The following is a 57001-nucleotide window of genomic DNA, read 5'->3' as shown; positions in this document are numbered from 1 at the left end:
ACACATCGGACAGGGAGCTAGTGTTCCCCTGTTCAGACACCTTCCCGCGGCTCGTTTTCTCCCAATGATAGCACCATCAGTCTGTACGCTTATCCATCATTCTTTTGTGCTGTTGCCAAAAGTGACATTTTAAAGGAAACGGTTGACTTGCTTTGCTTTCATGAAAAGAGTTAGCTGAGGAGATTGACACCACTCTCATAAAGTACACACCAGAAGTAGGATCCATATTTGCGCAAGCACTGGGACTGATCCTCGGACCATCCGTCATATGCTTTCTTCTGCTTCTTGTTGATGTGTCGAAGCACAATGAACAAAAAACAAACTGCAATGAAATGCTACAGTTATTTGACCAATCAGACATGTTCAGCTCTGCAAGCTCCACCCACAAATTCCCTGTACTTTTGGAGCATACTACTCTCAGAGCAGGGATGTTTTGGGGGGTAAAATAATGTTCCTGGAACTTAATTTCAACCTTGGTAGAATCCGATGAATTCTCCCAGAAGTTTCTAGTCTCTAGAGGAAGTTCCTGGTGTAAAACATGGCTTTAGCCTATTAAATAGCAGGCTAGTTAGCTTAGCATAAAGACTGGAAACAAGGGGGAACTATTTCTTGGCTGGACCCAGAAATAGTTATGTTGTCTTGTCAGCGCCGAGCCAAGAAATAATCCTAGACATTAAACCAGAAGCTGGATTTTTTAAATTATGAACCTGGCATTGATCTTCTCCACCAACTCTTGAAAGAAGTTTGTTATTCACTGTCTGTACCTGTAAAGTAAAGTCTGCGCCGCGCCGCTTTCAGACTACCAACCTTTCACCCTGTCGTTAAGCGAATGATGACAACCCCTGTATAAGCACAAAGGTGAGGCCTAACACATTGTGCCTGAGTACATTTTCTCTTTCAGAACTGCCTGTCATTTACAAGGTGAGTGTTCTGCCCTTAGGACCTCCGTGGCCCTGCATGGAGACCTACATGTGTTGGGCCGATCTTCAGTGTTTTCAGATGATGTTTCACACTGTCAGGGTTGACTTATCTGAGTGGGAAAAAAAGTTCCCAGGGAATAGACATATCCCACAGACAGCTTTGGAATGTTTTTACAGAATGGCCCGGGGACCCTCGAAGACAGGTTTCCTCCAGACTCTGCAAAACTGCTGCTGTGGTAACTAAGGCAAGAGCTATATTTGAACCTTTGTCTACTAGTCTGTTGTCTGTTTGTTATGACAACTTTCAGTGTTGCAGTTATGTGTTGTTTATTAATCTATTATGTTTATTCCATCATTTCAATCGATTCCCAAGTACAATAGGGCAAGGTTATGTTTGGTTGCAGATTTCTTTTTCACTGCCCCTCCTGTTCATGGTTAATGGTCTGGTTGTGGCTGTATACCTCTGCCAAGACCCAACAGACAGTTTTAATTCAACCAAGCACCATCCAGTATCAAATAGAGGTTATTTAAATTGGTTAGATCTGGATTTTTATTTGGATACACATCAAAATGCATGCTATAGTAGAAACTAATCGTTGAAATACGCCTGGTTTTCTCCATCATGATCCATGCATTATTCCTGTAGAAATTAACAACAATATTGAAAACCTCCAACCTTGCAATGGTAAAGAAAATGAGAAAATAAGTCCTGGTTCCATCCCTTGATCAAGATCTGAACTAAAAGTTATTGGGGTCTATTCTGGTCTAGTGCCCATCCTCAAGCCAAAATGACTTAAAGGTGCAATAAGAGTTCTGGTTAAAAACATTCAACAATGATCAACAGAATGCAGAGGAATACGACGTTATGATGTCTATGTATTGTGGTGCTTAGCATGTTTAGCATGCTAACCAGCTGTCCCTGGCCTGTCCCGGACCAAAGCTCCGGTGCCAGAAGTGTAAACACCAGCACTTCTCTGGTGCTTCAAGCTCCCAGACTGTTCATGAATTCATCAGGTGGCCAATTCTTACATATTGCACCTTTATGACACTGTCATACGCCATTTGGTGATACAAGGGCTGTGTTTTGCATCGAGAGTGTCTACCAAATTCAACATATTCTTATGATCTTGGTTTAAAAAATATATGTTGAAGATGTTGGGTGCCCATCTGGAGCAAGCATGCACTGTAGCCCAAGTCTGGACCAATCTGCCAATAGCTGTCAGGAATATCCCCTTTTTTCAATCTCTTTCGTCCTCCCCCTTCCCTTCCTTTCTTTTCGAGGAGAGGAGCTGAGAGATGGGACCGCAAGTCCCCTCAGAGGCTTGGTCCTCCATCAGTATCCTTAATGGATGTCAGATGTGTGTGAGAGGAGGCCGTAGCGTGAGTGTGTTTCATGTTAGTTCTCAGCGTGATGAGCAGGGAAGCAGCTGGAGATGAACAGAAACCGCCCCGGCCTCCCTTACAATACCTCCATTTTTTATTCTGCCCCCTTCCAAGTAATGCTCTCTGCTGCTTTTCCCAGTGTAATATATTGGTATTAATAAAGGCAAACAAAGGCAAACATTCTGTAATGGGAGAGGAAGATATTTTGGTTTCCTGGAGAACCAGACAGCAGCCTCTTTACTCCTTCTCACTATAAATCTCGTGGCAGTTTCAGTGGTTGGACGGCCGGGCCCTGTGTTAACGTTTCCCTGAGTTGATTACAAAGGAGTTCAAGGCAAACTGCTCTGTTATTGCTTACAGCCATGGTACCTAATAGTATGCTACAGTGGAGCACTTCAATGGCGTGCGCTGTCATACAATATCAATTTGGACCTCTGAAGGAATTTGTTATTCACCAAAGCAATTGCTGCATAGAAATGACTCTTTACTCTAAGTGGCATCCGAGTGAACACAACTGAAGGCCCATCCCCTTCTGGCAATGCAACTCGCATCCCAATTGCCTAATAGGAATTCAAGTTTTCCCGCAAACGTCTTTGTTGGAACAGCATCCTTCAACCACAAGCCTTCAACACTGCAGCTCGCATTTCTTCTGCCTCCTCAGAAACTTTTTATTTGAGGGTTTTTCATTTGCAATATCGCTCCTCGGGGCGAGAGTTGGGGTCGAGGACAGTGAATAACACACCATGCTTGTGAACAGCACGAAGTTGGCAACGTTTTTATAAGGTGACGGGAAATAAATGATTCCAGGTTTTTTTGTGAAGCAGAACCGATGTAATGCAAGAGTCAAAAATGAGTATTTCCCACTCATCAACACACAGACTGCCTGTGTGGCTGGGGCGTGTGCCAGGCCACCGAGGCTCATTCCCATTTCCAATGAACCCTTCCCCTTGTTTTTTTGAGTGCCCCCTTGCCTCCAAGGAACCGAGACCTGCCCAAAATCTCCCTCTATGAACTCAGACAACCCTTCAAGACCCTCGTACGTCATCAGCTGTTGTCAATGGCGTTCATGTAGACTGACACGACCGGACGTTTTCAACACTCTGTCTGCTGCGGCGATCTCTCTTGTGTTGCAATCCTGGCATGACCGCCATTTCACCCAGGAGAGACAAGTGGATGAAGAAAATAAATTGCTTATTATGACAGATGATATGTGATGATTAAGTCTTGATTGACCCATGGAGTCCAGACACTTGTGGTGGTGACTGATGACTTACGGCAGAGATTGATGGCTGACGAGACCGATAAAATAATGAAGCCGATGAATCTGCGGAGTCTATGCGGTGACGGGGAGGCGGTGGGCGCGCACGACAGCAGAATGAATGACAAAACGTCAGAGAGAAGCATATCGAACAACGGCAGGGGCAAGACGCTAGGCTAGATATGATCGGCAGATGAGAACAGCTGATTATTCAAATGATTATGAGCGAGGAGTGAATGACTGATTGAGAAACAACCAAGAAGCCTGAGCAGGCAAGAAAATAGTCCTCCTGACTGAACTTGCAAAACAGACAGGAAGTTAGCTAAAAATGACGACAGCGCTTACAGCTTACAGGAAAACAGGAAGATGGTAAAAATCTCGTCTTTATACTCTTTCGGCAAACAGCAAAACTGAGCATCAAAGCCATCTTAATGGTGCGGGACCAACAGCATCAACAGATGAGACACCAGATAAAACAGGATGAGACTCATCTTATCTCAAACTACTGTTTTGTACCCCGCTGCTGTCTGTGATCACCGGTATTTTGACGCGACCAAAGTAACAATTTTTCCGTCTCTGCTGTCAGACAACTTAACGAGAATAAAAAAGTGATTTGATCGCACCTCGCAAAACCTGTGAGTCAACGTGTTTTGTGTTTCAAAGGCAGAGGAACGCGCACGTAGGCATTACATCTATCAGAAAAGGTTGGTGGGAAAAAAACCTAAATACCATTCAATGACAACAATACCCAACAGTAACACATTCAGAGTAAGTGATCACAGAGCGGGTCAGAGGTGACAGGAGGTTGTGTTTTACGTCATAAAGCCGCTGGCCGTGACCGAGTCTGGTTTACCCATCAATTTGTGTGTCCTGCTACCGTAACCTGAGCCCAAATTTATCTCCAACCCCAACCGGTCATTTTCTGAGATGCTCGACCTCAACGCCTAACCCTAGCCTAACTCCAACTGGTTATCTCTGTGACGCCTAACCATAACCTCACCATGGACCAAACCCCAACCACGGGGAGCAACGGTGACAAGACACTGTGGAGAGAAAGCTTGGTGCGGAAAGGAGGGCTAATGCTTCACTCAGGTTGACACGTATTTTCAAAAAACACATCTTTAAACACACTCGAAGAGACAGAAACAGAAACAGTGGAAGATGAGGGGCAACTGGGGTTGAAGCAGGTTGCCTGAACGTTTGGGGAATGTGAGCGGGCGGCCTGTTGGTAGGCTTCCCTTCGCTTCGGCAGGACGCGGGCGGAGGGCCTCATTATATCTCTATCCATGTCGGGCGCTTAAATCCGTCTCCTCAGCGCCCGTTCTGTTTGTTTAGAGAGCCGCAGCCTTTTTAAGCTACGTTTGGCCTAATGAGCCCATTATCTGTCAATGATCCACAAAGAGGCCCTCCTCTCCCTCCCTGTGTAGTAGCGCGCCCTCCCCTCTCCCCTCTCCCCTCACCCCATTTTTCTGCCACTTCCTCCCCCCCCTTTTTTTTGTGCACAACCAACGGTCTACCCCCCCTCTTCCTCTCCTTCTCCTTCTCCTTCCTCCCGGTCCACCTTGTTTAGCTCATTTTCTCCTCCCTGCTGCTGCCCTGCTCTTTTTCCTAAAACCTGTCACACACTGTGCTCATTCCTCTCCCTCAGGACAACGGCGTAACCTCCTCTCTCTTAAAAAAAAGACACAAAAAAAACCCCCACCCGCCTACGTCTCCTTTGAGGCTGTGCATTTTTATGTCGTTGTTGGGAGCTAGCGTTTTACTGCCTCGCACCTGCAGACAATGTTGCCTCTCTTCATCACCGCCGACGGTGCGAGTTGACAGCCGCAACAGAGGGCAGTTGTCTTCGGGAGATTTGTGAGGAGCCCGTCCAGCAGCGCGATACCAACAGGATGCTGACGTCCACCCCGGGAATAAAAAATATGCAACCCCCGGCTGCGTTTTTTGGTGTTCATCCTCGTATGTCCATGAGCCTTTTTGCAGGTGTTACAGGTGTGCATTTTGTTTTCACTTTGCTCCCGTGTGGGGACCCCACAACCTCTCCCCATATTCTAGCAGTAGCCACAGGAAGCTGGTGCGGATCAGCTCTCTGGTTGCCCTGTTAACACTGAAGACTTAATTATGGTGATCTGGTAATAGCGGAGAAAATGGAAGGAATGCTGTCCTCATGGCCGCACTCACAGCAGGATTAACTGCACGAGCTGCACTCTCCAACCTCCACAGGCTCGACGGCCCCTCTCACAGCTGCTTTTGTCTTGCCCTCTGCAGAAGGAGGGTGTGAGGAGGGAAGGAGGGAGGGAGGGAGGAGAGGAAGAAAGGAGAAGAAAAAGACAAAGAAAATTAATCTGCTGGGTGCAGGATCTTAATTCGATTTAATGAAGGGAGCTTTAAGTCTGAGAGGCTTTTGCGCTCGCACACCTCCGCAGGCACGTACACATGCACACACAGTCGGCGCTCACTCATGTAGGTCCTATTGATCTGTTGGAACAAACCCTATTATGGGCAATTATGTTATTCACCAACCATGGCAAATCCATTTCTTTGCTTTCATTACTTGCTAATACGCGCAGGGGAAATCTCGAGCGTGATGCTTCCTGTTCGCGCTGAGTGTGAGATCAGAAATCTTTGTTTCTGTCCGGCTGCAAAGCTTTTGTCTCACAACACTTTGAATAGGATTGTCGAGGAGAAAAAAGACTTCAAAAGGAAAGAAAAATGGCGCAATATTTGTTCTAGTTTTCCTTGCCTGTGATTGACCCGGAGATGATTTGACCAAACTGTGGTTTTAATATGCTAAAAATCTCTCTTTTGTGGATTTATTTGTAGTGGCTCTCGGAGCTTAGAATCACACAGTGCGCCAGAGCTTGCCATAAAGCAAAACAATCACACAAGAAGGGCTCTCTTTGCACCCCCTTATTGCCCCCTTTCCCTCCCTTAAAAAAAGAACAAGCAAAGCCGGTCCCTCCATCTCTCCACCAGTGCAGGAGAAGCCCATTACTATGTTCATCTTCTCAACGTTTGACAGGTGGAAGTAGAACTTTGGGGTTTATGTTTTAATTATAAAGAATTCCAGATGTGGAGGAGGGCTCATAAATTAGAAGCAGAGCTACTCAAATGTCTTTTTTCAAAGGGACCAAGCGGGTCAGCATCTGCTTCTCATTGTAGCCAATGTTATTAAGGGCCCTGACTACAGAAAAGGCCCGAGTCCCCCGTCTGGCCCCACAATAATTGACACTATTAAATGTGCCTAAACAGATTTAGAGCGTCCAGAAAAGTTACATTTGTCTTGCAGAATGACTCTAATCATCTATTTTAGATTGAAGGGACCCGAAGAGGAGGAACCAACCACCTAATCTGGTGCATGATAGAGAGGGAGCGAGAAAAAAGAAAGAAGGCGATGCAGAAAGAGGGGGAAAGCTGGAAAAAAAATGCACAAATACAAACAAATTAGGCCAGAATGGCTCTGTGTAGGAATGTCAGCGAGGGTGGGAGAGAACCACAGAGAGGAGGAGAGAGGTCTGAACTGTATTACCGCACTCCAGACCGTGCTGCTCGGGCTGGAGCGGGGTTTGAGCTGAATGCACATGGATGGCTTTACAAAAGCACCAGTCATGAAAGACCATCTGCTCCACTTCTCTGGTGATCTTTTAAACCCACATTAATGCAGATTTTTTTCTCTCTCCTTGGAATGATGTGAGCGATTTTCTCTGTTCTCTGGGGCTCGATACGCTAACTGTTGGCCAGTGTTTGAGAGTGGATGTATTTAACAAGGTACGAGTTTGATTTCTGATACGTTACTGTTATTTTTTTTTTTGAGAGGCACGCTCGAAGCCCCCTTCCGCCGCCACCGCTGCAGAATCGGGAGTGGAGGCAGAGGGGAAGTCCTGCATGGTGATTGGCCGCGGAACCTGTGTTTGTAGTCGTTTTTGACCGGTGGGTGAAGCTGGGGGTGCAACAAGGGGGGGGGGGAATGCATGGCTAGGGGTATAGAGGGTCATGAGGTTGCGCACGGGTTGGTACGAGGGTGCAATGTTTCTCTACGGTGCAAAAAAAGAGGAAAAGGATAAAACAAAAAAAAAACAAAAAAAAAAAACTCCTACATCCAAAAAGTGGAGCCAGATCGGCAGAAGTAAAGTGGGGCAGGAACTCTCAGGGGTGTGATTGAAAGGGTGAGAAGTTAATTTGGCAGCTTTTCCTCCTCGCTTTGCTAATGTTTCCTCTCAGGACTAAACACCCTCTACACCCCCCCCCACCCAACCCCGCCACCTCACCTCTCCAAACTCTCTAACCCCCAGACACCCCGCTACCCCACCACCCACTCACCCAGCTTCCACTTCCAAACACACACACACACACACACACACATGCTACTGCCACCCTACCTATGCCATGGTTCGCTTCTTCAAACATCCACACGCCTTGTTTCCATTTCTCACTCACCCTTCCCCTCCTTGGTTTTTTCCTCCATCCTCCCCCCCCCCGCCGCACCTCCAACCCCCCTCCCACACCCTCGTGAAAAAGCACCCTCCATCCCAGCAGTGCACGGTGACCCGAGACGAAACCTTTTCTCCCCAGGAAACATCCTGCTCTGAAACACTTTGGCTCAAGTGTGTTTTCTCCTGGGACATGGAGAGGAGGGCGGGCGGGGGGTTTCAGAGGTGATGGCGGTGCGGTACTTGAGCTAAATGGAGACCATGTTGGTGTATCTTCACGGCCTGTCAATCAGGGGTCCGCTGATGTGTAGGGGCGCTCTGCTATGGCTCAGGAGAGGATGAAGGGTCATGTGGGGCAGCCGCGGAGGTGGCGGTGGTGGGTAATGGGGTCGGTGTGTGTACATAGATGTGTGCACGCGCATGTGGTGTGTGTGTGTGCCGCGCGGGAGAGAACCACATGGTGTCCTTGCTCTGCTCACTCACCACATGCAGGATCGCTCCCATCAACAGGAGGGTGTTGTAGGGGAGGGGAGTGTTGTTGGTTACACAGAGGGGGAAGGGGTGACGGGGTGGGGGAGTTAGGCCATTTTTGTAATTAAAAAATGCATCTTTCTCTCTTCAAACTAAAGTTGTGGAAAACACAGTCCAGAGTGGATATGTTTATCAGACTTTATCCTCACTGACATGGCTGAATTCTTCATTGAATTCACATTCTGTCACCTGCATCGTTCTCTGTACATGTACTTCATGTTAATAAAGCTGTGGTACGTTTTAAGACACCTGTTTTTTCCCCCTTTGTTCAAGCATGACTAGGTGGGAGTGGGCAGAAACTGGAAAAAGTGGGTGAAATTCTGCAAAAACAGCTTCTACATCACAATAGAGAGAAGCGTAACAGCTGAAGGAAAGAAAATACGTCAAATAAATCTGGATGTTGCTTCTGTTTTTCACATTAATGTCATATTACATGCCTCCACTCCACCAGAAAGTCAAAAAATAAAGAGCAGGGTGTTGGGGGTGCAGGCAACTGTAGTGCCCTCAGTTCAAGTGACAGGTGCACTTGTTGCATATGCACGCCCATAAGAAACACATGAAGCAGGAAAGAAATGCACTTTTTAAACAATATATTCATGATTATTAGTACATAAATAATTATTTATGCAATCTTAAAGGTCCAGTGTGTCGGATTTAAGGGCACCTGGGGCAGAAATCTAATCTAATATTCATAATTACTTTAATAATTAGTGTACAATGACCCAAAACTAAGAATCTATGCTTCTGTTAATGAGCCTTTCATATCCACTTTGAAGGAGTCCACCGTGTTGCTCCACCATGTTTCTACAGAAGCCCAGAACAGACAAATCAAACACTGGCTCTAGAGAGGACACATTCAGAGCTACATTTGTAGATGCCACCATAGAGGAGGGTGAGACAAAGGGTGTTCAGGGGTGCACATGCCACTCAATCCTACACACCTGAACTTACATATAATTGTATAAAGGTAGCTGATGGACACACATGCAATATTTTAGGAGTTTTGTTTAAAACCTTGAAACATATCTAGTGACATGCAGTTATGTAAACTACAGGCTTGGGGAGTAACAGAATACATGGAACTTGATTATGTAATCAGGATACAAAAAAAGTTAACTGTATTTTCTGGTAAAGTTACTGACTACAACAGGTTATTAGTAACTATATCAGAATACATTTTTAAAGTAACCCCACCAACCCTACAAACAATTTAGTTGTGGTTATAGCGAGGTTCTTGATACACCTGTCCATGAATAATTGGTAACCCTGGTTACTCTAATAGGTAGCTTTATGACCTGCGATCAGAACGATTAAGATCAGACAATAAGGCCATTGTGAGTTTGGCCATACTGAAAGACCATATCAGTGATCAAAGAGGCAGACACACTTTATTATATTTGTATGGCTATCCAAATGCGGATAGGTGTTGGAAGTGATTTAATGTGCAGCAACTTTACAACTATTACAGACAGAAATGAGATCAAGTGATGGGCAACAAGTAACAGAGGAGAAAAAGACGTGCCTTAACAGAGCGCTACATCCTCTCTCGGCCGAGGCCACACAGAACACGGAGCAGATTACCTTCAGTTTAACATCTTCCGTCATCCTACTGTGGAAAAATAGGAGGGCTATCGAGTGGGAAGATAGACGACAGTGTATTAAAGCGATAAATGTTCCGTGTAATGAACATGCTCGTGGCCTCCATGAGTCATACACGACATAAAACTTTACGCTTGGGAGTGTGGAAGTGCACCTTTAAGTTAAGTTCCCAAAATATCTCAGAAACGTAAGGCTCGGGTTCAGCGGCGTGTATATCATTACTTTGACGTGGATATTGAATGTGACTGAAATATTTGATTTACACTAAAACATCTGAGAGCACCAGTTAAGTCGAGACATAGTGGCCCCCCTGGTATAAGGCCTCTAAGCCTATAGCATGCAGGGTGGGGTCGTGCTTTTGGGTTCCAATAGGACTGACATCACCGTGGAGCTGTAACTCATTTTGCTACAGCGGACCCTGTTGCATGTATTGCAACACTAATCAAACATACTTGTAGCACATACGCCCATGATCTCAGACAAGCACCTATAGCCACACATGTGCACACTTGCACACAATCTCGAAACGCCGCAAGGCATGATCTCACACGTGCATGTGCGCACACACGCGCTCACAGGCCGCGTCCCGTAAATTTCTAGTCGCCTCCGTGCCCGTAAGTACCACTGGGGTCCCCATTGCGTGAGCAGTCCTTTTTAGCTGTATTATTTCTCGACATTCCCAGACAATGTCTTTGGAGGGATCGCAGGAATCTCACCATGATGTAATCGGTTGTGACACGCTAGCTGCAAGCGTGAACAGTGTTGATATCCTTGTCTGATGCTAAAGCCAATATCGGGGAGATAAAGGAAGAATGTATGTAGCCCGTCTTTTTTTTTTTTTTGCTGCTATTGGGAGTTTGTAGCACCTGTACTTCTCTGCTTACCTCCATTATTTGATTCATGCGTGTGTCCGACTTGCGGAATATCACTCGTGAGCATTTTGTAATCCGAAGCCACCGGGAGACACATGTGTGTGTTTACGTGCATGTGCGCTCCCTGAAGCCAGCCGTGGGTGTTGGATAGGAGCACACGCGGCTAACACACTGCAGGTTGCAGTGTGAGACAGGCCAGGTCGGCTGGTGACAGTGTGCAGCCCCTCTCCTGCCTCATTTATCTGCTATGGCAGTGGACAGAATGCAATTTCCTGCGAGGGGGAGGCCCGGGGGATGGAGCGGCGAGGGGGCCGGGGGGATGCAAAGAACATCAAAGGCCCCTGAAAGCTATCAGGAACTTGAGTACTGCCAGCGCTGCGTGCCAACTCGCCAGCCCAAGCTCACCCTGTGGTGCACCCGGACGTCAGCCATGGCCCTACACACCATTCACAGTGTGCGTTGAATACGTGAGTGTGTCTGTGTGTGTGTGTGTGTGTGTGTGTGTGTGTGTGTGTGTGTGAGTGAGTAGGGTAAAAATACCCGTCCATTTAGAGGCTCAGACACCTTGAGCCGGAGCACTCAGAGCAGCCATTAGGCATGTTGCAGTATGAGGAGAAGGTCACAGTTTATCACCCCTGCCACCCTACCTCTCCAACACAAACACCCGCTTGCTCTCCTCTCTCCGTCCCTCCCTACCTCCCTCCCTCCACCCCGTCCGCCAGTCGCTATCAGTGAGGTGAGCGCTCAGGGCAGAGCAGGGAGGTTCGATTAGGACCATTTGGTGGTGTGCATGCTCTCTAGCGGACCTCTAAATGAAAACAGCTTGGCTCAGTATGCTGCGGCCAACTGTTTGTGTGTATTAGTGTACATGTGTTGAGCTTCTGTGCCCATGCTGCCTCCCATCTCCTCCTCTTTGTGCTCACTGCTGACAAGAAAGCATCATAAATGCATGCTTTCAGCCTGTTACACTGGCTATTAATAAGTGGTTTCCATCCGAGCGTGTGTTTACATTCATCTTGTTGGACTTTTTTTGTGTTTGAGTGTGTTCCTGCCTTATTATCAGTGCGGGAGGGGAGGGGAGAGTAGGAGGGATGATCGGGTATATGACAGGAAGTAATAAGGCCGCCCCCGCTGGATTTCATCTGTTCCTTCCCTACTTGGCCTCCCCCTAACTTCATTTTTATGTGGCGTTAAACAGGCATTCTCTATAGAGAGGAGGAAACGGTCCATACATGTTGTCACACAGACTCGGCTCATATGACGGCACCTGTAGCACCGATAAATAGATCTTTTAAAAACGTTTAAAGAGAGAGTTCATCCTAAAGTCAAAAATGCATATTTTTTCTCTTACCGTCTAAGAGGTTTATGGTGTGAGTTGGGTTGTGAGTTTTGGAGATGTCGGCCATTGTCAGTAAATGCACTTCGCAGCAACGCAAAGCGCAACAACTGCTTCTCCTGCAGTCCTTAGAGGCAGTGCTAATATAGGGAATTGTGACTTGTGGTTTTCCCAGCAAACACACCAACCTCTTCTGTTGTTCGGCAGTCCCTCCTGACCGGCCAGCTGTTGCTATTCTTGGGTTTACAATGTGATAGGGTGTAGTTTGGTAGCAAGAAAAAAGAGTTACTTAAAAAACTGCTCACAACTAGGTCTGTGGAATATCTTGAGCAACTGGGTGATGAAATGTACCTTTTTGACGCTTTAACGCCACAAGCGTGCAGTCTACTTCCGTAATATAATCGATGGCAGACATCCCTACGGCCGATATCTCCAAAACTGCAACTCACGACAAAACAGCCTAGATGGATATTTAGCACTACAGGTATCAGAGAAAATATTTTTGGTTTCTCCAATTTCTGCCTAATCATCCTGAACTTCAATAAACCTTGCATTACCTTGTATACACAGGATACATGTTGATCATACAGTATGATAGCAGCTGGCAGCTGGATAAACAGTCAGCAGTGCTGACCTCTCTCCATCCAAAATGTTTGCATCCATATGAACGTGGCTGGGCCTCAGACAAACACAACATTCTCTGCATACACCCGCCAGCTGCGTAGAGTAGAGTCCTATATAGACTCTATCTAGAGCCTATCACTAACAGGATGGCTGGCATTGCCTATGGAATGCTTTTGTCTTGGTCTGAGCATTACTGTGTGGGAGGTCATATAAGTGACCTCCACTCGTTGCCTTCCGCTTTCACTCAGTCGGATAAATTTGTGCATTTCAGCACAAGACCACCTTACTTTGTCTTTCAATACCTGCTCTTGGAAGGATGGTTAACCTGGTTACTTGAAAGGCTGGAGCAGGAGGTCTGGTCAGGGCTGCAGGGGCTGGACACCGGGGGTGGGATATCTTATCACAGCCATCAGAAATGCCTTGTCGGCAGCCATTCATTGGGCTTGGGGAAAATAAACCAAACTGCCCCCCTCCCTCCTCCCCAAAATGACTGAGTTAGACAGATAACAACGGACCAAGGGGGTCCCCTCTCCCCTTTCCCCACCCGTCTATCACTCTTGCTCCCCCGTCTCTCTCTCTCTCGCTCCCTGGCCGGTTTTATTGGAGAGGAAACAGAAAACAGAAAGCCTCAGTGTGGGAAGCCACTTGTTATCTGAGAGTCTTGGGAATCGAGGCCTCGGCAGAGGCTTCACTCAGCGCACTAATGAAAGCAGGACGATTTGGCCGCTTTCGTTCCCAACATAGTTAGACCCCACATCCCCATCTCAGCGCAGGTACGCCTTCTGCGTCCATTTGGCCTCCCATACCCTGCCTCCTCTTCACCTGCTCCACACCTTGACCTCTGGTTCTAATGACACAGTAATCCAGCTTTTGTTTGGTAAACCTTTTGATAAAATGCCGGTACAACATCTCTATAAGGCACTGAACCTCTAATAATTTCCATTTCATGATAATCAAGATGAGCAGAGCCCTCAGCAGCAGTTCACATGCTCTTTAAGTGTAAGTGTGAATGACTCGCTGTAGTAAACAGTGCAATTTTAGGGCTGCTGCTGAAAATTTACAACAGATCCGAGGATGTATTGTGCACAGCCTGTTTGTATGGCCTGCCCCTATAGAAAGCATGATGGACAGGTTTTTTAAAAGTCACACATGGCCCCTTGAACCATAGAAAATCCTCTCTATTCAACAGTTCATTAAGGCTTGAAGATTTAAGTTTCCCCAACTAAACAATGCAGCAGAGATCCACTAAGTTCACCTTTGTTTGCCACATAGCTGAGGTTTACCATCCCCAGGTGAGCGACTGAGAGCTCCTCTCTGTTCTGATTCCCTCCATGCTGTGGCTCTCCCAGCGGAGCCGGGGCAGGGAGGCAGCGAGGCCATGTGAATGCTGTGTAGTAAGGTAAGACTTGGCCGCCGGGCATCCGGAGTGAGGGCTCAGCTCCCTTTGTGGTGGATCCCTGACAGGTTGGGGCGAAGCACAGACCAACCCCTCCCATCCACTTTCGCCTGTGATATTGTCCCAGGTGGAGGGGTGGAGGAGGAGACAGAGGGATAGGTGGAGGGGTTGCAGAGAAGGCACTGAGATGTCCCCATAGGGCATGGCTTCTGTGTAGCACGATATCCCAGTGGGCTTTGCCGGCCTCCAGAGAGAGGTTAAATGAAGCCAGGGCTGTCTGACGGACAAAGGCCGCAGGTCAGCACCCAGCTCTTTGATCCGTCCCTGCCCTCTTCAGACCACAGAGCCAGACCTTTTTGTTTCACCTTGCTTTTCTATCCCCAGGGCTAGCCCCCTTTTTTCCTCTCAATCTGCCCCTGACAATGGAGTCACTTACAAAGCTCTGAGCGTTGTATGGTCTGCCAGTCACCAGAGGGGAGAGGTTTCAAAGGGAAGGTAGTGGGGCTCAGTGTCTCCCGGGTCCCCAGTGAGGAGATAGATACTGGCTCTTTCAGTCTCCAGCACTGGGCCACAACCCCACAGCTGCACCCAGCACTTTAGAGGCCTTTTCCAACAAAGACCCAGAGAGGGAAGTTCATTTATGGGGGTAAACAGTGGAAAAGGGAGCACTGACACATGCTGGACTCCGCCGCAGCACCTCACTGTGCGAGGATCTGTAATTTTTCACTTTTTTAAAACTTCAGCTGGAAGTGGTACGGTAATGACAAGCAGACCTTGTGCAAATACACAAAAGTATTTAGAGGGTTGTAACTTTTTTGCAATTTCGGTGCCAAAAAACAGCCCGCTGAAATATGACTTTCAGTTTTGTGTTTCTTTTTTCATTTCTCTCTAATGGTCAAAAGGGGGAGGAGAGGATTTATCTTGGAGCAGCACATGCTCCTCAGCAGATGTAGAAAAGGCAGAGCACAGAGTTAACATGTTTTGAGTTTGTCTCCAGCCTGTTCTCGGGCCAAAACACTCAGGTGGAGTCCCGCTCAGAGACCACAGTTGTACAAAAGCCCAGAAGTAGCTGACCCCCGCCTCCCCTCCTCCTCGTCCTGTCCCACTGTGCCTAAAGACCTTGAAGTGTCAGGACATCGCCGCCTCATCGAATCATGTTGGCCGGGTCCCACCGAAAACAAAAAGTGATTTCTTCCAGAGTGGAAGTTTCATAGGACCAATATCACTTGAGAAAATTAAAGTTACTGCACAGCATATATTCAGATTCTCACAAATGTGTTTCACTGTATTCCAGCGGTGGAACCAAACAATGATATGCTTTAATTAAGAGCAATAACAGATGACTGACGGCGGCATCTTTCTACTTCACTGTAAATCGAGAAGTTCATTTATTACATCAAAATATGGATCATGTTTAAATCTGTACAAAATGTGTCATATCACATTCCACGTCATATGCTCATTACCAGACCTTTAGCGGGATGAGGAGGATGTGACGGGGATGGACGTCGAGCTGGAGGTGAAATGTAAAGTTGCAACATAAAGAAACGTGGCTCTGCAGAAATGTACTTAGATGATGTCATTCTGGTGACAGTGTAGGCCATTTTACTTCTTCGCTTCAGAGAAACAGTGACTTTTTTTAAGTTTTCTACCAGTGGCAGTTTTGTTTGACCATTGTTAACACAGCCACCGTCTTTCATTCCTTCTAACCCCCTCTTGATAGAGCATTTGTGCCTATACGAAAATGTGTCGATTTTGATGTCTTTCATAATGTTCAGAATCAGGTGCGATTCTCCCTCCGACTCAACCTTGCAAACGGTTTTGCTAGGCGGTTTGTTTACAACGCATCCAATGGGAACGCACACAGCTCACTGGTAAACAGGCAAGAGGCGGTGTGTCGCAAGCTGCTGCAAAAACCCCCGAGTGAGACGTGTGTTCTGAATGTGCCACACGTCCAAATAATGCCCCTTAAACCTGAATGATATCGGCATATCCCATCTGAGTTATTGGGAAATGTTACATTTGAAATAAGACCTGAATCATATTTGGAATATTTTAACATTTTCACATGTGGATCTTAACATAGTGATTGAAAACCAATATATATCATGATCTTCCCTTCAAGGTAAATACTCAGGGTAGTAATTAATCTAATATGTAAGGCTATGGGGTAACATTTTATTGATATTTGACTGATTTGTCATGTTTGTGGTGGGACGTGACTGCGGTGTCTCTCATCAAAACAGGTATAGGTGTGTGTGACAATGTATTGGTGTGTGGTGGGGGGCCCTGAGTGAGGGCCACAGGGGTAGGAATGTAAAGGCTGCCCTGGGGGCCTCTGTGGTGCTAATGGATTAACAGGGCAGCTTGGCATGCTAATGGAGATTGTCTGTGATGTAATGAGCTTCTAATTAGGTCACCTCTGAGCTTGACCCTCTTGTAATGAGGAGGGCAGAAGGGAGAGGAGGGGCCGGGGCTGGTGATAGCACCCTGACCTGCAGGTGTGAACCGGCCCGGGCTGTAAACAGGGCTGGACATTCCTGGCATTCTCAGCTCAGCATCCCCCCCCGAAACTCCCCTCCTCCTGCTTGCCAATAACCCTTCTGCAGCGCTATGGGTGGATACACACACAGAGAAACAATTGGAGCCACATTTCATGCTCCAAGGTGCTTCCCGGCTCGGATGAAAGAAAAAAAAAAAAGAAGAGCCCTCGGGTTCAGCTATTCTTTGATTGTCGGACGCTATTTTTCTTTATGATATCCCTTTCACAAAGGGTGTCGCGGCATTACGCTGTGACCTGGATTCAAATGCTAAAAGGGATCCGCAGGAGGGGAACTATCTAATTAAATGTGTAAGATTCTGATCATGCTGTCTTTTTGTGGCGTCTCATCCCCTTCCCGACTTTCTCTCGCTCTCTCTCTCTCTCTCTCTGCTTGCAAGACTGTCAATAATCATTCCTCTAAGCCTCCTCTTCTTCAAACCGTCTTGCTCGCTCTCGCTTTTCTTTTTCTCCGCCTTGGCACAAAGTGGCGCACTGATACCACCCCAAAGCCCTTTTTCTTTTTTTTTTTCTCTGACAGAACAAAACGCCTCTTTATTTTCCGAGGGGGAGAATAACGCCCAGTTGTGCCACCGAGCGAGCGAAGAGGTAGAGAGAGCGATCCATCTGCGGTTATTAGAAGTGCCCTGTGAAAGGATTCCAGGACCACTGCCAGCATTTTTTATTGCGCCATTTATGGGCAATGCATTATTATAAGTATCGCGAGATTAGCGTGACAGGGATTTTACAATGTGCTGTCGAGGATGGCGCTGGATAAAAGTGTAAATGAGGAGGATTTTATGTCATTTTCCTCCTCCTTTTGTACCCGTTTAATGAAGCTGAATTATTCACTAAAGGAGCATTTGCTTCTAATTAAGATTATAGCCGCGGTGTGTGGTTTTTTTGCGAATGTGTTTGTTTGTGCATCTAAATCCTCGTGCACACTTACCGCAGGTGGGTGCACGCGCATGTGTGTTGCACTCCAGAAAGAGTATGGTGTCAAGATGTAGCGTCTGTTGTCCTCAGATAGGATCAGCGTGGTTTTATCAGTCGTGGAGGGGCGGGGGACCAGGATGCACGGAGCTCGGGTTTTCTGCCTCCGAGGCGAAAAAGTGCGAGTTGTTGTCCGGGCTGTTTGGAGGGGTTTGATGAACTAAAATGAGTGAGTGGCGACTTCGAGCAAGATGTGAAAACTGCAGGACCAATTGCACGACTTAAGAAAGCAATAAAGTGGTTTGGATGCACATTTATGATCAGAGTCCAGGGCGGCCTAAGTAGCACATTTATCCTACCTCTTAATCGTATTAAAGGTCATGGGGAGGTTTGAGTACATTCCAGCATACATCGGGGGAAAACCATTACTGCAGTTAAGTACAATTTTGAGGAACTTTGCTACTTTCTACTTCCACTATATTTTGGAGGCAAATACTTTTACTCTGCTACATTTATTTGATAAACTAAGTTACTAGTTACTCTGCAGTCTGCACGCTGCATCAGAGTGCACTTTTAAAATTATGTATTTTATCTGCAATTGGATGAGAAGGACGAATACTGATCAGAAAAATACTGAATATGGGATCTGATATTCAGTTGGACGTTGCTGTCACGCCATAGGATACATTATAAATGTAAATAGGGTTGTGGTGATATAATGGCATTGAGGTGGTATTTTCAAATGAAATACTGATATCCTGCTGAAAAATGCACATATGATAATGTCATTCAGAGGCGTCATTTTTTTATGGTAAGCAGTGGGGACATAAGGGCTGGATGAAAAAAAAATAATATTAAATTAGTTACTCTCATTTGATTGTCAAAAATGTCTTGGTTCTTGTACACTTTTGTACAGTTAAGATGACAAACTCTCTCTTCCTCCCAATAGAGGGGGTTAGACAGACTATTTTTAGTGTTATTCACATGCAAAAAAAGAGAGACAAAACACACAATAAGGATGAATCGTTTAAAATGAATTTTGATGGAATGCATAAAAAGACCTTGATAATCGTGTTGTGAAATCAGATGTATGACGGAATCAGTGCTAAAGCATAGAATCTAGGACAAATAGGTTGACTTTAGGTTCTGTGAAATGTAATGTCTGACTATGCTCTGTTTGGATTGGTCTCCTTGTGTGTGCGTGTGTGTGTGTGTGTGTGTGACTTTTGCCTCCAGAGGTGATTGTTGTGATTTTTTCCAACTGGACCTCTTAGGGCAGGGAGGTGCAGAGACAGGAACCCCAAAGTAGTAAGTGGACACTCTCTTTATCAGTCCCTCGTTCCCTCTCTTCTTTTAGTGGCCTAGACTCATTAAGGCGTCTATAAATGGTCCGGTCTTAATGAGGAGGCTTTTATAGGGCTCTCCCTGGGCCTCCGGGGGATAATCAGACTCCAGTAGGAAGTCGTCTGTCTTGATAGCCTGCCCGCTTTCTCAGCGGTGGTCCGGCCAGGCCTAGCCCCAGTCCAGCGTACAGTCACACCACCCAACGACCTCCACCTCGATGTCTTCCCCTCCATTTTCTAGCTCTCTCCGCCTCGGCCATCGCCCCCTGCATGTAGTTATTTCATGACGCGATAAAAGTCAGCTGGTGACCAGCGTTTAGGCCACTTGCGGGTCTTTTAATTGCCTCCTTCCTCCCCCTCGGCCTAGCCGGCTGCGGCTCTATTTACGAGGCCCAGGCCCCGGACCCACCGGCTGCTGCTCACCCTTTCAAGGGGTCTTCCTTTTCTCCCAAGGGACGTCCATCTGTATCCTGAGGCCTGGAGACTCCAATTGTCTCCATTTTCAGATGATACCAGTCGCACTGTAGCCGCGTGTGAGCCGTATTTGGCGGGGAGGGTTGGGGACAGACAGAGGGAGTGATAATTGCAGCGTTGGTTAGATGTGATGAAGGGGAGTGAGGCCTAAAGTAAATTAGGATTAGGTTTGACACTCTTCACCCCAAAGTCATTTGATATTTAAGACTCATAGTTTGTGTAAACCTCCATGGATTAGTGACTAATCACGAGCTTGAAATGTGACGTTTTGGGTGCATGTACGGCCTTGCTTGTGGCTCCGGTGCTCACGGGACAGCAGTGTTTACTTAGTTTGCTTAAGTAGATAATGAAGATTCATTTAATGTGTTCCTTTCGGTGATTAAAAGTGTATTCATCAATGCCATGTCGAGCGGTGTTCGGACGAGGGTGAAAGCCAATCCCCGAACAGATGTTTACCGCAGAGGTCAGAGAGCGCGCCGTGTTTACATCAGCCAGTTTAGGACAGACATGTTTAGAATTGGAAATGCTGCTGTAGGCAACGGCTTTAATCAAATTACCTTTTTTCCTTTCCCCTCGTCCTCTCCCCTTCACTCTATCGCCGCTCTAAAGAACCCTCTTTTTGTCTTACAAGATTCAAAACAACTGCTGCCTAGCGTCACTGAGCATATGTCACTTCCTGCCTTAGGGTGAGTGCGGCCTCTCCACTTCCTCCCTTATTCATTCCAGAGGAGGGCTCCGAAAACGCTGTTCAATCTGAGCAGGCAGAGAGGGCCTTGTTTCAGCCTCGGGGCTCTCTAAAAGGCATGCACAGTTTGTGATTTGGAATAAGATATGTAAATCTGGGATGGCCTTTAGTGTGTTTCTTGAGAGGAAAGTTACTCAGCAGCTGCTTTTCGTAACTGTGTCTAAAGTCATTCCTTTTAATTCTTGGCAAGAGATACAAAGAGGGGCTGAGAGGAGAGAAGGGAGAGGCATGGCTTATGGGAAATGGAATGATAGCTCAGACCAAAACAAATTGTTTCTGGTTTCACTTGGGCCCGACCCTATTATCAGGCTGAGTGTCAGATCAGACAACTGCTGGAGCAGAGACAGTCCAGATGGGAGAGAGAGGGAGAGAGAGAGAAAAAAAAAAGACTACTTGGAGACGGTTTGCACTAAAATCGCAATAACTGTTTACATTTTAAATGCAGATCAATATGCGTATCCGTGTGTTTGGGTGTGTATACTGTGGAGGGCCGGGAGGTTGAAGGTCAGGTCTAAGGCCGTGGTCCTTGCTGTGGGGGGAGGCCACCATTACCTCTGAGTTGCGGACATGAGGGAAAAGTGAAATCCACTCTCAGATCCTAATGATGTTTTCTTTTGGAGTGAAAAATCTAAACATGCCCATTGCTCAGTAACGTGACCCAATGTGGGGTCGCAGTCTAGTCACTGCAGGAAAAGGCTTGTGTTTCAACTACTGGAGCCTGAGACAACACATTCACTTGGCTTATCCGTAAAGAAGCTTTATGCATGAGGGCGATAAAAGTGTGTTTAAATGAACATGCTCATGCTTTTGGCGAAGGGTGAACAGAACGTACCTACTGCGATTAATGTTGACTGCTGCAGGAGTTAACAGCATTCAAGGCCTGTCGCACGGCAGCGGGCGGGCCAGCAGGGCCGATGCGACCAGCACTTCGAGCACAGCTTCTGGTGCAGCTGAAGTCAGCTCATATAAATCTTTGAAGGAATTTTAAAAAATTCCAACTGGAAAAAAATAAAAATAAAAATACATTTTTTATGCGACAGCCATATGTCGCTTTGTAGGGTTACTGCTGTGACAAAATGCCCCCAGCAACTAATACATTCGCAACTAACACATTTTTTTTACCATTACACTTTTTACAAGAAATGATGCTCGCTATCTGTAAAGTGCCATGTTGATTTACTGTTAATGGCAAAACTTAAACAGACTTTTATTTTGAAATGGGCCAGTCACAGGAAATGCGGGTATTCAGTGAGTTTAGCACGTACCGCTACCAAAAATGCATCTACAGTAACACCGACTACCGCCTCCTTCCAGGAGCGGTCATATGTGTAATTTCCGGAGTCACTGGCACACGTTGAATGTGACCTAGTTCATTTTAATCTGTGTGAACTGAACTTTGAGCCAGCTCTTGGGATGAACTTGCACAGAATTTTCACATGTGTAGGCTGAGAGGAGTAAAAGACCTGAAAAGCCTCCTCAGGATGCATACTACCTGAAAATCACTAGATCATAGGTCATGGAGTAACGGTAAAACGAAAATAAAGAGTATGTATCCAAGTTCTTTCAGTTTCTGTCGAGTGAAAAGAGCGGCTGTGTTCACGGGGATGATCGGGGGCATACGAGCAATAAGTCAGTCACACACCAGCCAATGATGATAATTTATCGCGTTTTAATTTGGGGGTGAGCGGGTGTGTGGGATCCCTCTACGAAAAAACCCCTGTGGTCGTTAAGTGATACTTAGGCGAGAAAAGAAACCACTTGAGATTTTCTTTTTTGTGCTGCCGTACCCTGTGTTCCACCCCTCTCCTGTTTTACTCCTGTAATTGCATCATCGCACCATGTCTTCACTTCCTTCTCCTCGGCTCTCCTGTGACACCTCTGCCTGACTCACAGTGATACCTGCGTGGTGTTATTATGGCTACCGAGCAGAGCATTTGGGTGAGGCCCACTCTTTGTTGTTGACAGGATAGCGGTGATTAACGTGCCTTCTCCTGACCCCAGCTGCAGCCTGCTCCCTCAGCCCTCCCTCCTCGGTCCCTGCTGCTCCTGATGCCTGAACCTGCGGCCCTAGAGACAGCCTCCACCACTGTGTGTGTGTGTGTGTGTGTGTGTGTGTATTTGTGTGCACATGTGCACAGCTCTTGTATGTTTGGGAGGCGGTAATGATGTGTGAGACCTGGTGGGGGGTTTGTTTAGGTTGCTTAATTATCAGCTAATCGCTTCCTATAACTTTATAGCGTTTCCACTGTTTTATGGAGAATAGCTTCAGCCGTTCCTTTTTTTTTTCCTTTCATATGGAATTTGCCTAAATGGCGTGATGTCACCCTCCCCCCTCCCCCACCCAAACCCGCCCTCGGGGCACCATAGACAAGTTAAATTAGAGGGGAACTTTCACATAAAAGAAAAAGGCTTGGCCGGTTTCAAACTGAATCAGGTGATGCAGAGGAAAACAGGTAGCTGCCGCTGCTCGGGGAGCGACAAATTCATTTTTAATTACAGAAAGAAAAAAAACGTCCTGGAAGTCGTTTCATTTTCCGGCCAGGCGCTGTAATCAATTTCTCTTCAGCGTGGCGCGGCGGAACGGCAGTTTGACCACGAAGCCTGCGAGTCAGCTGACCGCATTAAAGTTGCACTGCTGGGAGATGTTGGATTAAAGAACAGCCCTGAGGGGAGCTCCCCGTTCTGGCCCTGAAACCACCCACTGTTTCTTGTGTGGTTCGACTGCATGTGGGTGGAGATGTGCATGCAAGGTGTGTGCGCATGTGTGTGCACGGACGCAGACGTGTCTTGACATTAAAGTGCACACTTTCGCAAAAAAAAAACAAAAAAAAACTGCCCGGAACAAAAAATCTGAAACCCGCCACGACAGGCCGCTCTCCTCCGTCAGCCGCTCTCCTCCCTGTTTGCCTGAAAACACAACCTGAGCTCCCTTTCGCGGCGGAAAACAAATATTAAGTGCACGGCTTTCGGCTTTACCTCTGCTACTGTGTATCTGCATGGCTCTCGCTCGCTTCTGTTCCTTCACGTCCCAGATATAATTATAGCTGTCCGAGGGATGATTATATGTTTACTCTGGAAGCTGGCCGACTGCCTGTCCCCAGTCCCTGAGGAGCTGCCTCTCAAAGGGGTTCCTCTTGAAAAGCACCACAAAAAGTGGCTTCAGCCGTGCTCAAACACATAAGGGAGCAAGATAGAGACGGAGAGGAAGACGCAGCGAGAGAAGGAGGGAGAGAGTGAGAGAGAGAGAAAGTGGCGGTGCCTTTAATCCTATAATATCTATTTAAACTGCTCTATCCACCGCACTCGCTTCTCTGCCTTTTCTCTCAGTTAGCGAGAGTCTGGCCAGCGAGCAGCAGACGGAGGGGTGGAATGGAGGTTTTGGGAGTCGCAAAATGAACGCCTTCAGAAGATGACAATACATTTATATTTATACAGACATCGACCTGTCTCACGCCGAGATCCGCTTTATTGTTAGCGCGAGGCTGAGCGGGAGAACAATGAACAGAACGCTGCAACAATACCGTCCATTCCTCGCCTGTACAAATAGACAGTCATCGGCGCATTGTTCGACATGTGGCCGCTTTTTTATCCGGCAAATTGGTCGCCGAGACGCCATGAGCAACAAGTATACAAACTATCACTCATCGCGGCCCCTTACGTGTCACTTATTCCGGGTAACATAGCATTAACAAAATTCATGAAGATTGGTTGAATCATAGCTCTGAAGTCCGCGCTCGAACGCTGCATGTGCTGGCACGGCCAAATGAAGCGTTTTTAATGACTTGTGACAGAATTTGCAGACCGCTTCCTCGTGTTGCCTAGCACTACCTATTAATCTCACTCCTTGGCTGCTATGCATAAAGGTCCCTTTGGGCCAGGCAAAGGTCATCATTCCACACCTAATTAACACTGCCCGCACACACGAGCTGACAGCTCATCTGCAGCGAAATGCACGTTCCTTAAATGCAACCATATAGCAGCTCCTTCTAAGGGTACAGTAGAATGCAGGTTTCGCAGCAAACCCCCGGACCAAAACATGTGCTTATGTCATGCTTTGACTTGTTTACAGTGTGGTATTTCTGAAGGCAGGCAGGGCTGACCTGTAACTGTTAGCTGACTGGTAATCCTTGGGAATTTGGCTACAGCTAATCACCTCGGCTCTCATAACGTGCTCAGAACTGTGACAGGAATGAGAGCAAAGAAGGGGAAAAAAAAAAAAAAACTACAGAAAATCGCAACACAAAGAAGCAAAAAGCAGGAAATTCAGTGTCTGCTATCACATCTTCTCCAGCAGAGTATAAACAAATGGATAGTTTGTTGCCCGGGCACCGGGAGGACGGAAGGACAAGCCAATGGCTGACTTTGCAACATTATTTTTGTTGAGCCCCGATCATCAACAGTATGTTTGCCCGAGGGGTCTGCAGAGTACACGCTGGCCTCCAGTAAGGTTAAAAGTTGGATGTGCACAGCTTGTATATTTGTGGATGTTTGGTTGTAAACTGCTCTTGGTTTCCAGTTACCTAATTTCCTGAATGAGAACAAATAAATAAATACACACTTGCATAAAGAGGCTTTAGACGGCCGAGCGTGCTCCGGTTTCATCGCCATAATTTTGCCTCGACGATCTCTTTTTTTAGCATTCAGTTAGCGGACGAGCACACACACACACACACACACACACACACGAGTATATACACAGATGCTCCTTTTAGCTGCAGACATACTGAAGCCCACGCATCCAAGCTCGCCTCAGTGCTGTCCTTGTAATGGGCGGTATCAGTGCTCCCTAGCCCCGGGAAGGACGATAAAAGCCAGGATAGCTGGGTTTTATCTGCTCTGCTGAAAGTCAGCCATTGACACCATGCACTTTAGAGGAAGTATCACTCAGTAGGACGACCCATCTATCCTCTCATCTCCTCGGTGACAGTTAGTTCCCCTTTTTTCTGCGAGCAAGATCGAAAATCGCGCACAAAGAAAGCGTCATACTGACAGCTGCCGTTATTTATTGTTTGACTTTTCTCCGCAAAATGCAATATTCAGTGACAGATTGGAGCGGATCAGTAACAATGCATTCCTGTTTCTTTCCCAACAGATGTCGAAGAAAAATTCTTGTTTGATGCAACCTGACTCTTATTTTTGCGGTTTTATTTGACATTTATATTGCGAGTAATATTTCTAAAATTAATTTAATACCTTTTCCCTCAGCCTCTTTTTCAAACTCAGCGCTGACTGAAGGATTTTTGAGCTCCGCTGGACCGTGTGTGAATCTGCTTACGCGCCAGCGTCTGGAACACCGCATCATAGCATCACGCTGGAAAAAAAGGGGGCGAAAATGAGCGCGTCCACCTGGGTGTCGAACTTTCGTCACTGCCGATCGGAGCTGGAGCCGATACATACCCGTGATGACTGCATAACTACTGCAGAGGCATTTGACCCAGGGAATGAATGAAGATTGTAACCTCTCCATAAAGACGTAAGCCAGATGTTGGTTTGTGTTTGTGGATTTTTCGTCCAGTGCAAAAGGCGTATATGCTGACATGTTCCTAGGTGCAAACAATAAAAATTATTGCCAAAGCGACAAAAATGAACCCAAAATCAACTCCATAACTTCTAACACAGCAACTGTAAGTGACAGGAGGTGTAGCGAGGTTGAATTCCTCGTTGACAGGGAAGTGTGTGAAATCAGGATGCCCGGTCTTATCTATTGGCTCACTTAAAGCTAACAATGACTCAGTGTCTCCCATTTTAGGCTCTTTATCCACCCAAACTGGTTGTTTTTTTGTTGGCATTGTGGTGGAGTTTAATTCTTTCGCAATCACCCACTTCACCAACGGCAACCTCGACAAAACAGTCAATCACGGGCAGCGCCTGTTTTTGCTGACAGACAAAAGGAACAAAACCGGAGTCGGTGGGTTTGTTCAACCATAATTTGATTGCTGACAAGTGAGGGGAAAAAGGTCTGTCAGCTTAGCGACGATACCCAACAAAGGGCAATCTCATTGTAAACGTTGTAGCACTCAATTGCTGGATGATGGGGCGCCGGACAATGGAACAGCAGGCAGCGCCGGGCATGGCGAGGGCCCTCCCTGCGGCTCTCCACTGCAGTAATGACAGCCTAAGTGCCAACAGCAGGTGTCTTCCATTCAAGGCCGGGCAGGTTAATAAAGTTTCCCCCTGAAAGTCAATAAACAAGAGCTTGTTCACACACTGGCTAATTGTGCTTGTTCTTGTCCGTGCTCTGGCTCTCTGGCTCTCTGGCTGCTCTCGGTCTCTATCCGCCTCTCTCTCGTCGTCTGTCTGCACGTCTGCAGTTTGTGCAGGAACGACACGAAAAAAGACGATCGTACAAAGAAATACCTAGTAAGAGTAAGAAAACCTAATTCACCAAGTACTGTTAGAACACAATGTTGCTTAAATGTATTAAACAGGGACACTACGTAATATTATCTTTTCCCTGCATTACACAGTGCTGTTTTAACTGTCCACCTGCATGCACACTGGCTTTCCTCCCCCTTGTCTGTTTCTCTTTCCTTTCTGTTTCCTCTCTATCCGCAACATTATCTGTTTTCTTCGTCAGGGGTAGAAGTGAACCTTGTTGTTATTAATGTAGCCAGTCAAAATCGAGGACATTGAACGTCATCGCCACAACGAGGTGCACTTAACAGTTCGTGCCAAACATGAGCAGGCCCTACATTAAACCGGAGTGGTCGCATCACAATCAGAGAGATCGTCTCTGTCTCTCTCTGCAGTGTGTGTAGGACCGACAGATAAAAAACATAAAAGTATAGCATGTACCAGGGCGGACCAAGTAAAATATATGTGTGGGAAACACCGCGTGACGACAGAATGGATCTTGAAGATGGATCCATCTGACCTCACCACAACCCCTGGAAGTGGTCAGATGTACTTTGACCAAACTCTGGAGATGGTCCACCTCAGTCCTGATTCAAGTGCCAATGGAAAAGTTGTAATAGACATGATACTGAGTTATTCTGTCATGGGAAGTCATGGGAGAAGAGTGACAGGAAACAGTGAGAAAGAGAAGAGATAACATGCAGCAAAGGGCCAGAGGCCGGAATATGACCCCTGGCTGCTGCGAGGACACGGCCTCTGCACTCTGGGGTGCGAGCTTTACCAACTGAGCTACCAGGGCGCCACCCTTCGTGGGTTTTTCTGTTATGGTGAAATAAGAGGATCTGGGCAAATTCATTTAGTGTATGGGAACAAAAAAAAAATTGTAGACAACAATTTAAAAATAGACTGAAAATCCCCAGATGCCTACTCTGATGTGGAAACTGTCGAATCAAGTTCTGACGCTCTTCACACACGCTGACCGTCCTCTATGTTATGGATATCTGTCACGTACGTTCTGTCGCCCTTCTCCCTCTGCATCACTCTTAACCAACTCAAGTCTCTGAGGCTTGTGTTCCACCTTTAACAAGAGCCAAGTAAACAACTCCTTATGTTAAAGAAGGAGGGGAAAAAAAAAAACGAGCGGAGCGGCCAGGAAAGTCAGTGGAAAAGCTTTCACAGAGAGGACGAGAGAGAGAAAGGAGGGATGGATGAAGGAAAAAAAGAAAAAGAAAAACCCTCCCACACCACAACCATGCAGCAAATTGGTTCAGTGCAGTGAACCTGCGTTCTGTGTTTGGGCAGGCAATAAGCAAAACGGGGGAACATGAAATGATATCTCAGCGCATTTATCTTGATAAGAGCAGAGGATGTTGAGGCGTAATAGGAACAACATGGCTGGTAATGAGAGGAACAAGGCATGATGGAGGAGTAGACATGGATTACCAGCATTCCTCTTGATGGGGTTTTATGGAGGGAAAAAAAAAAAAAAGAATAGGGCTCCCTCGTTTATTTGATTTTAGAGGCTGTGGTTGGGGAGGAAAAAAAAAAAAGCAAAAAAAAAAAACTAGATAAATGCATGTTTCATCAGGGCTAAATATTTCCACCCTGTGAAAAAATGCCTGAAAGCAAACACAAGCCAGATTGTGGACTAGCGGTAGGACGATTGTGGGTATTTGTTTACATGATGCTTTGTGTGTGTGTGTGTGTGTGTGTGTGCCTCGGCAAATAAATACCGAGCCCTGACCGCTCTCTCCGTGGCATAGCAGGTGCTTCTAAAACAATGGTAGCCTAATGTTACTGTTTACCGAAGCTGCTCCACATGCTTTTACTGCAAAGTATTTGACAAATAAAAGCGAGCAGGGATGAGGGCGGAAGATTGATTAGACACCGGGAAGGAGACGGGGTAGGATTGTTCGAGCCTGAAGTGAACACACTCATCCCTGACAGGTTGGATAAAGGGCTTCCATCAAAGTGAAAGATTTCTTCGTAATCGTCTCTTCACATGCCAGAGAAATCGGTAGCTCAAAGAAAGTCCTTCCTCTGCTCAAAACTCTCACTTCTCTTTCACTGTCAGCGTCATCTTTGCATCAGTTTTGTAAAGGAAAACATATGATGTGTGTTTGTGTGTGTGCTGGTGTGTGTGTGAGGTATGACGGACACAGTGATGCAGCTCAGTGGTGTGTTCACAGTTCCCGGTGTTAGGTTTAGTCAATCTCCTGTTGTATCCACAAAGCGAGCAGCTCCCTCGCATTTCTGGAATGACTCACATTTCTCCTCTCTCACTCTCTCCGTGTCCTCTCCATTTTTAATTATTGCCGATCTACTTATGGCTTCCAAAGCCAAAAGATGTCCCCCCCTCTTTTCCTCCTCCCTCTTTCCTTCCCTTCCTCCCTCCTGACTCGTCCTTTTTTGCTGTGTCACTGTCGGAAACCGAGGTGAGATCAAGAGAAAGCAAATCCGCCGGGCTGCGGTGAAGGATACTCCCGTTTCGGTCATCTGGGCTCCATTTTGTTTCCTTTAGATGCTATCTTTTCTGTCATAGTGCTTCGCAATCAAACAATAAAGTGGTGAGATTAAGGGAAAGAAAAGTCTGTTATGTTAGCGGATTAAAGTGTTTAAAATAAACAGGGCCCGTAAGATGAGAACTGTTAATTTTCTCAGCGATACATCACCAGTGCCAAGTACTTATTTCATAAACAAGGTTTAAACAGCGCTGATGTCGCTTGATGTCATCGCTGAAACATGTTTTTCCCATGCCCTCTGACAGCAGTGCTGCTATACAAAAACAGATTAATGTCTCGAAAATGGACGGATGAGATTTAATAACGCAGAAGCGGTTAATATAGAGCAGGAGATAAAATGGGTCACTACGAGGGGTAATGTGGCTGATGTAGAGTTTTAATGAATTAGTCCAAAAGAAAATTCTGTTTGCCATTCATACAGGATTTAAAGTTAAAGGGCAGCTCCACCAATTTTACACATTCTTTGTACAGGTCTTGGGGAGTAATTCTGCGTATGAGAGATGAAAGTAGTAAAAAAGGCTTTAGTGACTTTAGTAGAAGCTGCATATAGTCTGAAAAATTACCTCCAGTGATGTTACTCAGTGGCAAAGTTGCATTGTGGGTAATGTAGGTGCCATGTTTTTAAAAAGAAATCCACTGTTCTAGCATTGTATAACACTGTTGGACTCATTATTACTGTTTTTAATCAGTCTTACCTCAATGTGTTCTTCTTCCTTTTGAGAACCTGTCGCCTACATTACCCACTATGCAACTTGGTCAGTGAGCGACATCACAGCTTTCTCTGGAGCCACAGAAGACTTTATACTGCATTTTTTGTCCACATATGCAGAGGCGCACTTCCCAAGACAAAACACTTTAAAATGTCAAAATTGATGGAGTTGCCCTTTAATGTAAATTTGAATGATCTCGAAGGATGTGTGGCATGGGAAGTTACATAATGAAAAGTAAATCACAGATTTCTCTGGGTTTGAACATGTTGGAAACATTAAGGATAATGTAAGTACACAATGTAATAAACTTCTGGTTGTATTTAGATATTCTAATGCAGAAATGTTACATATAATATTTTTAAAAGGTCATTCCGGCACATTATAAATCCAGCCAGGCAGCCAGACAGCCAGTCGCATGACATATGTAACCTTTTCCAGTAAACTGTATGTCTAATCTAGGGTCTCTTAATTTGGCAATTTTGGTTTACCCAACAATGTTAAGTGTTGAGATCTGGGACATGGCAACATTGCTCAAAAGTAGTCCAACATGAGCGGTCAGACAATCAGACAGGTTGTAAACAAAGCAGCGCATTTAGTCGGGTTATCTAAATGTTTGTCATAATCTCTTATTACACAGAAAGCTGTCTGGAAACACAAGCGGGTCAAAGTTTAACCAGGAGGAACCGTCTGCCTGCTAGCATGGATGGGTTTTCTCCATCAGACAGTGCGGTGAATCATTTGACTGTTTAGTTTTGTTTTTTTCTCTTCAAAATACCTTGGGCTAACCTGGAGGTTTGTTTAAAACCTGTCTGATCATCTCTCTAAACAATATTGTATATCATGGCAATAACAATCATTTAACCGCCCCCTGCTTTGTGACAGTCGACCTCGGATGGTCAGGAGCTTCCAGACATCGATCACTCCCCAATTTTCAGACAGTTTACTCTCTCTTTCTTCTTCTTATTTCATAAATAAAGTCTGACACTGTACCATTATCCATTTTCTGCCAAAAGCTTTTAGATCTGAGCGTCTCAGCTGATAGAGGAGAGTATTGTCGATCAGCTGGAGCCTCCCCCCTGCAGATTTATTTCTCTGGGAGCCGAAAGTGAGGCGACGAAAAGAAAACTCAATACTTTCACACATTATCTTTATCACCTCGGACTCACCGCCGCAATGGCAGCCATGTTTTCCGTAGCTCGCCACCATCAGTTATCCCTTTCCCTCTTCCTCCCCAGCCCATCGCCTCCTTCTCCCACTTGGGCCTTTTTTTTCTCCTTTTTTCTTCCTTTTGATTTCCTCCAATCTGCCCCACGGAGACTGAGCCAGAGCACCTGCAAGTGCTCACTTTGAAAGATGATGCAGGCCCAAGAATGCGCGCAGTAAACACATGAGAGCTGTATTTATAATAAATCAGCTTTATGGCCCTCTGATGGAGGTGATATCAGTGAAATTTATGCTGAGAGACCTTGCTGTCCTTAGCAAAACAGCTGCGAGATAGTACTTCACCCCCACCTCCTACCTCCCACCACCACCTTCACCCCACCTCCCCGCCGCCGCCACCGCCACCACCGCCGCCCCGCCCCATCCCGTCGAATAGCCCCGTCTGACTGGGGTTAGAGAGCCCAACACAGTCCTCTCTATGTGGTGGGGCCTGCGGTCCCTGGAACGGTAAAGTCCAGACTGAAATAGAGTGTGGGCAGGGTGGCGGTAGTGGGTAACAGTGTGTGTATGTGTGTTTGTGTGTGTCTGTGGTCGTGTGTGTGTGCAGTCATACGTGTATTTAATGTAGGCTGGGTTGCACAAATAGAATAAGGAGACCGGACGAGTGTCAGGGAGTTTTTAAGGTAGATCGGCGCTCGGTGAGCCCCTCGCGGCCGTGTGCGTCGTTCTCCTGCAAGATTGTAGAGCTGAAAGTTGGTCAAACTGCTAGAGATGATATGAAAAATCTGACGGGAATCCCCCACCACCACCACCCAAAAAGCACTGAGCAATAGCGGGCTTAACAAATTAACACTTCCTGTATGATGCACACACACTCACTCACTCTCCCTCACCGAGCTGCTGCTGCTCCCTTGATCATCGGGCCTTCTCCTCCGCCCGGCACCAGATGTTTTCTGTCACCGCCGGAGAAAGGACAGAAAACAAATTCAAGAGCCATGATGTCACGGCCACGTCCCGCTCGTACAGTTTCACCTTTCAGAGCCCATTCCCATCATTCCACGATGAAAGGTGACCACCCGCCACTATTTGGTTTTTCGACAGATGCAGGCAATAATAACAGCAGCCGAGGCCCCCAGCTGGTTAGGAGCGTCCTTAGAGCCTCCCCAAATAAAAAAGAAAGAGAAAAAAAAACAAAAAACGCTGTGGAGTTACACATAATCAGGCCCCGAAATAAACCGCGTAAACAGCGAATCACTGTGTTTTCCTCCTGATGTCATCTCCCGCTCGCCCTTGCCAAGCAGGGTGCAGCGGCTTCTGTAAATGTTTGTTGTCCCTTTGTCAACAACCCCTCCTGAGGAGCCTCCATTCAAGCGTGTTTGGTATCGCGGGCGAAAATGACACAAAGGTGGACGAGCTAAAAATCCGAGGGGTGAGTCACCTCAGCCTCCCGACTGCGTCTAATACTGTTTACAGAGCGGAGGAGCGCCGAGCCCTTACTGGGAAGCAGAGGCACATTTTGTAAACACTCCTGAAGTGCCTTTGAGCATGGCACTAACTAATAATTGCTCTGCGGCTGGCAGGAGAAGGGACCGCAGTCATACACAAAACGTCCAGGTGTGAAGGCCCGCAGCTGAATGAGTGTAAGCAGGCAATTACAGGAAAAGGTCACATATTCTGGGTTCCCTCTAAAGTCTTGTTTAGACTGAACGCTTTAAAATAAAACACATGGGTGCGGGGGCGTAAGTTAAAGGTACCAGAAGTGGTCCAAAACTAAACACGATCCCGGAAGTCTAGTCTGATTGATACACCCGTAAAAATGAAGGCTTATCAGTTCGTCATTCTTTAATAGGCTCCCCGTTAACATAACTTTGGCACGGCATGTTTTCTTTTGCAGTGCTGCTACTTTCACCAAAGGCAGGGCCGTAAGCTACCACTGAGGACACTGAGGTCACGTCCTTCGCAATGTTTCTGGAAAAACTGGGTTTAGTGAGACAAGGAGAGGGTTTATGTTCTCCGATTACACGTATATGACAGATTGTTTTTCAAGCTCGGTTTGGATCTCATTGATTTTTTTCAGAGTCTGTTTAAGTGGCAGAAAAACATACAATCATAATGATCATAATACCTGGCTGTTCTGAGAACGAAACCCCGGAGCAAAATAAGCGGCGATGCGGTTTACTTAAAGCAGAGCCGAACACGGGAACTGATGGATGCGTTTGACATTTTACGATTATTTCCTTTTTTTTCGATTCGGGTCGGCGGCTTTTCACAAAAGTCTGAACAGGAATGTTTGCCTGGATGCATTTCGTTGGCCCGCGTACAGTTGAAGTTGTGTTGCAGAAAAAGCTGATGACCTCACCGAAGTTAACGAGGAGGCTGCGTTTGGTCTGGATGTGCCTTAAAAATTTTGGAAAATTACAGCAGGGATCTGGCTTGACTGTGACCTCTCGCTCTCACCCGCCTTCGCAGTGAACTTCTTTTTTTGTGTGTGTATCGTGTGCGATAAATAAACAACAGCTAGATAGAAGGTTCTGCGGTTGGGAGGAGAGAGAGTGAGAACAGCAAACCGAGAAGCGCCGCGGTGTGATTTTTACTCGAAGCCAGCGCGAGGAGGGAACGGGACCTCTGGGAAGTCTCTGGTTTGCCCTCTTTTCCCTCTTCTCCTTTTTCCCTCCCCTCCCTCCCTGCCTCTCTGCTCGGTGTTCTCACCTCCTCTCCCCTGCTGCGAGCCGGGCCCCCCCGTGGGTGAGGTAAAGGGGAAACCGGTCGGAGTAACGCAACAAATTTGGCAGTTAACCCAACACCAGCCGCCGGTGTGTTTGAGCAGTTGCCATCGTGACCAGCGGGGGCTCCCGTGGCGGGAGGAGGGGGGGATTGGGCTTCCCGTTTTTCTCACCTACGGCTCCCGAGGAGAGAGAGCAGCTTGGGATGGAAGGTGTTTGTTACAGGAACAAAGAGGATGGAGCAAAAGGGGAGGAGGAGGAGGAGGGTTTTTTTTTTTTCTTTTTCTGTTGTGCTCTGGTTAAGATCAAACTCAGGATAGTATGTTTATACATATCTTTTTTAGATCCTGCTCCCGGATATCTCCGCACACATAAATAAACAAAACATTTCAAATGAGCCTTCGGATGCCATTTAAAATGAGCCAAACCACTAAAGACAACAATAGCTGGAATAACACAGACACATGCATCATTATCCTGGCTAATATCACTAAAACTGTGGTATTTCTATTTAGCTTTTTTCCCTCCCGACAGGCTTTGATTTCATGAATTGGATGTGAGCTTATTTGGGTTTTGTGAAAGGGATACCATGTTTGCATGCGTCAACACAGACATGCTGTATTTGTGTTTCCTGGACGATAAAGAGATATTGATGGGTGTGTAAACACCGAGTCGGTATAAATTGGACTTTCTGATGCGGAGACGGGCTTCAGAGTGCACGACTTTTTTATTTCTGTGATGATGGAAAAGAAAATCCAAACGCTTGCTGTTAGCAAGTATCATTTGGTTGTCTAACCGAGGCGGGGCCCCCTCGAGGGCCTGGCCCCGTCTTCTCTAGTGTGTGTGTGTGATCTCCAGCTGCAGCCCTCAAGTATGCTCTTGCAGTTAAATAAAAAAAAAAAAAGGCGAAAAAAAAGAAGCAGGACCACTGTTAATGCTCCTGACTCATTTTTGGAACCAGCAACCCCTTTGTTTATTTATTTATTTATTTTATTGTCAGCGGAAAATTTGTGTCATGTCAAACGGCCCCGGGGACCAGCGGTGGTGAAGCGCAGAGGGGAGAAAAATGTGGCTTCAGTTAGCTGGATTCATTACCATGTCTCCGAAACTATGGCGGATAAATCTGACTGCTTCTCCCTCAACCTCCCCCCGCCCCCCTTCTTTGCAGGTTCTGGAGAATCTTTTGCGATAAAAACCGTAGAGCTCTCGTCTTCCATTGCACTGGCACTGCTAACTCCCTTCTCTGAAATCAAGGGCTTTCAAGAACAAGGAGCTCGATTTTGACGTAGAATTACAGGTAATATGACTAAGCTCGCTTTTAAGAGCTTCCCAGCAGTCAACAACTCGAGTTACATCTGGCCTCGTAACAATCTGATTTAGGATCTGCACCGGCCCACCAGAGGGGAAGGCCATAACTTTAACTAGAAAGAATTAAAATAAGGCCGCAGATTAACTCACGGGTCAGATGATTCAGCTTGATTCCGAGCCACTTCCGTTTTTTGTCCAACAAAATGATGAACGTAGGCGGTGTGCATGCTACGTCCCGCTGCTGTGAATACCGCACTCCAATGAGGAGCGCCGGGCCTCGGAGACAATCTGTGGCTAAACCACTAAGTCACGTTAAGGTTATTTACCACCAAAACGTCGTAATCAAAAACATTCTGAATGAGATACGTCATTCTTTACGCAGCTGATGACGGAAATCGCCAGCGAGTGAGACATCTTCTTACTCACCTCCTGTTGTGAGTTGCACATGTGCAGCAGCGATCAACTCAACTAAACGAGTGGAAAGGTGTGAACAAACCGCCGTCTGTAACCTCAACTTGTCATAGCATGGGGGGGGGGGGGGGGGGGGATTAGCTGCCGAACAGCCGTGACAGATACTAGTGGGTGTTCCTGAGGTTGTTTTGGTCATATTTAGGCAAATTCAGGTCTCTGTTATCAATATTTGATGCGGATGAAGTTAATTGTTGGGCCTTGGCGGAGGTATGTGCTTTACCGAGTGCCATTTTTGATCGCCCATTTTTCAAGATTTATGTCCTCAGTAGGAACAAATGGTCTTGGTGCTGAGCGTGACAGACAGGTCGGGGAAGTCAGAAAATATGGATAATATAATAGTAGTAGTAGTAGACTAATAAGCTTTACTTAAGAAAAAAAACAAACTTTTTAGCAGATAACTTAAACTTACAACTTAAATTTGATAGTCTACCTTACTTGGGTTTTCTGAGATAATCGTTTCCTGACTTTTTCCAAGGCAAAGTCTACGTTTAAAATTTACGGTGTTCTGACATTATCACAGAATTTGGTCACATTAAGAAAACTATAAAGCGACCCCAGCCTTGTAATTTAACCGGATGACCTCTCGTCACATGTGTGTGCGTGTGCGTGTCGGTGCGCGCACGTGCTGTACAGTATTGTTGTGTTAGCGTGCCTGCGTGAGTGTATGTGGGGTAAACTGTATCCCACCCCTGAGCTCTCAGCTCTCAAATCAAGGCCCTGAAAGTAAACAGTGCACTGCCAGAGGACCTTGTTTATCAAATCTGCAATTGCACTCATAGAGCAAAATGACCTACAATTACAAGCCCAGCTAGAAATTAAGTTTTCAGTCAGCCATCCAGAAAAAGATCATAGGATATCCTGCAAAAGGGAATTCTTCAGTCGTCCTCCCCTTCTCCTTGTACCCTTTTTTTTTTCCTTCCTCAAAACGCCATCATGGCTGTTGAAGTGACTTTCCTCTAAATAAGTTTCCTCAGTTTTTGTGAAAGTGTTGACATAGCTACCATGCACACTAACACGCAGCTGTTGAGCGTCGCCTCATGGTCATATTTGTAAGATTTCCTTTTCAAAACAACCACAACAGGCTCGTACTTCCAAGCACGAGAGCTTTGGAGCTACCGGCTCCGCCAACATACTCTGACCACTCCTAAAACGTCAGCCGTTCCAGCAAAAGCAATTACATGCCCCTGCCCTGAGTGCAAAGTGGAGAGGTTCTCTCTTTAAAGTGTGTAAAATTCCCTCCTAGTTTAATTATGTGGTGCTGGGTGGAACCTGGAGGCTACGCTCTCCACTCTTGCTTCAACATAAGTGCATTTTCCATGGCACAAGCATGCAACATACTGGTTCCCACAGAGAGATCGGAAGCACGGCGGATCCCAAAAACCTGGGTTACAGCATTCCTGGATCTCCGAGCAGTGTGGTGACCTAATCGCCTGACCACCTACTGCTCCGTGCCAAATCCCAAGCAGCAGGCCAGACACCCCTGAGAGTTACATCCGACTGCACCATGAAATATTACGTCAGGAGTGAGTCATTGGATACTGAGCCTCGGTTAGAACAGCTTTACATACTCACAAACACAGGAGCTTTACTCAGACTAGATGAGCCGGTGAATAAACCGTATCACTGGACGGGAAATTTGTCATCTCTGGCAGCCGTATTATTCGGTTTACGATGTTTAAGTACATTTAATGGACGCTCTTAAAGTCCAAAAAGTTACCTTGGAGATGTTTTTTCTCACATCAGGAGTAACATCTGGCGCACAACAGTTTAAAGTGTACGTTTGTGGCCATGCACTCAAAAATCGAGCCAGTCGCAAGCGTGCTGTATTTTTTGGGACGACTTGCGCAGCGACAAAAGTCTCCCCTCCATTCTGCATCCAGCTGTTGTGCAGCACTGACTTTACAAACAAATTCACTTTGACAAATATCCACGCCGGAGACCCCGGCGCTGATAAACACATCGGTCTCTCCTAATAAATCAAATCATGCTGCTTTTATTTGTGTTTTGATGTACCAGTCAAGCACTTAATCCGTCAGTGAGTTGACTGTACAGCATGTGTAGATTACTCACAAAGCAAACAAGGCCAGTAGTCCTGACCGCGAGATCTATGTGAAAAATATTTAATCAAAGCACACTTTACTGGTGTTGTAACCGTTTGACTAACTAACACTTAGGACGGTCTTGTAAAAGCTGCTATCAGAGTCTTGATAACGTTAGAACGTTCTGTCCTGATCCCTATCAGATCCGGAGGAGTTTACACCTCTGCATCCCCAGATATCCATAAATTAGAAGGACTTTTTTTTTCTCATTTCATGCTCAAAATATCAGAAATATCAAAATATACTGCAAACAGCTGTGTCGGGTGCAACGACACGCATCATGTTAACGTAACGTTAGCTTCATTTGCTAGCCAGTTACGGCTGATAAAATCTGCCGCCTCACAACTGTCTGGCCAAAAATTCAAAAGGCAGATTTTTGACTATCACTGACTAGAATTTAAGATCGATGGATTGAAAGAATACAAATAATTTTTAAATCTTGCACCATTATCACTGTGAACTGCACATGTGCCTTTTGCGAACAGAAAGCCCAACAGTCACAGCAGGAGTGGATTCACTGCGGTGGCAAAAATCAGTAAAACAGACTCCAGGTTCAAAGTAATATCACTGAGTTCGACATTTTATTGCGTTTGTTTTTTATGTGAAAGGTAATTTTGTCTTTCATTCTGTTTCAACACTCTCCTTTGCTCTCTTGTTGCCCACGCTTCGCCCACACAGGGATGTTAGCATATTCCAACTGCTTGGAATTCCTCCCTGCTGTCTTGGGAGCGCACACTGCATTTTAAAACTTGTTGGGCCCTTTCAAGTTTTATTTGAAAGTATGTAATTACATTCTTGAAGGAATAACGGGTCCCTGGAGTGATTTACATGCTGTATTAAATGTCATGGTTCGAAACAGAGTCTTCCTGATGATAAGACAGCTTTGGGCAATAGAGATGCAGTGAAAATATAATTTAGAGGTGTGGTAGGTTTGAAAATGAGGGCAGATGCTTTGACCGCGCTCCACCTCTGTACAGTCTTGTTGATGTGTTACTTCACAGTGGTTTGCTGGGATGGCTGTGTCTGGTCCCTGGTCCATTTATGATTTATGATGTTAAACCCTTTCCCACTTATAGAATTAAACACTTGAGCGGACGTGCAGTTTGATGTGTATCAATACTTTTTTTGACATTTGGCATTTTTGCCTTAAGGGTCAGTTAAAGACATTAAATGTAGAAACTCTGCATTCCAGTGTCTTAAAACAACTACTGTCACACAAAGTTCAAACCCAGAGGATTACACAAGTTACAAGTCTGTAAATATTTTTCATCCGCGTCACGTCGGATAGATTTTTATCAGCGTAGGTGGTTGTTAATGTTGTGCTCCACCAGCGAAGCAAGTTTGACCGCAGGATCACTCGTGTTATTTTTGAGTTACTCATGAGGTTGTTTATTTGCCCCAGATAGCCAGATTACTTCACTGCACATTAGCCCTTAGACTAGAAACATTACAGTACATACAAGACACTCTGCTGCTGTCAGGGGTGAAGATAAATCCATGTTTTAATTTCAAATGTTAAAAGTAATTACTGAGTTCTCCTTCCTGTTGTAACGACTGTGGATCAGAGCTAAATCCAATGTGTCCCCGGGTGTTTATTCCTCCAGTTCTGGCTCTGCACCACACTCTGTGGCCGACGCTGAGCAGGTCTGGGTGTTTATTCCTCCAGTTCTGGCTCTGCACCACACTCTGTGGCCGACGCTGAGCAGGTCTGGGTATTTATTCCTCCAGTTCTGGCTCTGCACCACACTTTTTAGTCGGCTCTGACCCGCTTCGGATGTTTATTCCTCCAGGTCTGGCTCTGCACCAACTCTGTAGCTGACTCCGAGCCACTCCGGGTGTTTATTCCTCCCGTTATGACTCTGCACTACACTCAGTCTGGGTCTCTTTTGCTCACACACAGCACTCGGCAAAGGTTGTTTGTTTTGTATTGGTAGAGAGACCCCGAGCAGCAGAATAGTGCCTTGTGGTGCATGACTAACAGCCGCATGGGATTAGGGTTTACGAAAAACTCTCTCTGTCTTTATTTGATGCTAGTGAAAGTGAATTTGCTTTATAGGCCTCAATAACTTCATAACTTGTTACATAGTTTGACTGACCCAAAAGCAATTGCAGATAATACATTCTGAAGCTCTGATGACAAGACTTCACAAGGCACTGCAGCAGAGTCAACCACATTGCACTTTATTAAATCATGTTCTATTCTGGTTAATTTCCATCTGTTCAGATCTAATCAGTTTTTTCTCTCGAGCACCAGCACACAACACTTGTGAGCCTCTCCATCACAAAGCATCGCCACCGCTGCAGAATTTATTCGGCCGCCTCTAAGCGCGGCCTGTTCAGGATGGCAGCGTGGGCCAAGTCAGCTCCCCTCTCAGATTAAAGGAGTGTCTTCAAGTGCCAATCCAAATGGTGATAAAAAAGCTTTTTAATCCATTGAGAAAGTTTCCTGGAGTAACCCCCCAGAGTCCCAGCATCAGGCGTTGGCCCACTCAGGCCGCGTCTGGACAGTGTTGAAGGCCGAGTGTGTCTCCCTGCGCCCTGACAGCGGGAGAGAAGGGCCTAAAAAAGGCCCCCGCCGCCACTCACTTGACTAGCCTTTGATAACATCTGGCAGGGGCAGATTTGCAGCGGCAGCAGCAGGAGATGGAGGGACATTAAAGTCCTGTCACTCACTTGGCAGGAAGGCAGTCAATAACGCCACATCATTCAGCAGACCGGACCTCAAACGCTTGCGCCGGAGTGTCACTGATGATCTCTCTTTCTAATGGGTCTTATGATATTCTCCGGCGAGAGTGTTATATGAGATGGCTGCTTTTTATACTGAACCCAAATCCCTTTATCTTATCATTAAGATAACTTAGACAGCTGATGCCCTGTTAGCTATTCAGGCCAAACGTTTCAATGTATTTTTGACCGCGGAAGAACACCCTGCGACTCGAAACCTAAACATTCTTTATAGAAGGAAACTTATAGTGTTTATCCAAACAGTGATGTCTGCTGAAGGAGATGGGCCGGAAAAGACTTGGACCCTATCTTTGTTCTGGTCTCTTTTGCGAGCAGTTTAAACGCGGGGCTGAATGTGAGTTTCAACACAGCTTCCCCCCCCGGAAAGGCTCAGACCAATTCAACAGCCATCCCTCTCCATTTTCTTTCTGTTTACTTCTAGGTTCTTGAGTTTACACGCCAATTCCATTACAGGGATTAAAATAGTTTGTCCAATCCATCCTCAAACTCTGCTTCCCTTGTCCCTCTCCTTCCCTTAACCCCTCACACCACTTACAGGCTTTCAGGTCCCAGGGCTGGGTTAGAGGATTACAGGACAAGCAGGCTGCGGCCCGAGCACCCGAAACAAAAAAAAAAAACACAAGGCGGCTGTGTCGAAGAATGTTCCAGCGAGATGTGTCCGAGCATTAGTGAAAGCTGAGGTTTGATCAATGGCTGTGGCGCGTGTCTGCACTAGTGAGCACTTCACGGCACGTCCGACGGAGAAGAAAGAGAAAATGAAGGTGTGTTATGACATCGGGCTCGGGGTCTAGGCTGTCGGGGTCACCTTTCAGCTGCTGCTGATTAAGGGCTGGCGTTCACAGGTGAGCGGCTCCGAGCAGGATTTAGTGACACAGGCACAGAGGTGAAATCACCCCGCTCTCGCAGCAAAAACGTCAAAGCAGACCTCTCCCGCAGATGGCCAAAGGCAAATTGTCAGAAGATAAGTGAGCTCCGTGACCATGCTCGGCTCAAAGAGAAGTGAGGCAGGTGAACTTTTTTTTTTTTTTTTTTTTTTTCCCGAGCCATTCCTCAAACAAATCACGTCTGCAAAAAGAAAAAAGGGAACTAGACAGAAGGTTAGAGGCATGACATTTTCAATCGGCTGTTTTTGCAGGCTTTTCTCATCTACACTTCTACACAGACTGCGAGATCAGAGGTCCACGTCAGAAGTAGAGCAACAAGTCAAGTCAGTCGCAGCCTGCGGGGTTTAAGCCACCCGCAGTTGGTAATCTCCTTCGGAACTGGAGGGGGCTCAGCGGGGCTAAGCCTGGTCAGCACCTAGGAAGGGTCGTCCAGCAGCATATCTTCAAGTGCTCCCGGCAGCCTGGTTGGTAAAACAAAGGCCGAGGCTTCCTCCAGAGGTGTGGAAGGAACTCAGTCAGGCCCGGAGGCCATCGTAGGCCACACCACTGGATAAAAGAAAGAAATCCACCTGCAATGTCATATAAACAGGGGCAAAACAATAGATTATATTTCAACATGCAAATGATGTCCCAAATTTAGTAAAGAAAGAGAGGGGGGTTCTTTACATTGACTGGATGTATTCAAAAAAGTCCTTAACATCAAATTATGTCTTCAGGTTAATCTACATTGATTCGGCCCAAGCAGTGTTGATGAAAATACCCAAAAAGTCATACTTGAGTAAAAGTAAATACACTGTGTATAAATAAAGTATCTGGAACTAAATGAGCTTGAGTATCCAAAGTAAAAGTGTAAGTGAATTATACATGTTTACTGTAAACTACGGGTCAAAGTGTCTAGTAACTTAAGTTATCAATAAATGGAGTGGATTAAAAAACACATTATTTGAAGCGGTGTGGACGTATAAAGTAGCAATACATGGAAATACATAAGTACAAGTACCTTATTCCATCGATCACTGGTTGCAAAGCATGCTGCCACACAGTTATTTAATCTCCGGATGAGCCGAAATACATCAGTTTTGGTTGTGAAACGAGAGCGATCTTATCTGTTTTCCATCAAATAACGCTCGGAAAGTTCATCACACCCCACGTGACACAAACCTCTGTGCCTTTGTGTTCTTAAGATATCCTGAAATGAGAAACGAGAACCATCATTTGAGCGGTGACGTGTGAATGAGATGGTTTCAACAAACTTTCTGATGTTCGTCTCTGCCACATGTTCAGTACACGTTGATCCTTGTCTTATCAGTCCATAACCAAATGCTACATAACTCTGCTGTTTGTTTGTTTTCTTGCGTGTCTGTTTTGGAGGCTTATCCATTTATCTTGCGGTCCAACGTGATGCGGGTATAGATTCCTGCAGATTGCAGTATGTCACATTGACATACCATTTGCAATATCTCTAGATCACGATGACTCACAGAAACATCCTGTCGTGAAAACCCCTTTATAATTTGGTCATTGTCACAGTAGTTTACCCACAGACGTGATATCATAACGTCTCTGTGGAACTGCAGCAGCATCCGGTCTAACATTTGAAGCAACGCGACAGCGAGATAAAGAAATATAAAATGAAGATAAGCAATACTGTGGAGATTAACTCAACAATGTTGCGTTGCAACATCTCAGACAGTTTTAGCTGCAGCAGTGCTGAATCAAAAGAATGTGATGTGTCGTATTAACAATGTCTCAATCAGCACAGATGAGCAACATTGTTAAACAGCCTCAGCAAGAAGTTCCAGTACTTCTTGATAATGGGAAACTAATGTAATATTATAAAAAAATACTGCATAAACATCATAGTATGTAAGTTTAGTATCAAGTGCCAGTGAGCAGGAGCCCTCAGCTCAGTAGCGCCGAGATTGAAAAGTGGCTAAAGGTATGTCGATTGCTGCTTAACGGCATATACCGATCCCTAGAATGGCATACCGATCCCCAGACTGACATACAGATTCTCGGAGTGGTATATACCGATCCCCAGACTGACATACAGATTCTCGGAGTGGTATATACCGATCCCCAGACTGACATACAGATTCTCGGAGTGGTATGCTGCTATTATGCCGCTGTTATTCCACCGACACATGACGGTATGTGCCGCTTGAGATTGTTACTGAGAGACTGTTGGATGGGTACCGCTCCCTGATGAATATGCAAATGTAATGCCACTGGGCTGGTTTGACGACAAGTACAGCCGTAAACATATACTTTTTTTTTTTTTTTTTTTTGTCTTTATTGACAATGCTAACTTAACACTTTACTGCAAGTAATGTTATGTTGTTGGGATTGTAGGCATATAGACAGTAATTACACGTGGGACTCTTACGATATGATAGAAAAGCAATATGTCTAAATGTCCACCTATAAACTACTTAAAGCTAATGAAAGCGCTAACCTTAGCTAACATGGCTAATATTAGCCCAGCCACCGTAATAATGAAAACCCATCACTAAGTATTGTTTTGTTGGCAGGCTCAAAAGTTCTGCTATCGATTAGTCAGACTGGCTATAAGGTGTACCCATCCAACAGTCTCTCAGTGCCGTAACAATCTCAAGCGGCACATACCATCATGTGTCGGTGGAATAACAGCGGCATAATAGCAGCATACCACTCCGAGAATCTGTATGTCAGTCTGGGGATCGGTATATACCACTCCGAGAATCTGTATGTCAGTCTGGGGATCGGTATGCCATTCTAGGGATCGGTATATGCTGTTGAGCAGCAATCGACATACCTTTAGCCACTTTTCGATCTCGCTGTCACTCCCTCAGCTGTGTTCAATATTAAACTGTTGCGCCAATAATCCTCGAAATTAGGCTGACAGAAAGGAATGTTTCATCTGAGTTCAATGCACTGGTGCAACATCGGGTCATCAGCGTGATTAGCCCCAGTCATTCTGAACTTGAAAGTGAAAACATGAAATATGGACCCCACAAGAAAGGCTCCGAGTTTGACCAGAAATAAATTGCGCATGACAAGGTCACCATCAAAGAGGCGAGACGCGGATGGTTTCAGTAATGGTGTTAAAATGAGACAATCACAGCTGGAGATCCGGCGTCGAGAATCACGCAGGAGGTATGCACTGGAAGGTGGGGAATATTAAGAGGTCTGAATCACAAACAGCATCCCCGAATGCCGGGCACGCAGGGAGACAGCGCTGCACAGATGCACACACACACACTCACACCGCAGTTATGATTCACGTGCCAGGCAGTCGAGACCTGAATGGGAGAGGGTCAGGGTGACTGAGGAGATCCATAGTGATTATCAAAACAAATCTCTGATTTAAAGGGGCAACAAGTGGGTGTTTTGCAGCATCACGACACAAAGCGAGTTTATTTCAGGGCTCACCACAGCAATCCAAAGCAGATTTAAATCATGCAAGAGTCGCCGTTGCCAGTTGAATGCCATGTTTCAGCTGTGAATAATCAATAATACATTCAACTTACTGGCTGAAACTGTCACTTATGTCCTTAGTGAGCTCTCACGGGGGTCATAAAATCAGAGAAGGCGAATGCTCGGGCTGCAGCGACAACACTGTACTGACATATGCAGCTTATCAGACCCATCTCAACGGCATCGGTCGGTCTTCGTACTGAAGTATGCCCCACATTGCACCTAAAGACAACAAATCACACGCTTACTTATAGTTGCATGTGTTAACATTTTGAAGGAACGTCACCTGATTACATTTCTAGTGAAAGCACACTGATTCCCCGTGGGGGTCTCCTGAGGAGGGTCCCCTCTGTCAACTTTACGTTACACCCTGATGAGCATCAGAACCTGTGTCCATTACCCTGCTCGCCCACATACACACGGAATTAACTGAACTCAAAACAACGAGGATTTTTTTTTTCTGTGTCCAATAGGGAAAAAAAAGTAAGTAAAAGTATTGAGATCAGGTAATACGATCATGTGAAGCTGAGTTGAGAGAGGCTGTCGAGTTGTAAAGGCCAGAGAGCACTTTAGTTTTCTTCCTCTACACCAGTGACAGTGTGTGAGAGGCTTTCAAGGGCCTCATTAACACTCATAATTGGCTCTGTGGCTTTTATAATTTACAGGATTGACTGGGCAGGTACCAGTCTGATAGTTCCTTTGCGTTTATTTGTATTTATTACATTTTGTTACTCTTATTTGCTTTCCAAATTGCCAATTTCGAATTCTCTTCAGACCCATTGTTTACATCTGCAGGCACATGGGTCTTTTAATTTAGAGTACCACGACTCCGACCTCGCACCGAGCGGTTGCTGCCGTCTGGATCCCGGCATTTAAATGCAAATTCCCCCCCCCCCCCCTCAAAAAAAAAAAAGCACCGCGCATGTGACCCCGTCGCCTGTTATTCACAGTCAAATGACCGAGTTTCACATAATGAAAATACTGCGCCGCGCAATGAGCTGTCTTTATTTAAAGCGGAGGAGGAGAGAAGGGGGGTTATCCAAGGTGTTTGAGACAGATGAGGGAGGGTGGGGGTCGGGGAGGAGGGAGGGAGGGAGAGAGAGAGACAGACAGACAGAGAGAGAGAGAGGGAGGAGGCAGGGAGGGCAAATTGGGCGGACACATAAAAACTGCAAGGGGCCATAGATGCTGGATCATTTGGAAAGTCTGGTCGTCCCCTGCGCACCGCCCGCCCTCACGAGCCGTACTGGAGACGGATAGGAAACCCTGCTGCAGACCCCCGAGCGCCGGCCTTCGCTCCCACGTCTTGTCCGCTCTGAGGTGTCGCTGCAAAGGATTAATGAGCCAAAAAGGCACCCGACCTCTCCTCTGAGGCTCATTTCGGCGTTTTTCGGCTTTACGCCTGGACTGCCTAACACCGTCCCCGTTCATATTCACTTCATTCGAGGATACCTGTACCTCTACTGATGGTAAGCGCTCCCCTAATCACACATTTACGCACCAACAGAGGGTTCAGCAGGGCAGCTTTTTTATTACAAACTGGACCCTGAGAATAGAACAAGGAGGGATCGCGTTGACAGTTCTGGGTCTTTTGGTGTTCTGTGCGCGTATTTATTTTTTTTTTTTTAGCCTTTAACTTCACCGAGAGTTTGGAGAGCACTCCCGGCAGAAATGTACATGGAAACGTGCCCGTGAAATTTGCAGAGTCCGCCTCTGTGACTCAGAAACGGAGATGAAGCGAAATAAAAGCGTGTTTGGAGACGAAATAGCTCGTAGTAGGTTAAAAAGCCTTTTTGTGTGTGTGTGTGTGCCGGAGAGTTGAGCGGTGACAAGCCAACATACTGAAGTGAGGTCATTTCCAAACAGAGCGTCCAGTTTCTCAACACGTCTCTTCCTCCAACACAATTAAAATATTTACATTTTTTCCGATTCGTAACTTCTCCCCCTCCTCCCGACAAGTTTGGCACGGATTTTTGCGCGATCGAACACCTGTGTCTGCTTCGTGTCATCCCGGTATGAGTAATGTGAGAGATGGAGATGACACAGCTCCAGAATCGGAAGGAAAAAAACAACACTGTTTATTTCTTGAGCGCATTTAAATATATATATATATATATATATATATATATATATATATATATATATATATATATAAATCTGCGCCTTTACGCACGTTTTCGATATAAATACCGAGCAGATGTAAAACAAAAAACGGCACATTTTTCTGTCCTGCAAAAAAAAAAAAAAAAAAAAAAAAAAACCCATTACAGCCCCGATACCAGATGTTGATTCCGGGTTTGTAGCACAAGGACTTACGTGTTTGTTTGTTTTTTGTAACAACACCTGTTTTGCAACAAATGATCATAAAGTTTGTGACATTTAATACAGTAAAGCTGCAGCACAGAGAGAGAGAGAGAGAGGGAGCTCTGCGGCCTGCAGGCGCATGGCGTCTTTTGGCACCACACTCCTTTACTTCTCAGCTCAAGTTTCTTTGCCATCATGCAGGGGAAGCTGAGTTTCGACAGTGCGGAATCCCTTTTATATTTACGTAATTACACATGTATTTTTATTTTCCTAAACACGTGCGCCAGGGAAAGAGAAGCTGCTTTTATTTGGCTGTTTATTTTAGGAAACTGTTGGCCCAGGTGTCGGCTTTATATGAATGCCACATTTGTATTATTTAACACTCTTCGACCTTCATATTTCATATCAGCATGAAACATCTCACGAAAAAAAAGGGCCATGCAACTCATCAACCATATGTCAGAGCTTTTTTTTTTTTTTTTGCCTTCACAGCTAACAAAACCATTAACCTGCTCTCAGTGATCTCACTGACTGTGAATGTTCTCACTGTTTAAGTGCTGCTGGGAGCAAACAAAAAAAAAAAAAAAAAAAAATCCCCAAACCTACATTATTCGACAACAAGAGGCTTCCACCGGTCCAGGTCCCTGCTTTATTTCTGTCAACGTCGATGAGAACAGAAATGCATTAAGTTCTGGTCCTGACCCCCTTTGTTATCAGGAGGGTAAACAAACCATTCAGATACTTATTTTTAAAAAGGCTTTTTCTATTTTTGCTTTGCCATTATTTGAAGAATCAGTAATACTCTGCTTCTGTATGAACTCTCAACCATAATAGCACCAACCAGTCCACTATAAACCTGTTGGTGAACTGATTACTGGCACCCTAGAATTATAAAATTGGACCAGAGATCTGGCTGTTTGTGGTAACCTGTTGCCCTCCTCCCTCCCTCCCTCACTCCCTCTATCTCGCCTTCCCTCCCACCATCACTGTCAAATTCCTCAGGAAACACATCTGAAGAGCCATGTGCATAGTCTGATCACATTATCTCTGGTCAGGGAAAGAGAGAGAGAGAAAGAGAGAGAGAGAGAGAGAGAGAGGCCAAGGGGGATCGAGCAAAGCCAAGGGCAGTTGACTGCTCCGGCCTAATTGCACCCTGGTCTGCATTTGTTGTTGCAAAATGTGTCTCTGTCTGTCGCTCACTTCAAAAGTATTCCGAGAGCGGAGCCGCTTTAAAGACGTTACAATCAGGGAATTCTGTTTTTGCCCTCTCTGTTTGACCTGCAGGAGCAAATATGCTGATAAATGTGGTGGAAAATCTTTGAAAGAACCAGCAGAGTTTGGCATAACTGGAAGTGTTTTACTTTTTGAAAACAGGCCAGCGCAATGAACGTGATGACTTTTTCCAAGAGTTGAAAGTTCCTCCCTGTCTGTCTTACATCTTCTTTCATCATCATCGCACCACTTTGAGTGTCTGTCTGTTTCAGCCTGCAGCTTTGTCAGTGGCTGGTTACAGTTACAAGATGTTCTGTATGGTCAGTGTTTTTGAGTGCTATGAATCCCTGTAATCATGGGAGAGGCCCTCGCTGTACAATGAACGTTTGTTGCTAGAGATGTGCACACACACACTCACTCTCTCGTGTACACACACACACACACACACGTTATCCCCCACCCCATGGGTAATAGAGCTGATCATGTTCTGAACCCTCCTCTCCCCTTGCCACAGTTCTCACGAACATGTGAGCGGTGGCACACACTTATGCGCGCTCACGCCCGCACGCACGAGCGGCTCTCAGCTCGTGCACACGCGCACCGCACATCACCCCCTTTTTCTTCGCACACACTGGATCTAGTGTCATGACCGAGAACTGTGGGGGTCAGTCGGAGGTCAAAGTCTAATGCTGTTAGGGAAAAAAGATCCTTGATTGCATGTACAGTGAGCCATGCAGGGGCCGAGGTACAAACCCAGACATGCTCACACACACACACGCGCGCGCACACACACACACACACACACGCTGTATGCCCCCCCCCCCCCCCACACACACACAATGTTCCTGTTAATGTGCATCCTCACTGTGTAGTAATGCTTGGGTGCTCTCCAGTGGAACCGGTTCCAAATGATGACCGAAGGCCCACTTCGCTGCGTCTGCTCTGTGGTGCAGTTGTTGTGGTTGAAAAATCCAGTAATTTTATTAGCGTGATTCAACGACATTTAGCACATTTAAAATGACGTGTAAAAGAATTGAATCATTAGAGCCCTAATGCTGCGCTTGTTAAACCTACCAGAAGGAGGAAAAACAACAAAAAACACTGTTAAAGCTTGTTTTTAAAGGGCTATTTGCAAGATTTTTGTTGGAGGAGCTATTTTATTAAAGCTCCTGTAGGCAGAAAGCAGTTTTTTCTAGTCTCATTCCCAACTTGTCAAATTCTGCCTCTCCGGATTGGTGGCCGACCCGACCTACAATCCCAAAGCGCCGGGGCTAGGGAAACCCAAAGCGCCAGTGTTACTATCGTACTGACGGGAGTTTGAAAATCATCTTCTGGAACAAACTCCTAGGAAATATCAGTGATAATCTGGGCGTATAAATATTAAGAGCCAAGTACGCCCTCCAGCAAGCCACACTAACACCAGTGCTGGATGTACGGCTCTCCCGCCACTGACAGTGATGTCAAAGAGCAGAAGGCCTGTCATCAGCGTCACCGCAACCTGTGAGATCCCTCAAGTGGGGAAGCATTACTAAGAGAAGAGCCCCTTTTGAGAGGCATGTATTGAGTTCCTTGTGTGTGTGGAGGGGGGGGGGGGTTTAAGGGTCGACCGAGTTCACTTGGAGACGAATTCTGTAAGCAAACAGCCCCCGTCTTGTTTTGGATATAGATTTTTTTTTTTTACCACTCCTGATCAAAGAGGCGCTATCAGCTCTCCGGCTTGTGTGTGAACACGAGAGGAGACTTTCTGACTTTTTCCCTCTTTCCAGTTGACGTCTGCACTTTTTTTCCTGCTCCGGGTGGAGAACTTACCATCAGCCGCCGAGGTAGCTGCTCCTGAAGTGGGCTTTTCTTAATCAATTCCCCGAGACGATGTAATAATGCGACGAGGTGTGTTTTTGCTGCCCAAGGCACCGGGGGATCCGCTCGTCTGTGTTGTGGCGCATACCTCCTTACATTCCAGTTACAGTAAATAGCTAGCTTAGCCCGTGAGCCAAAATGATAAGCCTTTAAAGATACACTGGTTCTCTCTCTCTCTCTCTCTCTCTCTCTCTCTCTCTCTCTCTCTTACCCACACACACACACACACACACACACACTGACATGCGCTCCTCTAAGTAAATAACACGTAACAGCCTCTGGATAGAGTGTATAATCATGTTTTTTGTCTGTATCGTTCAGGAACAGGGTCACTCCAACGTTCTCCTGCAGCCGCCCAGCACCACCTAACATTTCCTGGAAGAACGTGTCCATTGACTGCTCCCAACAAACATGGACTGTTTTCCCATGCTTTATTTTCTGTCGGTAAGTGAGCGGACCGTACCATTTCAATTTGTGGCATGTGACACATTTTTCCCCTTTCCTCCCCGTCCAGCTCCCGATGGGGTTGTTGGGCAAGGGCTTGTGTGAGAGAAGAGCTTTTTCAATTTAATGTGTGGCACGTAGTCCTTGGTTTGCCCCGTGGCTCGTCAAGAGGAGACTGCGAGGGACCGCGGCTCCTTATCGAGTTAAGAATTTGCTCTGACCCCAGGGCCGCCTCTCTTTTATTTGTCTAATCATAGTGGAGGAGGGAGGAGGCGGGAGACGGGAGGGGGGTAGGGAGGGAGGGAGTTAGGGAGCGTACAAGGAATGGCCCTCAGATTCCATTCAAGAAAAAGTTGTGTTCTTGAACCAGCTGTTTACCTTTGGAGGATGTCGCCAAAGATAAACTGCAACTGTGGTCTATCTGATTGGGGACTGCTTTACTGTAAACAAGGCAGCCCAGACTGTATAACCAATTAGAGTCTGCCTTTCGGAGGGAGCAGTTAGAGAAGAGAGTGAGGACATGTTTGTTAAAGGAGAGGCCTTTCTGTCCCTTCGTTGTGTTTCTCTTTTGTGTTTTTCCTCTGCTAATCTTTTATCTCCCTTTGCCATCTGCCCCTCAGAGACATCATGATTCCTGGTAATCGAATGCTGATGGTCATTTTAATATGCCAAGTCCTGCTGGGAGAGAGCAACCATGCTAGTCTGATACCTGAAGAAGGGAAAAAGAAAGTACCGGGCCTGCAGGGTCGTTCGGCCGCTCAGAGCCATGAACTGCTGCGGGACTTCGAGGCCACGCTGCTGCACATGTTCGGCCTCAAGAGGCGGCCGCGGCCCAGCCGCTCGGCTACGGTGCCTCGCTACCTGCTGGACCTCTACCGGCTGCAGTCGGGGGAGGCTGAGGAGGCCGGAGCGCATGACATCGCTTTTGAGTACCCAGAGAGGTCAGCCAGCCGGGCCAACACAGTGAGGGGCTTCCACCACGAAGGTAAGGGGAAAAAAATGCACAAAAACTACCCACGAAAAATCCCGTTCTCAGCGGGAGGAGCGATGATAAATGGCTGAATGTCAGTGCAGAAACATTACACCATACTCACGGTCATTGTTGCCAGGCATTCCAATAATTCTGGTAGTAATATATTTCATTAGCATGGGCGAGGACTGCAAAGGCTTCAGGGCGAAGAAAAAAAGAAACATTTCCTACATCCCTTGAAACATGATTGTAAGGCAGTTCCACCCATCTCACCATAACCAAGGAATCTAAGGATGTGGTCACCAAACTCCGTCTACAGAGGGGCAAAAAAAAAAAATATTTTGCTAGACAAGCTCTCAAGAGCCTCATTTGACAAAAGTCTGCATGTTTGGTTAGCAGCTGAAGGAAAAGCATACCTTCATATTACTGACTTACACTTCTCACCCCACCCAGCAGAACGCAGCTTAAAAAAGCTCCAGTCTTGGCCTGGAATTGGAGTGTGCTCCTCTCTCATGTCTCCAGTTTATATGGAGGGCTCTTTTAGCAGGACCTTCCTCAACATGCAATTATCTTTAATGCTACTCTGCAGGCTTCTAAATAAAGCCCCTACTGCCAACAATGTGGGTGCTGAGAGCAGACGCTGCAGCTCTCTGAAGAGATGGAAAAACAGTCTCAGAAGCTGGTGTGATAGAAGGAGTGGAACGTTAGACGGGTTCCTGGTCTCTCGCCGTGACGTGGGTCTGGTTAGCTTTTCGCGACAAACGCAGAGGTTTCAATTAGCCTCGGGAGAAACTCCAGGGTGAGGGATCTGTCGAATGTAAACTGAGGTCGGAAAGCGAGACTGAAACACGTCGTGGTGAATGCTTGAAAGTCTTTGGCAGAGGGATGATTTACCAGACTCGGGGAAAGCGAGCAATCTTGTAGCGCGGTGAACTGAGGAAACCGGGGAGCTCTAGGGCTACAGAACATGTCTGCCCTGAGGGGGAGGAGTGAGGAAGGAGGGATGAGTCAGCCTTAATGGGGCTCGTCAAACACACTGCTCGTGGCGGCGCACGGGAACACGCACGCACACGGCAGCGTACCGAGGACCTTCTCTCGGTGTGATGCAATGTGTGTGTGTGCGTGTGTGTGTGTGCGCACGCTCTCTTCTCTTTCGCTAAACTATGTTAATAATACGATTTGAGGCTTTTTGAGTGGGAGTGCTCGCTTTCATGGAGGCACCCATTGTGCAACAGCGTGAATCATCTGACTGATCCATCCAAAACACTGCGAGGTATTACAGTCTGCAGCAGACGAACGGCTTTCGGGATAGGCGAGACGTTTAACCTTTCGTCTCGAATTCAGGAGGAAAGATGGGGTTTTTATTGGTTTGCACAACAGGTGACTCCCGGATTTTGGGGATTTTTTAAAAAATGAGACTACAAAGCAGACGATTCTAAATAAGCTTTGGTTGAGGGGGTCTGAAAACGCAGAGTTCCCTGGAAAGACCTCCCTTCCCGCTGGCCCCAGATAAATGAGATTCTACTGTATCGTCTGACTCCTTAATGATTATTCACGATGAAAATGATAAACGTCTTAAGTGAACAAACTGCGGAGCTAATCAGAAACACAGCAGGTTTTAATAATGAGAACCACCTGGGCGAGATTAGGGCCTGGGTGTGAAATAACAGGGGTGGATTGAGCAGGAAAATAGTAGACACAACATTCCTTTCCCCAACAATGGTGATCTTGCCAGAAATCTGCAGACTGAGCATGGAACAGGGAGCCTCCACTGTGTTTATACTGTAGCTGTGGTACGTTAATCACCACCCTCCTTGTAATGCATGTTTCAGCAAAGTGCTCAGAGAAAGGCATTGAGAGAAGGGCTGGATAATCCTTACGGATAGATAAGGAAGTGTGGACGATGTATATTTATATTACTGGATACCCCAGAGGCCTTGAGGAGTGTGTAAGCACATAAGTTTGTGTCAATTAAGATATGTTAGAGGGAGGAAATGTGAGGTGAGCGTGAGTGTCTCATGGTTTTGGAGATACAGCATTTTCATGAGAAACTTCAACAATCGAAGCTGTGTGTGCTTTCTACTAAGAGCTCTGAACGTTAAGGACTTGCAGTGAATAAAACGTCCCATATTTCTCTTCATTTTCAGAGCACATGGAGAGCGTGCATGAGGGAGATGATGGAGAAACCATGCCCCTCCGCTTCCTGTTCAACCTCACCAGCATTCCAGAGGACGAGCTGCTCTCTTCCGCCGAGCTGAGGCTCTACCGCCATCAGATAGACGAGGCCGTCGCCGACACCCTCTCACAGGACCAGGGGCTTCACCGGATAAACGTGTACGAGGTGCTGAAGCCACCGCGCAAGGGGCAGCTGATCACGCAGCTCTTGGACACGCGGCTCGTGCGCCACAACGCATCGCGCTGGGAGAGCTTTGACGTGAGCCCCGCCGTGCTGCGCTGGACTCGCGAGGGCCTCCCGAATTACGGGCTGGCCGTGGAGGTCCTCCACCTCAACCAGACGCCGAGCCACCAGGGCCGACACGTCCGCGTCAGCCGCTCGCTACACCGGGAGCCCGGCGAGGACTGGGAGCAGCTACGCCCCCTCCTGGTAACCTTTGGCCATGATGGGAAGGGTCACCCGCTGACCCGCCGGACCAAGCGCAGCCCCAAGCAGCGGGGCCGCAAACGCAACCGCAACTGCCGGCGCCACGCACTGTATGTGGACTTCAGCGATGTAGGCTGGAATGACTGGATAGTGGCGCCCCCTGGTTACCAGGCCTATTACTGCCACGGGGAATGCCCCTTTCCTCTGGCGGATCATCTGAACTCAACCAACCACGCCATTGTTCAGACACTGGTGAACTCTGTGAACAACAACATTCCCAAGGCCTGCTGCGTGCCAACAGAGCTCAGCGCCATCTCCATGCTCTACCTAGACGAACATGACAAGGTGGTCCTAAAAAACTACCAGGAAATGGTAGTGGAGGGCTGCGGCTGCCGCTAACACACAGACTCTTCTAGAACTCGGACTTGAAAAAAAGCAACATGGACGCTAAAGCAAATCAGAAGGTCGTTACTCCCAAAAAATGTTCACTTGGACCCTTATTTATAACTTTTATGTTGAGGTGTTTGTCTCACTTTTTTTTTGTTTCTTTGACAATATGATCATATATTTTGACAAAATATATATATATTTATATCTACATATTAAAAAATAAATTGAGTCCTTATTTTAAACATAAAAAGCTGTACAACTTTTCATAATGTACATTAGATTGTATAAGGTTTTTTTTTTATTGAGAAAATAGTAAAAACAATCTAAAAAGTAAAGTTTATTTACTGGTAATATTTATTGCTTTCATATGATATACAATTTTTGGAGAAAAAAAAAATAAAAACATGAATTGCTTCTGATGACAACTTCGAGGGGATCACAAGACGCACCCCGGCACACACTCGGTGGGAATAATCAGAAATGTACGTTGACTTCAGTTCACTTTTGACATACTGACGAGCCCCTTAGGACTCACGTTCTTGTAAAATATCTGTAATAACTATCCCCTGTGAGAGGGTTGTAAGATAAAAGTGAACGGTAATTCTATTTTACTGTTTTAACATGAATAGGAGTTAAATTCTACCCTGATTTTAAATGTGGTCAAATCACTTTTTTTTTTTTTTTTTTTTTTTTTAAGCAAAAAGAAAGTTAAAAGCAGAGATATCTTTTTGATGCTCTGTCTTCTCCCAAATAAAACAATGGTTTGGTTCATTATGTGGCATCTCACCAGCTCTGAATGTTTCACACTTCATCAAAGAAAGACAAACAAGGGGGAATTCTCCTCTCGCGGTTCGGCATTTTTCCGCAATTTTTGGAATCCTGTTTTTTTGACGACAGAAGCTGTTACAGGAGTGGTATGCCATTTCAAAGCTAGCAGGCCTTTGGGGTTTTGGGGGCCGTATTGTTCTCAAATTTCACTTTTATGTCAATTAGGCTAACATGTGGTGGTTGGACACTCGCTAATCCAATTGCAGCCGGGGCGGCTTGTTGAGCCTGACTGTGGGAGAGTGATTCTATTGTTCCTGACGTCCCCACATTGGGGGCATGATTGTGGCCCATGCGTCCTGCCCTGATACAAGGCGGCTGAGTCCTCAGAAGAATCAAAGGTTAGACGCTCTGTCTCCTGCCTTTGTCTTCAGCGGCTCATGCCGGCAGAGCAAAGACGCCTGTCTCCAACCTGTGCCCCATCACACAATAGGCTTCTACATCACTTATTTACAAGCCGACGGCTGGCCCAAATTATATGATAATGTTTAGAGAGAGCGACTCCTTTGAACTGCCGGGGGACGTCCACTGGGCTTTGTTCTGGGGAGGGTGCCCTGTACATCATCATGTCTGATGTACAGGGTGCAAACATCACTATAACCAGCATTTAAGGGATTTAAAAAAAAAAACACTTTAAAGGTGCATGATGCAGTTTTGGGTAAGGAATTGTAATCAGAGGAGAAAGAAGGGAGAAGAAAAAGTAGAAACTAAATAAACACACTGATTTGAAAGGACAACACAATATCATACTGTTTTACTTTGCTTTATAGTTGGCGGACCCTGCCACCTTCCTAGCTTCAAGCAGTGCTCAGGAGAACATATTTTCTTCTGAGGATACCTAACTTACTCAGTGATGGAAATTGTTTGTATTGTTAACTCATTAATATTACAAATATTAGAATTCTTGGTTTGAATTTCTACTCCAAAAACAACACAATGCCCCTTTAATGTTTTTATTTTTACATGTGAAACGTACAAATTTAAGTCCACACAACTATATTTTTAAACTTAAACTTAAAATTAAATCCCAACTGGTATGTTGTGATAAAGAAAGAATCTTCAGCAGTAGGTGGTTTATTTTAATGACAAGTCAGGTCTTCTCCTGGATCTTGAGCAGGCCCCCCCGAGGCCCCCTGATGGCTGCTGGGCTTCTCTTTGATGCCCGCATATCAGCTTAAAAAAAAACAAAAAAAACGAGGCAGACCGCTAAAGGACGACAAGACAAAGAAGAATTTCATTTTGAAGTGGCTGAAGGCAGAGGAGCGGGTTGGAGGTACATGTGTGTACAGTGTGTACATACAAGTGTGTGTTCGGGAAGAAGAAGAAGAAGAAGAAGAAGGGAGGGTGGGTGGGGTTGTGGGGAGGAGTCCTCTCGGCAGCCTAACAGTGCAATTACTCACATTTCAACATTTCAACTAATCTCCCCCCCCTGAAGTCAGATAACATCAGCCAGTTATGATAATTGTCTTGCCTGTTCATTATCCCACTACACTGACACAAAGAGAGGATGCATTTTTATTAAAAGGCCCAGAGAGAGACGTTTATTTAAGCTCAGCACACCCAGTGAGCCCGCCATTACCA

At 46.1% G+C, this 57001-nt stretch overlaps 1 protein-coding gene across 1 annotated transcript; it reads left to right on the top strand.

The window, feature by feature from the left end:
- Positions 1 to 45996: 45996 nt before the first annotated feature.
- bmp4 (bone morphogenetic protein 4) lies at positions 45997 to 55369 on the top strand. The gene is made up of 4 exons (XM_030443045.1): positions 45997 to 46285; positions 50511 to 50633; positions 51254 to 51618; positions 53751 to 55369. Exons 3-4 carry the CDS (start codon positions 51261 to 51263, stop codon positions 54602 to 54604), a joined length of 1212 nt encoding a protein of 403 aa, XP_030298905.1. The 5' UTR covers positions 45997 to 46285; positions 50511 to 50633; positions 51254 to 51260; the 3' UTR covers positions 54605 to 55369.
- Positions 55370 to 57001: the final 1632 nt, after the last annotated feature.

The sequence above is a fragment of the Sparus aurata genome, chromosome 16, assembly GCF_900880675.1.
Source record: "Sparus aurata chromosome 16, fSpaAur1.1, whole genome shotgun sequence".
Lineage (NCBI taxonomy): Eukaryota > Metazoa > Chordata > Actinopteri > Spariformes > Sparidae > Sparus > Sparus aurata.
This window is presented reverse-complemented; position numbering and strand designations above follow the sequence as displayed.

Excerpts from the sequence above, each read along its gene's own strand:
- bmp4 (XM_030443045.1), top strand. The coding sequence starts at position 51,261 with ATGATTCCTGGTAATCGAATGCTGATGGTCATTTTAATATGCCAAGTC. Across the intron at positions 51,619-53,750 it reads GAGGGGCTTCCACCACGAAG|AGCACATGGAGAGCGTGCAT; the intron begins GTAAGGGGAAAA and ends CTTCATTTTCAG.